Source organism: Capra hircus, chromosome 29 (genome assembly GCF_001704415.2).
Source record: "Capra hircus breed San Clemente chromosome 29, ASM170441v1, whole genome shotgun sequence".
Taxonomy (NCBI): Eukaryota; Metazoa; Chordata; class Mammalia; order Artiodactyla; family Bovidae; genus Capra; species Capra hircus.
This window is the reverse complement of record NC_030836.1, coordinates 113,359-174,306: the sequence shown is the minus strand read 5'-3', so window position 1 is coordinate 174,306 and position 60,948 is coordinate 113,359. Positions and strand designations below refer to the sequence as shown.

General features: G+C 46.9%; 1 protein-coding gene across 2 annotated transcripts; it reads left to right on the top strand.

Annotated features, from left to right (window-relative positions):
• On the top strand, positions 203–55,805 carry PANX1 (pannexin 1). Of its 2 annotated transcripts, XR_001917505.1 has the most exons (6): positions 203–785; positions 36,262–36,401; positions 48,930–49,153; positions 50,501–51,150; positions 51,675–52,006; positions 55,522–55,805. XR_001917505.1 is itself a non-coding variant. In XM_013975740.2 (5 exons), exons 1-5 carry the CDS (start codon positions 605–607, stop codon positions 51,752–51,754), a joined length of 1,275 nt encoding a protein of 424 aa, XP_013831194.2. In that variant the 5' UTR covers positions 203–604; the 3' UTR covers positions 51,755–55,793. The 2 variants fall into 2 exon arrangements, 1 of the variants encoding a protein (XP_013831194.2); XM_013975740.2 differs by having other exon boundaries at positions 51,675–55,793.

The following is a 60,948-nucleotide window of genomic DNA, read 5'->3' as shown; positions in this document are numbered from 1 at the left end:
GCCCGGACGCCCCTTTCCCAGGGTTGCGGGCGCTGCCGCGCTCACCGCGCCCCCCGGCTCCCGGAAACACCGCGCTCCCTCGGCGCTCGCTCTCCTCCGAGGTTCCGGGAGCGCGCGCGGGGCGGGCCGAGAGCGCGCGCGGGGCGGGCCGAGAGCGCGCGCGGGGCGGGCCGAGAGCGCGCGCGGGGCGGGCCGAGAGCGCGCGCGGGGCGGGCCGAGAGCGCGCGCGGGGCCTCGCGGCGCGGCTCGTGCTTTGTTTCGCCGCGGACTCTCGCCCTCGGGCGCGCGGCGGCGGCGCGGAGCCCGGGGACCTGCCGGGGTGGCTGCGCCCCGGCCTGCGGTGGAGGAGCGGGCGCGACCCGGGCTCCCGTGCCCGCGGAGCAGCCCCGGGACACTCCAGGCCAGGCGCCGGGAGAAAATGGCTGTGGCGCATCACGGTGCAAAGACCGGCGGAATGTGGGAGCCACCGGGGAGCCGGCAAAGGGAAAGCGAAACCCGCGGGCTGGGCTGGTGACGGGCGAAGGCGCCGCACCGCCCTCCCCACGCCGGCAGTCCGCAGGCCTGCCTCGCGAACCTGCCCGGCCCAGCCCGGCGCGCCGCAGCGATGGCCATTGCGCACCTTGCCACCGAGTATGTCTTCTCGGACTTCCTGCTGAAGGAGCCCTCGGAACCCAAGTTTAAGGGGCTGCGGCTGGAGCTAGCCGTGGACAAGATGGTCACGTGCATCGCTGTGGGCCTGCCTCTCCTGCTCATCTCGCTGGCTTTCGCGCAAGAAATCTCCATTGGTGAGGTCCGGGGCTGGCGGGATCGGGGCGGGCTGGGCCGGCGTTATCAGAGGTGCCCTGGTTTCTGGCTGGAAGTGATTTTACCGCGCGCCCCTGGCGGTGCTCGCCGTTGTCAAGGGCATATGCACGTTGGGAAGGAAGGTAGCCAGATTTGATGGTCTGAAGCATCCTTTGTCCACGTGCTCCCCGCCTCCCCGAACCGTGGACCTTGCTCGTGTCCCACTCCCCAGTTCGCCTGTTCCCTGCTGCCCTCTGATGGCTTACTGGCAATGTGCCCAGTCAGTGCCTGCTGCTGGCTGTGGCTTAGTGTTCAAGCCTCACTCCTAAGACGGGCGCCGTTGTCACTAGATTTGCCTGGAACAAATGTCTCCTCTCCCCTCCACGCCCGCATTTCTGCAGTCACCCAAAATTTGTATCAGGGAAGCTCCTTAGTGTCTAAATGGAGGATATGAGAAAAAGTACCCCAATCAAAGTGCTTTCTCCCTTGTCTTACATTAAATTAATGTGTACTGAGACAGCAGCTGCAGGGTTGTGAATGATGGGAAATAACTGCTCTTGGCCAGTATTAGAAGGATATCCAGATCCTCTACCTGGATGGTCTTTTTGGAATGTGAGATGAATGAATCGCCTTCATGTAAATTCTCATGTGTTATAGCAACAGTTCTGTGAGATTCTGAAAGTCTGGTGGGCTGGGCAGGATCACGTGGCTACGAAGCAGCTGGTCTTCCTTACCAGCTGTTCTGACTTTGGCGGGGGCGGGGTGGGGGTGGGGTGGGGGGGAGAGTGTTTGAGTCAACAGGAAGGCAGCCTGTGAGGCTTTACACAGCTCTGTGGAGCGGAGGTGGCCAGTGGGCTGAAGGATGGGGAAAGCTTGTGTGAGAAGCTGGGCTGGCCCTGAGCCTCTGCCCGTGTGTGGGATGTGGATAAGCAGAATTGACACTTCTGCCAAGATTTTGAAATGGCCGAGAAGGCCCAGTTCCTGGAAGGACAGACTCAGCTAGAGAGTATCCTCGCTGAGGCTGAAGGATTGGTCAGGGTTTCTGACATATGAGAGTGAATATGGGCCTGAGTCAGTGAGAACAGAAGACTTGGTTTAAAAAGTGAAAAGTTATGATTTGAGTAGAGGCTGGACTAGCTGAAAACAGCACTTAATAAGTAATAGGCTGAGGGCAGTGTGTAAGGTCTGGAGAAGGCAATGGCACCCCACGCCAGTACTCTTGCCTGGAAAATCCCAAGGACCGAGGGGCCTGGTGGGCTGCTGTCCATGGGGTCGCTAAGAGTGGGACACGACTGAGCGACTTCACTCTCACTTTTCACTTTCATGCATTGGAGAAGGAAATGGCGACCCACTCCAGTGTTCTTGCCTGGAGAATCCCAGGGATGGCGGAGCCTGGTGGGCTGCCGTCTACAGGGTCGCACAGAGGACATGACTGAAGCAACTTAGCAGCAGCAGTGTGTAAGGTCTGTGAAGGGGAGGAGGTTAGAGCTAGGAATGATGCCATAAAGATTCGGAATCAGTTGAGGTCTCCTGTGAGTGTGGGCCCCACGACTAGAAGGGAAAGGATGGGAGGTTTCCAGGAGCAAGGAGCCACGCTGTTGGGTGTATAGCTTTCCAGAGGCCCCAAAGGGCCGAACTGATCAGAGATAACGGAAAGGCTGAAGGCCTAGTGATTGGAGAGTCATATTGACAGAAGTAGTGAAGTTGAGGGAAGAGTTGGTTAGCAAAAGGTTACAGTGAGCTTGATTTTGTGATCTGCACCACAGAATTGTTCAACTTGGTAGGAAGTCACCAAATTCATTTCGAAAAGCAGTCTTCAGTTTTCCTTGTCATTGGGCAGGCATTGATAGTCGAAGCTTTCCCTCTGCCTTCCTGTGAGCTGAGGCTTCCGGGAGAAAGGAAAACCACAGTGTAGCGTGGATTCTGGAGATGATCTGTCCCTTCAGTGAATGTTTCCTGAGGACCCAGTGCTGGGTGCTGAGGACCCAGGAGTTGGGGAGATGTGGGCTCTGCCATGGGGGAGCAGCCATCTGATGCCAGGAGCTGGGTACCATCTGTGATCAAACCTTACCTCTAGCCCACGTATTCCAGAGACTCTTAAAGAGTGCTGTCTGCCCCTTCTAACTGATGGGCTGTCTGAAAGGCGTTTATTTTGGATAGGTTTACCCAGTGGGAGGCTGAGCTTTTGCTGTTTCTTTTTAACGGGCGGGGGGTGGGTTGAAGGAGTTTGAGGTGTGGTCCTCTCCCCGCACTGTAGGAGTTTACCATCCAGCTGGGCACAGGAACAGACTTGCTGGAGGTAAGGTGGTTCAGCAGTGTGTGATTCAATGACAGGGCAGTGTTAAGCTCTGAGCACCAGGTGGCAGGAGCTTGGGTGAAGCTGTCAGAAGACTCTTGTATACTGAGAGATTCAGGACATTCGAGAGGAGGAAGGCAGGACCAGGGATGACATTAGACAAAGCCAGAGGACAAACTTAAGAGAGGAGAGAAGAGGTACAGGAAAGAGTGTGTGGGTCTGGTCTGGTGGGGTCCTGCACGCTCTGGGAGGTGGGAGCAGAAGGGGCTCTGCCTAGCCATCTGTCCAGCGTTTGTGGGTCATCACAGAGGTGATGTGGTGTGGAAGGGCAGAGCGGGGCTGTGCCCACAGGCACGGTGGAGGGCACACTGGCGGCCTTTGCAGCAACCTGGAGCTGTCATTGCTCATTGGTCTTGCCTGCCCTGCGACGGCCGGAATTACAAGCAGAGCCATTCCGGAGGGAGTTGCTAGGAGAATCATTTAATTTCTGAGTTGTGGCTGGAGAGTTTTAAAGACTTTTGCAAGGTGAGCTGCTGATGTTGGATTGATGTAAGAATTAAAATAGGCCCCTGGTCTAGTTAAGCCTGATACTTTGCTCAGCTCTTCTAAAGCATTGCATGCCTGGCTCCCTGAGAGGGTAAGCTGGGTAGGGGGACAAAAAACCCCCGATTCCACACTAACTGGTGCACAGCAGAAGACGGTTTAAATTTGACTGTGACTCTGGGCTGGTAAGACTGCGCGATGGGAGCCAGAGAAGAGGCTGTCGGCACTGACCACGTTTTCGGCACTGACCGCGTTTTTTTCAGCTCTCACTTTTTCTCTCCCCTTGCCTTGCATCATGTCTTGTATACAACAAGTGCTCAATTAAGATGCGGTGAAAGAAATGCAGGAGCATGTGAGAGAGCTCTCCTGGGTCCGCCCTTGGAGAATGGCTGGGCTGAGGCGGGGAGGGGCATCCAGGGAGGGAGGCCAGGCCTCCGTGTCTAGGTCAGAAGCCCAAGTCAGGATCGAGGTTGTAGCGGCCAGGTCCCAACCTGGAATTCACGAGCTCGAGGTGAAGGGTCCCTAGTATGGGGAGACTTCCTTGTTGCTGGGTCCCCGTGTCATTTAATAATATAAGGGCTGCCTTGGTGAGGTCAGTTCTGGTTCCCTCCCTGAGGTCCCTCTCTGATAACAGTACTGCAGGATACGGTCAGAGTGGAGGCACCGGTTGCCTCACCTGACTTACAAGCATAGGATGTACTGCAAATACCTCAAATTCCCTTTTATAGCACTTTTGGGGGAAGGGAGAATCTGTTTGATGTCGAAGGCTCTGTGGAAGGCGGTTGAGTGTTGATCTGTATGGCTCAGGCAGTTGAGTGTCATTCTGTGTGGCTTGGAGAACACACGACTATCGCCATATGGCAGGTGCAGGGGGTCAGAGTTCTGTGCCACAAAAGGACCCTCATTTCTAACACACCTTTGCAGATGCCTCTAGAGGTACAGCATCTGTCACCCTGACTATCTCCCTATCTCTGTGTATTTCTGTATCTAGAAAGAGTTTAGGAAATAGCAGAGTGACAGCTCTGCGTAGAATACAAGCATAATTGGGCTACATGGCCTTCACGCTCTGAAGTGAAGCATGGATTCTAGGAGTATTTATCTCAAGCATTGAAGAAACTGATTCCCTAAGCATGCTACTTTTCAACAGACCAGACTCTGAATGGGATTTGTGCTCTTGGGGTCTTTTGCTGGGTCTCCAGTGCCCTTGGCCTAGGGCTGTACGTGACCTGAGGCCGAGGTGTCCTCCCTTGGAGTCTGCTTTGACTCTGGAGCCCCAGCCTGGTGCCTTGGGAGACGCTGGGAGGGTGGAGTCCCTGTGTCCTTCCAGGATGCTGGCTGCCTGGTCCCGGTCTGGCCGGACCAGATGAGCAGCAGGGGCAACCGCTAGACCCTGGGGAAGGCGTCTGGCCTGCCCAGGGAGCCTGCCTCCCCCCCCCGCCCCCGCTGCCTTCCCGGTGGGCTCCTGTGGTTCTGGATGTAGGGACGCGGTCTCTCGGGGTTAGCCTTCTCTGCTGCTGTCATTCCCGGGCGGGTGCTGGGCCAGCCCCAGGGTGGCCAGGGGACAGGGAGCTGCAGCCTCTTGCAGAGCTGTTAGTGCCCAGCTCCCCTTGTGTTTTCTCCAGCTGAGTCGGTAGCTCTGTCATCCGCTCTTCTGTGGCTGTGTGTAGGCACACCTTTGGGAATGTGTTCAGGCTGCCTTCAGTGTGCAGTGGGTGGCACAGCTGATTGTTCTTTTCTGGTGTGTCTCTAAGAGTGGGCGAATATAGGGTCTCAGGGCAAAGGTCCCAAAACAGCACATCCTCAACTCACAGTTTAAGCCAAAACACCAGGGGTGCATCCTGGTCCCCTTCGAGAAGGATGCCTGCTGTCCAGAGAGGCTACTGATACATACATGTTTTTCTGTGTTAATTTTTTTTTCTTTTTGGTATTTTTATTGTTCAGATAGTACCTACATACCTTCTCAGGCAAAAGGATTTATAAGCCTTCCTCGTGTGTTACAGGTGACCACCATGGACACTGTGTACAGCTGAAATACAAAGTTTAGACATTTTTTTAAACCAGACTGAGTCACGTCATGGTGGTCTGCACTTTCCAACTCAGTATGATATGGAGAGCCTTCTGTGTCAGTACTGAAATGTCATCTCACTGTTTTTTAATAGACAGGCAGACAGAGATCAGAGAAGGCAATGGCACCCCCCTCCAGTACTCTTGCCTGGAAAATCCCATGGATAGGGGAGCCTGGTGGGCTGCAGTCCATGGGGTCTTGAAGAGTCAGACACGACTGAACAACTTCACTTTCACTTTTCACTTTTATGCACTGGAGAAGGAAATGGCAACCCACTCCAGTGTTCTTGCCTGGAGAATCCCAGGGACGGCGGAGCCTGGCAGGCTGCTGTCTATGGGGTTGCACAGAGTTGGACACGACTGAAGCGACTTAGCAGAGATACTCCATAGGGTGAAATGTTCTTGCCATAGTTCACCCAATCATTTTCCTAGGGATGTGTGTGTAGGTTCTTCCTCATTTTCCATGATTACACATCAGGCTTGTTGGTACATAAATCTCTGTAACAGCTGCCCCCCGCCCATCATTGAAAGGAAAAAAAGTTCCCAGAAAGATGGAGCCATTCTCCAGGAGAGTTCTGAATTCCTGAGTTACTATTTCAAGTAAAAGTCAATGCGCCTGTGTACCCTCCAGCTCCAGCTCCCTCTAAATATGACTCAGAAGAGGGGAAGAGGAATTTTGATGTGTTCCCCATTTTAAGGAAGAAATCGCCTCTTTCAGGAGTAAGGTTGCAAGTTTCCATGGACTTTTCTGATGTGTTCTCAAAGCACAGTGTTTCTATCTAAGCACTTACCCCAAGTTCCAATTTGTTAATTATTTTCATAATTGTTTGTTTAATGCTGTCTCCCTACCAGACTGTAAGTTCACTGGGGTCCGGGACCATTTATCCTCTGTGGGGTTGACTGCACTATCCCTAGTGTCCAGCACAAAACTTGATACATAGTAGGCATTCAGTGGAGTTTGTAAAGGAATGGAATCATTAAAGATGCCAGTAGGATTCTAGCATTTTGGGATCCTGAGTGTTATTCTGTTGTCTGTAAGACAGGATTTTATGTATCTTGAAAGAGTTTGCCTTAAAAAAGAAAAAAATCACCATCAAAAATATTTGAAAACTCTGTATAATGTCATCGGAGAGAACTGGAGTAACAGTAGTAGACCAAAGAATGTGAACTGATGGATTATAAGCAAACATTTAGTCATGATGGGATCGATTTTAAAAATTAACAGAATTTACCCCAGTAGCATTTGTTCTGTCTCAGTGCCCATTGTTCCCTGACTTTAAAGAACTCAGTGACTTAGATCTATATTTAATTATTTTCAAATCCCTTTCTCTTTTCCAAAGAGAAATGAAAATGCGAAAAGAAGATGAAGTTGTGGGGGGGAAAACTCTATTATTTCGAAACAGATGAAACTCCTGTCCTTAGCAAAAGCTGAGCATATGTCTTGAAATCTTTGCAGAGTCTAGATTTAGATTGGCAACATCCTTTTAGAAACCATTCGAACACCCACCCTTCCTCTGCATGTTGCTTCCTTGGAGTGCTTTCTTCTCAAACCCCTACCTGGGGCAGTGAGTTTGGTCCAGAGCAGGGGTGCAGTTTGGGAGCACTGTGCCCCAGCTGAGTGAGCTGGGCTCAGCTATGTCCCTTGGGGGTGCCTGGAGGCAGCTGGGACGTCGGCTTCCGGGAGAGAAAGTGTGGGGCACAGGGTATGTGTTAGCACAGGGGGGATTCTTCCCACTTATTCATCCTCTCTAAAGCTTGCACTCCTTTTTCTCAAAGGCCGTTTACATATGTGTATATTTATCTGATTATAAAGATATGACTTCCTGTAGAAAACATGGGCAATGTAGAACAGAGCAGTAATTCCAGCACTGTTACAACACTGAGGTAACCCCTGTCAAATCTTTGTATGTTTCCCCGAACTCTTTATTTTATATACATAGCTGACAACTTGTATTCTGCTTTTGAAAAACCAGACTTCATTTCGGGTGATTTTACCTCATTCTTAAATCTGACAAACTTGCCTTCTGTTGGCTACCAAAGTAAACATTAAAAAGGTGTATGGAAATTGAACCCTCTTGCAATTTTTTGCTAATACAAACAGCAATGTGAGGAACACTCCTGAACATAAACTGAAGGGTTAATAGGGTAGCAGAGATGTGCCTGCAAACGGGTCTCTCTGCTCAGGCTGAGCGTCCTTGCATGCGAGGCGTTCTGCCAAAGAGTCTGGACACAGCCTTGTGTTTAATGGTCCCTTGCAAACAAGGGAGCATTCCCTTCTTGTGATAAGAAGGAGATGAGGGCTTTGGGCAGACTCTTCAGTAGACAGAGATTTCACTCCCCTTTGCTATACGATAACATGTATGCACCTGCACTGTACTGAAAAGGCTTATTCTTGCAGTCTGGAATTCTGCCTAAGGAGGGCTTTATGATAATAAACGGCAATTAGTCTGCCCAGTTGTTCCTCTGGCCGAGTGGTGTCCTGTCTGTCTCTTGTATGTCTTGTATGTTCTGTGTCATTTCACTCGTAGTAACCAACAGAAACCTCTGAACTAAAGGTCTCAGTATTTCAGCAAATTGTGTATAAATCTAATTACAAAGTATGGAAACATTTTCGGGATTCTAGACTTAAATGGCTGGTTGCTCTCTGTAAAGATCATTTGTTGTTGAATCTTCCAGCAGTTAGGAGGGTCCCCTTGCTCCTGGTTTCCAGAGTGTATGATTTTATGTATCTCATTTACCCAGGTATCTCCTTACATCTAGAAATAAACCGGGAAATTGACAAGCAACAGACAAAGTGACTGACTTGCCTGTACAGCTTGTTACATCTTTAGTAGATAAATTCCTCAAAATATACTTCTACAGAATTATAGGAAGGGGATCATTACTGGGAATTTGTCAAGTTACCTGACAAACTTCTACATTTGGGGGCTCATTAAATTTACTTTCACTTCTTTGTTTTTGCCTTTTGATTAATTATTTATTTGGCTGCATCAAATCTTAGTTGTGGCATATCTTGTAGTGGGGGACTTAGTTGCCCCGCGGCATGCGGGATCTTAGTTTCCCAACGAGGGATTGAACCTGGGTCCCTTGCATTGCAAGGCAGATTCTTAACCACTGGACCACCAGGGAAGTCCCTCATTTCATATTTTGATTGTTGCTATTACTATCTTTGTGATTGAGAGAAGCTGGGTGGCTAAGGATGGGATAAACAAATTGGAAATGCTTTGAGAAAATTACAGCTTCCAAATAGGCTCAGAACGTGGTGAATAGTCAGTATGAAGGATGAAGACATTCTCCGTGGACTCATGCTAATGAGATAGACTGGGAGCAGTGCATCTGCCCTGAGATGCTCTCGAGTAGATAACCCACCATTCTGCTGCTGTGCTGGTGGAGGGGACTACCCAGATAGTTTTAATTTGCCATGTGTCTGTATGTTTGTGTTAAAGTTCAGAGCAAGAGGAAATTAATACTCTGCCTTTTTTTTTTTTTTTTTTTTTTTAATAAAAGCATACCCCAATCTTGGTCTCTTTCCTAGAGGTAACTACTATTACTGTTTACTGTGAATCCTTTTACACTGCTCAATGTTCCTATGGAAAACTCTGATAATATTTAGCATTTTATCAGAGTTAAATTTGTAACAAAATATTATGTCATTTGCTCGTTTGTCTATAATGTGTCCCAGAGATATTTTGGTGTCTATGTGTAGGTCTGCCTCATTCTTTTTAGTTGCCTGTAATTTTCCATTGTATGACTATACCTTAGTTCACTTAACCTTTCTGTTAAGGGACATGTAGGTTCATTCCACTTTTTTCTACTGCAAATAGTGGTTCAGTGAGCATCCTTGGATGTGCTTCCTCATGCAAAACGTGTTTCTCTAGGGCAGTGGTTCTCAGACTTTTTGGTCTCAGGACACTTTTATATTTTATACTCTTACTAAATTTTATTGAGGATTTCCAAAGAGCTTTTGTTTGTAGGTTATATCCATCAGTATCGCATTAGCAATTAAAACTGAGAGATTTTTAAAATATTTGTTAATTTAAAATACAAGCCCATTACATGTTAACATATATTTTATGAAAAAATAAGTTTAAAAACAAAAGCTTAGCAAGAAGAGTGGCATTGGTTCCCAGTTTTGCAAGTCTCCTTAATGTCTGGCTCACTTGAAGACCACAGACCACTGCCTGCACCTCATTCATTGCACAGTGATACGCCAAGTCAGTAGCTTCTGGAAGCACTATTGAACATATGAGAGAATGAGATTAAGAAGGTAGGTAACAATTTAGTAATATTATGAGAAGCAGGTTCACATCATGAACTTGCTTCTAGAGTCTGAGGTTCTGGACCCCACTTTGAGAAACATTCTCTGGGGACAAAGAGTTGTTTGCGGCTAGCACCACATGAGATGTGCACGTTACATGTTCACAAGACCCTTCCAGTTGCCCTTCAGAGCTCTGTCTACACCCGTCAGAATGTAGGGAACAGCCCCTTCCCCACTTCCTTCCTGCTACCGAGTAAGCTTTCAGTTTCTCATTCTGTTGATGGAAATCGCATCTCACACATCAACTCTGCTGCTAAGTCGCTTCAGTCGTGTCCGACTCTATGCAACCCCATAGACGGCAGCCCACCAGGCTCCACCATCCCTGGGATTCTCCATGCAAGAACACTGGAGTGGCTTGCCATTTCCTTCAATGCATGAAAGTGAAAAGTGAAAGTGAAGTTGCTCAGTCGTGTCCGACTCTTAGCAACCCCATGACTGCAGCCCACCAGGCTCCTCCGTCGAAGGGATTTTCCAGGCAAGAGTACTGGAGTGGGATGCCATTGCCTTCTCTGACACATCAACTCTACTTCAATTAAAAAAAAAAAACAAAACACTGGGGATTTTCCTGGTGATCCAGTGGTTGGGAATCCTCCTGCCAGTGCAGGGGGATGCCAGCTCGATTCCTGGTTTGGTCAGAGCTCACACCCTGTGGGGCAGCCTGAGCGTTTCAGCTGAGAGTCTGGGTGCAGAGGGTCCGGGTGCTGAGGGTCTGGGTACTGAGGGTCTGGGGCTGAGAGCACTGAGAGCCTGGGCGCTGCAGCAGGAGGGGCCGCCACGACCGCGGGAGAAGAAGCCTGGCTGCTGATGTAGAGAAAGCCCGTGCAAAGCAAGACCCAGCACAGCCAAGAATAAATACGTTTTTTAAAATAAAAAAAAAATCTTAAAAAAGTACACACAAAGTCTGCTTTGTTAGAGTTAAAAATAAAAACAAACAAAAACAGACAAAATGGCACCTCACTGTTCCAGTCTCTGGTTCCCGGCGTGTCCTGGGATTTCATAACTCGCAGCTCGGGTCTGTCCTCTATTAGCAGTGTCCAGAGGCTGCTCTGTCTCCAGGCGATTCTCCATTGCCTTCTGGTCTGGAGTGCTTGGTCCTAGAGAGTATCAGGTCTCAGTTTGTTATTATTAGCTTATGAAATATTTCCTTCCACAGTCTCGCTTTATCTTTTTTTTTTTTCAAAGCTAAAAAGTTAAAAATAAGCTGTTTCCCTTCTGAGCCCTGTTTCCCGCTTAGTTCAGCTCAGTTCAGTCACTCAGTCGTGTCTGACTCTTTGCGACCCCATGAATTGCAGCATGCCAGGCCTCCTTGTCCATCACCAACTCCCGGAGTTCACTCAGACTCACGTCCATCGAGTCAGTGATGCCATCCAGCCATCTCATCCTGTGTCCTCCCCTTCTCCTCCTGCCCCCAATCCCTCCCAGCATCAGAGTCTTTTCCAGTGAGTCAGCTCTTCATAGGAGATGTCCAAAGTACTGGAGTTTCAGCTTCAGCATCATTCCCTCCAAAGAAATCCCAGGGCAGAATGGACTGGTTGGATCTCCTTGCTGTCCAAGGGACTCTCAAGAGTCTTCTCCAACACCACAGTTCAAAAGCATCAGTTCTTCGGCGCTCAGCCTTCTTCACAGTCCAGCTCTCACATCCATAGATGACCACTGGAAAAACCATAGCCTTGACTAGACGGACCTTTCTTGGCAAAGTAATGTCTCTGCTTTTGAATATGCTATCTAGGTTGGTCATAACTTTTCTTCCAAGGAGTAAGAGTCTTTTAATTTCATGGCTGCAGTCACCATCTCCAGTGATTTTGGAGCCCCCCAAAAATAAAGTCTGACACTGTTTCCACTGTTTCCTGCTTAACTAAGTAGCAAAATGAGCAAGTATAATTTTTCAGGAAATATAAAGATGTCTTTAAGAAATCTTCTTTTAATTTTGAATTAGGGGATAATTACTTTACAATATTCTGGTGGTTTCTGCCATACATCAGCATGAATCAGCCATAGGCATATATAGATGCCCTCTCTCCTCTTCCCTCCCCATCCCACCTCTCTTGGTTGTCACAAAGTAGGAGCTTTGGGTTCCCTGCATCATACAGCAAATTCCCACTGGCTATCTCTTTTATGTATGGTAATTATTTGTTTCAGTGCTGCTCTCTCAAATCATCCCACCCCCTCCTTTGTGTCCAAAAGTCTGTTATGCCCACTGCCCTGCAAGTGGGATCATCAGTACTTATATATGCGTTAATACATGATATTTGTCTTTCTCTTTCTGACTTACTTCACTGTGTATAATAGGCTCTAGGTTCATCCACCCCCAATCAGTTCAGTTCAACTCAGTCGCTCAGTCATGTTTGACTCTTTATGACCCCATGGACTGTAGCACACCGGCCCTCCCTGTCCGTTAGAACTGACTCAAATGCGTTCCTTTTTATAGCTGAGTAATATTCCATTATGCATACATTCCATAACTTCTTTGTCCTTTCATGTATCAATGGGCGTCTAGGTTGCTTCCATTTCCTAGCTGTTGTACATAGTGCTGCAGTGAACATTGGGATGCATGTATATGGTTTCCCCAGGCTGTTGCCCAGTAGTGGGATTGCTGGGTTATATGGTAGTTTTAATGGGCTTCCCAGGTGGCTCATTGTAAAGAATCAGTCTGCAATACAGGACACCTAGATTTGATCCCTAGGTTGGGAAGATCCCCTGGAGGAGGTCATGGCAACCCACTCCAGTATTCTTGCCTGCAGAATTCCATGGACAGAAGAGCCTGATGGGCTGGAGTCCATAGGGTCTCAAAGAGTCAGACACGAAAGCAACTGAAGCAACTGAGCGGCAGCAGCAGCAGCAGCATGGTAGTTTTATTCCTAGTTTATTTAAAAGAATCTCCGCGCTGTTCTCCATAGTGGCTGTATCAGTTTTGATTCCCACTAGCCGTGTAAGAGTGTTCCCTTTTATTCACATCCGCTCCAGCATTTATTATTTGTAGACTTTTTGATGATGGCCATTCTGACGGGTGTGAGATGTTACCTCATCATAGTTTTGATTTTCATTTCTCTATTAATGAGCAGTGTTGAGAATCTTCTCATCTGTTTATTAGCCATCTGTATGTCTTCTTTGGAGAAATGTCTGATTAGGTCTTCTGCCTACTTTTTGATTGGGATGTTTGTTTTTTGGTATTGAGTTGCATGAGCTGCTCGCATATTTTGAAAATTAATCCTTTGTCAGTTGTTTCATATGCTATTTTCTCCCATTCTGAGGGTTGTCTTTGCACCTTGCTTATAGTTCCCTGTAAGTAGATGGTGACTGCAGCTGTGAAATTAGAAGATACTTGCTTCTTGGAAGGAAAGCTATGAAAAACCTAAACAGTGTATTAAAAAGCAAAGACATCACTTTGTCAACAAAGGACCATATAGTCAAAGCTATGGTTTTTCTTGTTGTCATATACACATGTGAGAGTTGGACCATAAAAAAAGGCTGAGCACCTAAGAATTGATGCTTTTGAACTGTGGTGCTTTAGAACATTCTTGAGAGTTCCTTTGACTGCAAGGAGATCAAACTAGTCAATTCTAAAGGAAATCAACCCTGAATATTCATTGAAAGGACTGATGCTAAAGCTGAAATTCCGGTACTTTGGCCATCTGATGTGAAGAGCTGACTCATTGGAAAAGATCCTGATGCTGGAAAAGACTGAAGGCAAAAGGAGAAGAGGGTGGCAGAGGATGAGATGGTGAGATAGCATCACTGACTCAGTGGACATGAACTTGAGCAAACTCAGGGTGATAGTGAAGGACAGGGAAGCCTGGCATGCTGCAGTCCACGAAGTCACAAAGAGTTGGACACGACTTAGCAGCTGAACAACAACATAGTTTCCTTCATTGTGTAAAGATTTTTAAGTTTAATTAGGTCCCATTTGTTTATTTTTGTTTTTATTTCCATTACTCTAGGAGGTGGGTCATAGAGGATCTTGCTGTGATTTATGTCAAAGAGTGTTCTGCCTATATTCTTCTGGTCTTACATTTAGGTCTGTAATACATTTTGAGTTTATTTTTTGTGTATGGTATTAGGAAGTGTCCTAATTTCATTCTTTTACTTGTCGCTGACCAGTTTTCCTAGCATTACTTGCTGAAGAGACTGTCTTTTCTCTATTGTATATTTTTGCCTCCTTTGTCAAAAATAAAGTGCCCATAGGTGCATGGATTTATCTCTAGGCTTTCTGTCTTGCTCCATTGGTCTGTATTTCTGTTTTTGCACCAGTGCCATACTGTTCTGATGACTGTAGCTTTGTAGTATAGTCTGAAGTTAGGAAGGTTGCTTCCTCCAGCTCCATTCTTCTTTCTCAGGACTGCTTTGGCTATTCAGGGTCTTTTTTTTGTCTACATACAAAAATCTTTTTTTATTTTTAACATCTACTCTATCATTGATGATCAAATATGGATTCTCAAAGTTTTTATAACTGCAGTATGGAAGGGTAACTTTTCAGCGGCGGGGTATGCTTATTTGCTGTACCCTTTCTTGGCAAGTTTCACCTCTCCTCTCTGACCAGGTTTATTTTGCAAAACAGATAGCCAGGCTATCAAATGAGGTAATTTATGGAAAGAGCCTGGCCCATATACCTGTATTGGTTTGTGTTCAGTACATGTTGGTTGACTCTAAAACCAGTGACATAAGCTTCTACAATCTGAAGGTACTTTCTAGTGCTGTGAACAGCCAGCAAAGCAGAGACAGGCCTCACACTTCTCTCCAGCAATCATACAGATTTGGGCGCTATTCAGACAGGTGCTGGAGGCTCAGCTTACATGAGTCTGGGTGATGCTACCTGTGACTTTCCTGCCTTCCATTCCCAAGTTCCTAGGTGAGAAGAGAATCCAGGAGCTGATAGTCTTGATATTCTTCTTAATAAGGCTTTGTTCGTTTTGAGTGTCTGTAAACACTCTAAGCCTTTATGTTCTCCTTTTTTCTTTTTTTGCACATATTGAAGTGAATTCACTGCAGATGGTGACTGCAGCCATGAAGTTAAAAGACACTTACTCCTTGGAAGGAAAGTTATGACCAACCTAGATAGCATATTCAATAGCAGAGACATTACTTTGTCAACCAAGGTCCATCTAGTCAAGGCTATGGTTTTTCCTGTAGTCATGTATGGATGTGAGAGTTGGACTATAAAGAAAGCTGAGTGCCGAAGAATTGATGCTTTTGAACTGTGGTGTTGGAGAAGACTCTTGAGAGTCCCTTGGACTGCAAGGAGATCCAACCAGTCCATCCTAAAGGAGATCAATCCTAGGTGTTCATTGGAAGGACTGATGCTGAAGCTGAAACTCCAATACTTTGGTCACCTGATGCAAAGAGCGGACTCATTTGAAAAGACCCTGATGCTGGGAAAGATTGAGGGCAGGAGGAGAAGGGGATGACAGAGGATGAGATGGTTGGATGGCATCACCGACTCAGTGGACATGGGTTTGGGTAAACTCCAGGAGTTGGTGATGGACAAGGAGGCCTGGCGTGCTGCAGTTCATGGGGTCACAAAGAGTTAGACACGACTGACCAACTGAACTGAACTGAAGTGAATTCCAGAATAGAAAAATGATACATTTTGAACAGTTGAGGGGCTTCCCAGTTGGCACTAGTGGTAAAGAATTCTGCTGGTGCAGGAGACACAAGAGATCCTAGGTTGGGAAGATCTCCTGGAGTAGGAAGTGGCATCTCACTCCAGGATTCTTGTCTGGAAAATTCCATGGACAGAGGAGCCTGGGCTATAGTCCAGGGGGCTGCAAAGAGTTGAGCACGACTGAGCACAGAAGAACTGATGGAACCCCTTTCCAGCCCTTCTTGCTTACCGGAAAGGAGCAGCTGTGGGTGCATAAGTGACCAGAAGGCCTGCCACTCTGACTCAGTTTCATCCCTTATGATGTGAAGACGCTGGACTAAAATTAGCTGTTACACGCCCTCCGGTTCCCTTCTGGTTCCGGCACTAGAGTTCACACCTTGTCTTACCATCTTACTCTTTCTCACCTTCTCATCTTGGTGTCCGTTCACTCACATCCTCCTTCACATGCCTCACTTACTCGCTGAGCGCTGCTTTGCGTTCAGGACCTGTCAGTGAAGGAGGCAGACGTGTCCTAGTCACAAAGGAGGCAGACGTGTCCTAGTGCTTGCAGCCTGGCAGAAAAGATGCTTTCCTAATAATTGCAGGCTTCTGGCTGTGATACGTGCTTTGGAACAAGTGCTGTTGGAGAAGCGTTGCCCAGACAGGGACATTGGAGAATGACTTCTAAGGAAGAGACATGTGGCCAAGTTGTTGGTGAGCGCGTGTGAGGCTTTGAGGGGGGAAAGGACATGGATTCTTGGAGAATGGAGAGGCCCAGTGTTCCTGGGGCCTGCTGAGTGGGAGGAAAGGACTAGTGGTAGGTTAGAGAGGTGAGCAGGGCTCCTCTCGAGGAGGGCCTCTTGGGATTTGGATTTTGGAGTTTATCCAGAGTGATTGGAGGGCTTTTTGTTATGAGTGACATAGTCAGATATGCATTTGAAAATCTCACCTCAGATACTTTGCGGAGACTGGAATGGAGACGTGGAGAGACTAGTCAGGGGCTGTCACGGTTAAGTTCAGGATCACTGACTGTGCCCTTGGAGGACGGGGATTGTCGCATGTGTCTTGGACTCACTGTGGGGCTTCATGTAGGAGCACATGGGTCACCAACGTTTCTCAGGAGCTGTTACTGGGAGCTCTGCTGGCATGCCGGATGCCTTTGGTTGTGCTGGGATGCTGGAGCTAGTTGGGGAGGGCCCCGAGTTGGCCACATTCAGAGGCTGTGCTCTGGGCTCCATGGTGTCTTTGAAGCCTGGCCCCGAGTGGGCCCCAGGAGCCTCTCAGACAGAAAGCTCTGTCTGCCGGGGCCTGGGAGACGCTGAAGCTCCGGGAGGCTCTGGCCTAGGCCCTGCAGGTGAACAGCCAGCAGGGTTGGTGTCCGGAGGGAAATGCTGCTTCTCGCCTCTGCACCAAGGCAGCTGCTCCCAATCTCTTCCCTCCCCTGCTGTCCTGAGGACTGGTATTAATAGTTGCTGTGCGTATACACACATGCACATGTATTAGTATTTTTATTTTTAATTTAGTTTTTAAATTTGGCTGCGCCACCCGGCATGTGAGATCTTACTTCCCCAACCCAGGATTGAACTTGTGGCTCCTGCGTTGAAAGCGTGGAGTCTTTACTGGACCACAGGGAAGTCTTAAGTGAAAGTGAAGTCGCTCAGTTGTCTCCGACTCTTTGCAACCCCTTGGACTGTAGCCCACCAGGCTCCTCTGGGAAATTTTCCAGGCAAGAGTACTGGAGTGGGTTGCCATTTCCTTCTCCAGGGGATCTTCCCAACCCAGGGATTGATCCCTGGTCTCCCGTATTGCTGGCAGATTCCTTACCACCATCTGAGCCACCAGGGAAGCCTTAAGACTTTTACTTTTTCAGAACAGTGTTAGTTTTGCAGCGAAACTGAGGGGAATGTACAAAGATTTGCCGTATACTCCCTGCCCCTACACATGCACCACCTTCTCTGCTACCAACACTTCCTCATAACACATTCTGTGGGTTTGGAAAAATGTATAATATTGTATATCCATTATTATGGTATTACATGGAGTATTTTCACCACCCTCAAATTCCTCTGTACTCTGCCTATTCAGCCTCTACCATATAACCCTTGGCAACTACTGACTTTTTTTTTTTTTTACAGTCCATAGTCTGGTCTTTTCCTCAGTGTCATAGACTTGGAATCACACAGTCTTTGTAGCATGTTCAGACTGGCTTCTCTCACTCAGTGAAATGCAGTCAGGGTTTCTCCATGTCTTCTCATGGCTTGATAACCATTTCTTTTTAACACGGAATAATATTCCATCGTTTGGACATAGCACTGTTTATTTATGCTGTCACCTGCTGAAGGACATCTTAGTTGATTCTGAGTCTTGGCAGTTACGAACAAAGCTATAATGAACATCCACATGTGAGTTTTTGTGTGGACATGAGTTTTCAGGTCCTTGGGGTAAATACCAAGGAGCATGATTGCTATACAGTATGTTCAGCTTTGTGCAAAGTGGCCAAACTGGTTTCCAAAGTGATTGTACTCCTCTGCGTTCTGCCCGGCACCTAACGAGAGTCCCTGTGGCGCCAACCCTCACCAGCGTTCGGTGTTGGCTGTGCTCCAGACTGTGGCCATTCTAACGGCGTGCACTGGCATCTTGTTGTTTTAGTGTTTATTTCTCTGATGACATATGATACGGAACATCGTATCATACGCTTATTTTCTATCTGCATATCTTCTTGGGGGAGGTGTCTGTTAAGGTCTTTAGCCCATTTTTTGAGTTGTTTCTTATTGTTGAGTTTTAAGAATTCTTTGTGTGTATATAAATATTTTAACTGAAGTATTATTTGATTTGCAGTGTGGTGTTTCTGGGGTACAGTAAAGTGATTCAGCCATGTGTACATACATGTTTCAAATTCTTTTCCATTATAGGTTATTATAAGATGTTGAATATACAGGAGGACCTTGTTTACCTATTTTATATATAGTAGTTTATATGTAAAAGTGAAAGTCGCTCAGTCATGTCCAACTCTTTGTAACCCCATAGACTATATAGTCCCTGGAATTCTCCAGGCCAGAATACTGGAGTGGGTAGCCATTCCCTTCTTCCCTCATAGCTCAGTTGGTAAAGACTCCACCTGCAATGGAGGAGACCCCGGTTCGATTCTGGGTTGGGAAGATCTGCTGGAGAAGGGATAGGCTACTCACTCCAGTATTCTTGGGCTTCCCTTGTGGCTCAGCTGGTAAAGAATCCGCCTGCAATGTAGGAGACCTGCGTTCGATCCCTGGGTTGGGAAGATGCCCTGGAGAAGGGAATGGCTACCCATTCCAGTATTCTGGCCTGGAGAATTCCATGGACTGTATAGAGCATGGGATTGCAAAGAGTCAGACACGACTGAGCGACTTTCACTTTCACTCTCTCTCCAGGGGATCTTCCCAACCCTAATCTGCTCATCCCAAACTCCTAAATTTATCCTCCTGACCCCATCTTGACTTTTTCTTTGGTAACCATTAATTTGTTTTCTATGTCTGTGAGTCTGTTTCTGTTTTGTAATTAAGTCACTTGTGTCACCTTTTTATATTTCACATGTAAGTGTTACCATATGATATTTGTCTTTGTCTGACTTACTTCATTTTGTATGATAATCTCTAGGTCCATCCATGTTGCTGCAAATGACACTGTTTCATTCTTTTTACATGGCTGAGCAATAGTTCACTGCATGTATATATATACCACATCTTTTATATCTAAGGAATTCTTTACATATTTTTAATAACAGTCCTTTATTACATAAAGCCACTGTGTATTGACACCACCTGTGTGCTAGGTCCTTAAAGCGTGATGTTTTCCTCAGCAGAAATTCTTCAAAAAAGTTCTGTATTTTCACTTTGGGGAGACTTTGGAATATTGGTTAAGATATGAGTTTGAAGACAGACTTCGTGGGTTCCAGTCCTGGAACATCACAGAGACAGTCACTGTGAGATGCTGGGCAAGTTACGTGATTTCTCTGTGTCCTGGTTTCCTCCTCAATAAATGGGGTAATACTAGCGAACCTGTCTCACAGGGTGGTGAGAATTAAATGCGTTCACACCATGGGCCCTAGAACCATGTCTGGGACATAGTAACCATTCAGTCGCGGTTAGCTGCCCAGCGCCCTCCAGCACTGTATGACTGACAGATGAGGGCCTACCATCAGTCGGGGCCAGATTAACACGTTCAGGGGCGCACGGGGCAGGGCTGTAGCACAGCTTTGATTCTGCAGCCTGAGTTTTCGGACATTGCTGTGTGCTCTGCTGGAGCAGCACACTGAAAGCAGAGCGAGCTTGTACCCAGCATAGAAGCTGCTAGTTTGTTCTGAATTTCGACCCTGTTCCCCACTCTTGGGACCATCTTCCCACTCCTGAGACCATCTTCCTCACCTCTTGCTGGGGAGGGTGCCTGTTCTGTTGAGTCACAGCCAGCTCCATCCTCAATTTAGCTCTGCAGCTTCAGCGGGGCATCAAGACCATGGGTGTGTGAATTACAGCCCCAAGGATCTTATTAATAAAACACAGCACACCTCCCGCCACGCATCCTGCCAGACCTCCTGGTTGTTATCATAGCATCAAGTCTAGACTTCCCAGCATGTCACCCCATGGTGTCCTTTATCTGACCCCCAGCTGAACTCTGTTTCAGGCACAGTGGACTGCTCCCCTTTGTAACATGTGGTGAACTTCAGAGACCAAGCCTGGGACTTCCCTGGTGGTCTGGTAGCTAAGACTTTGCTCCCAGCATGGGCAGCCCGGGTTTGATCCCTGGTCGGGGAGCTAGATCCCACGTGCTTCGCCTGAGTTTGCATGCCACAACTAAAGATCCCGTGTGACGCAGCTAAGACCCCGTGCTGCCAAGTAGATAGATAAATAGATACTTTAAAATAAATAATCAAAGACTTTGAGCCTTTCTCATGCTTTTTCTGTCTGGGTTTTCTCCTTTCCTCCCTTCGAGTATGATTATCTGCCATGGCTCAGCCTTCGTGCAGTCTTTTTGTCTGTTGTTAATAATTAGTGGTTCATATTCTTGGCTTCCTCCACTGGACTGTAGTCTGTTCAAGGACGGGGTCCATGCTTTCTTTGTCTCTGACCCCTCTGTGGTCCCATACCTGATAAATGATTTTGGGGTTGAGCTCAATACCATCGAGGTCTGAGTACCTTATGGAGCGCAGCTGTGCTCTGTTGTGCCAGAGAGAAACAGAACTGCCCTTGGGGAGAACAAGGTCTTTGGCACAAGGCTGCTGGCACGAAGACTCTGTGGCATTAAATACCCAGCTCAGAGAAACTAAGATGTCTCTCTTCTTTTCATTTTTTGGCTGCACCGTGCGGCATGTGGGATCTCAGTTCCCCGACTAGGGATGGAGTCCGTGCCCGATTGGCAGCATGGTTTCTTAACCATGGGACTGCCAGGGAAGTCCCTGTCTTTTATGAGGTTCCTTGAGAAGAACATTTGCTGCTTCAGCATCTGCATCTGTCCATGAAATCCTCCGTGGTCTGTTCAGAATGTCGTTGTGTCTGCACAGAATGGGCCACCACTTGACCCATTGTCTAAATAATGACAGCAGTCTCTGTTCTTCTCGTTTTCCTGGAGTCGCTAATTGTTGATTTGTACCAAATTTAGACACTCAAGGCCTTCTTTGACAGAGTAGGCTTGCTTTGTTGCAGAAACTATAAAATCTCGTTTTTAAAAGGTGTCTTTGAGGGAGAGGTGATACAAAAGGACTTAACAAAGTTGAGTCTAGTTTCAAGCCATGACCCCATTAAATCTCAGATCCCAGCTGTCCAAGGCATGCTTTCACAATGCATGTGCCCTAAGATTTCGAGAAGATACGACAAGCAAGTATACCAGTAAGGGCCGTGAAATTCAAATAATTATAAAGGTGCTGAAGAAAAGAATAAAGGATATGACATATCGATGACCCATACATCTTTGTATTTCCAGTGCTTACCGTGGTGCCTAGTACATAGAAATAAAAACAGCTACCATTTATTGAGTTCTTACTGTCTGCTTGCACTGTGGCATACCTTTCGTTTAATCCTTACAGGAATTCTATGAGGTTTTGCGGATGACAAAAATTAGGTTCAGAGAGGTTAAGTAATTTGCTAGCAAGTAAAGGAGAAAACCTAATGACTGTTGGCTATAATGGGACCTTAAAGTCATATTCAGGAACTACTTTAGAACCTAATTTTTTCCCTTTAGACTAAAATCCCTTCTCCACACCTAAGTGGACTTCCGTGTTCACACAGTTTTGGCCTCTGTGTCAGTGAGGACCAGTTGTACAGTAATTTTCTTCTAACCCTTTTTATGCTTAAAAGGATCTATTAACTTGCCCCTTGGCCTTAAATGAGCTGTTCCTTAAATGTGTTTTCTTAAGGCCCCTTCCCTTGCTTTGGGGGCAGTATCGATTTATCTGGTTCATTTTGGCACGATGTCTGGTATCCCCACTGCCCTCTTACCAGGCAAAAACCGAGCCCATGTTTCCTGTGGAGGAGGTGGGACCCAGCTGGGGCCGATGCAGGGATCTGTGCCTGGCTCTCACACGTCCTTCCTGCTGTGATGTACCTGGTGATGCAGTTTCTCTGATCCGGCCCTTCCCTCCCTCCGTGGACCCAGCCTCCATCGCTAGTAGGGAACATCCCTCTCGGTCGGCCCCCTTCACCCTGCCAACAATCTTTCTGCCACAAATTGGACTCCGCATGAAGCAGCATCAGGTACTTTGTGTTAGGTTTTCACACACCAGCCATTGCTCTTCTTGGGCCTGTGGCTTTTTAAAAAGATACTTATTTTCGGTGGCACTGACTGGGTCTTTGTTGCTGCCTGTGGGCTTTCTAGGTGCAGCAAGTGGGGGCCCCTCTTCGCTGCAGTGTGGGCTTCTCGTTGTGGTGTCTCCTCTTGCTGCAGAACACGGGCTCAGTAGTTGTGGCACACAGCCTTAGTTGCTCTGCAGCTTGTGGAGTCTTCCCAGACCTTGGATCAAACCCGTGTCCCCTGCATTGCAGGCAGATTCCTGTCTACTGTGCCACCAGGAAGTCCGGTGCTGAGCTTGTTGATGACACTTCCCTTGTGAACGTGGGCCTAGAGCTCAGGACCAGGCTGCTGGGGGGACTGAGGTGGGCGCTTTTGCCGCTCTTCCTGTGTTACTGGCTGGCCTTGCGCCCCGCAGCTCTGCTCCTTCTTCACTCCACCTGCGTCTGCCGTCTCTTCGTGATCCCTGCTTCTCAGGTGTCATCTCGTTGGGGAAAGAGGAGGGCCGTTCCCTGGAACTGACACAAGTGTTCGCTCTCTACCAATGGAAGTTGTCTTACCTCTCTGAACTTTTTCCTCATCTGACAAATGAAACTAAATGATAACCAGATTCTTTTTTTCAATTGAGTGAGAATATCTAATTCCTATCTAATCATCCTATGTAGTAAAAGACATTTGTTCCTCTCGGTGCTTTTGTGATGGGAAGTAGCTTATGTGGGATCAGACATAGGGAATACCATCAAAGTATGTGAGTCGCATTGGTTCATATGCCATTTCTTCAGCACGTGAATGATTTGTGCCACCAAGGAAGAAGACGAGGATGCAGGAAGCTTCAGAGGAGTGTGGCACACACGATGCCTGTTCGCCCCTCGCTCCCCTTGGCTCCATTTGGTCACGTGTCCTGTTTTAGAATTGTTCTTGGGTGGTACTCTCTGGTCTTTTGATTTTGTACTTGGGTGCATAACTCAGCAGCCTTCCTTACACACCCCTTTATCACACTAGTAAATGTGTTTTTATCAGGATTGTTGCTGTTTGGTTACTGGTCTAGGTACAAAATCTGCAAAGAATTTGAGTGACGTGCCTCAATCCTGTATGTTTTATAAGCTCTGTTGTTTCAGTGATTTTGCAGAACACAATTTTTTTGATATACAAGTTGTTTTATAGCAGAGATGTTTGCATTGATTTCCCTTTTTACCTTCATCTACATTTTGTATTGATCATTTCATGGAAGCAAAACCTTTGGCCTGGACCAAGCTAGGACCTAGAGGTGATGGGAGGGACTTGAGGCAGATGTCTGTTCACACTCTCTCACCTGAACTATTGCATTAGATCCCTGTTTGGTTTCTACTTAAGTTCTTGACCCCGAACGGCCAATTTTGACATATAATCCAAAGTGAAAATCAGATGTTGTTGCTTTAAAAATTCTTAAGTTATTTTCTGTGAATTATCAGGATTGAGCAAATGAGTAACTATGTTGATGTATTGGGGGCTAAGGGTCTAAATGAAAGAAAGCAGATACAAACATGGAATAGAGGAAAGCAAGGAAGGGCCTAGTGATGTTGGATCAGAATTAAAAATCTCAGCATAAACTCTTTCTTTCTCTTACACATATTCTCACAAGTCAGATTCTTAGCTAGATCTGTTGTAAGGGCTTGGGAGCTATGATATCCCAGAAGCAATGAGCACACCAAGCATCCAAATCTTGGTTTAAAATTTTAAAACCTACTGAAAGGAATGGAGGGCTCCTTGGAGAAATGGCCAATTGCAGGGCTAGGGCAGCCAAAGCACAAGGTAAGCCCAGAACGGCTTGTGCCAGGGAGTACAGAAGTGCTCAAAACCCCAGGGAGCATGTTAGGTACAGGATCTAGTTTGGAACAGTTTAAGCCTCAAAAGAAATAAAAGGGTCTTTTGGACTCTGTGGGAGAAGGCGAGGGTGGGATGATTTGGGAGAATGGCACTGAAACATGTATAATATTATATGTGAAATGAATCGCCAGTCCAGGTTCGATGCATGATACAGGATGCTCGGGGCTGGTGCACTGGAATGACCCAGAGGGATGGTATGGGGAGGGAGGTGGAAGGGGGGTTCAGGATGGGGAACACGTGTACACCCGAGGTGAATTCATGTTGATGTATGGCAAAACCAATAAAATATTGTAAAATAATTAGCCTCCAATTAAATAAATTTATATTTAAAAAAAGAAATAAAAGTAATGGATTATAAAATATTGAAAAGGCTATATGAGTCTATGTTGATTATGTTGGTGCTTAAAAAATGAGAGAGGGGGAAAGGGGAAGCTCCTTTTTATAGTAAAATGCCACTAATAAATTAGAGGGAAGGATCAAGTTGGAAAACCTTCATGTTGCAGCCACAGTGGAAGTATTTGATTAACCACTGAATAGAAGTTAGTTGGGGAACAGAATACTTACACAGTCTAGGAGCGTCCCCCATAGATCACTTATTTCTCAGGGAAAAAGGCACTTTTACAGCAGAGCCCTGGGGGATGGCACCTTGACCAAGTGACTGTCATAGGTGATATCACCTGTCATGGGGAAGCTTTCACAGGTATCTCCAGGAGTGTCCTGTGGAGGGCCCACAACCCTTTCATGGGATCCCTGCCAACAAACAGATGAAGGCGTGTCGCACAGAACGGGGGCCTGAGCTCTTCACGCATGTTATGGTCTTCATCGACAGAGGAGGGCTATGGAACCAGGATAAAGTGACCAGGGCGATGTGACATCTAAATGCACACTGTATAGTGCAGGGTTGGATCCTGAGTGGAGGGAAAATTGCCATAAAGGAGAGTTGTATTCGGCTTTTCTGCTGTTGTGTTTCCATTTGGTCATTGCACTGGGTAATGTTCCAGGTGGCGCTAGTGGTGAAGAACCTGCTTGCGGGTGGAGGAGATGTAAGAGACGCTGGTTCCATCCCTGGGTGGGGAAGATCCCCTGGAGAAGGGCATGGCAGCCCACTCCAGTATTCTTTTCCTAGAGAAGCTCATGGACAGAGGAGCCTGGCAGGCAGTAGGGATGTAAAGAGTCCAACCTGACTGAAGCACCTGAGCACACACAGATGCACACAATGTAAGAGAACGTCTTGTCTTTGAAGATATGTACTCTTCAGAGGAAAGGGTCCTAATCTCAGCAACTTACTCTCAAGAGGTTTAGGGAAAAAGTGTGCGTGTTATACACATATATAAAGGGAGGGTGTGTAGCAGAATGTTGACAATGTGATATTTCAGTAATATTTTTTATGGTGATGTTGTATTTTATAAGACTTCCCTGGTGGCTCAGATGGTAGAGCGTCTGTCTACAGTGTGAGAGACCTGGGTTCGATCCCTAGGTTGTATATATGTGCAGATTTTACTTTTTTTCCCCCAGTTTTATTTAGCTGTATTTGACATATAACATCGTATAGGTTTTAGGTATGCAGCATAATGAATTGATATATGTATGTTTTGCAAAATGATCACGACAGTAAATTTTGTTAATATCATCATCTTACATAGTTATTTATTTCTCAGGATAAGAATTTTAAACATCTACTTACTTAGTTTTCAAATATACAATATGGTGTGGTTACCTATAATCACTGTATTGTACATTACTTCCCAGAACGTATATCTGGATGTTTTTGCCTTTTGACCACCTTGGCCCGTTTTCCTCATTCCCCTTGCCTGGCCTCCGTCAACTGCCAATCTGTTTTCTGTCTCAGGTGAGTTTTGTTTTATTAGATCAGACGTGTTTGTCTTTCTCTAATTTATTTCACCTAACATAATGCCCTCAGGGCCCCTCCGTGATGAAACAAAAGGCAGGATCTCCTTGTTTTTTTTTATAGCTGAATGTCATTGTAATATTTGTGTTACTTCTGTATATCTGAAATAATTCAAAATAAAATGTTTAATTTCTAAAAAAGATATGAAGTAGGTACTTCCCTGGTGGTCTACTAGTTAAGACTTTCCCCCTTACAGTGCAGGAGGGGAGGGTTTGATCTCTGGTCAGGGAACCAAAATCCCACATGCCTCACAGGCAAAAAACAAAAAGCAGCATTGTGAGTTCAATAAAGACTTTAAAAATGTCCACAACACAAAGAAGCTTAAAAAAAAAAAAAAAAAGAAATGAGGTAAACAAAGCGAAATATTAGTATTGCTTTAAACCTCTAGGTATCTCTTACATTATTTTCTGTATATTTGAGCTAGTTAATCTCAGATGATAAAAATTAAAAAATAATATTTAAATACACTAAGTACTTTTTTTTGTATCTTTACTAGAACATTTACTCGTCTACTCAAGGCTATGGTTTTTCCAGTAGTCATGGATGGATGTTAGAGTTGGGCTATAAAAAAAGCTGAGTGCCAAAGTATTGATGCTTTTGAACTGTGGTGTTGAGAAGACTCTTGAGAGTCCCTTGGACTGCAAGGAGATCCAACCAGTCCATCCTAAAGAAGATCAATCCTGGGTATTCATTGGAAGGACTGATGTTGAAGCTGAAACTCCAATACTTTGGCCACCTGATGTGAAGAGCTGACTCAACGGAAAAGACTCTGATGTTGGGAACGATTGAGGGCAGGAGGAGAAGGGGATGACAGAGGATGAGATGGTTGGATGGCATCACCGACTCAGTGGACATGGGTTTGGGTAAACTCCGAGGGTTGGTGATGGACACGGAGGCCTGGCGTGCTGCGGTTCATGGGGTCGCAAAGAGTCGGACATGACTGAGCGACTGAACTGAATGAGAACATTAGTTCTTGTATTTTTTCACTGGTACACACATCATTGAAATTTTACTCACTGGACAGTCGTCAGGTTTTGCATTGGATTGAAACAAGTTCTTCTTCTGTGTGGTCTAGACGTTCTGGGTGTGCTAAGGAACTTGGTTCTGCACCACAGGAAAGCAGCCCCTCAAACCGCTGCTTATTTGTCTGGTCTGTTGTGGGTATAATGCTGGCCTCACGGGTCCTTCAGGTTGTAGTCTCTGTCTGACTTCAGTCTCGCTTCTACTCCTGCACTTAGCAGACTGTATAATATTATATTGGTCACAACATTATTCTTGATTGAGTTAAAGGAGCCCTGCCATTTTCACTGGAGGCTCGCCAACTTAATTATATGGCTCCTTGGCTGTCCACTCTATAGTCACAATTCCTGGACCATGTGGTCCGGGCTGTTATTCCCTTCTGTTAGGAGCACATTGTACACTGATGGGCCTTTGTCTAATTTGGTAGACCCAGAAGCAGAAAACTATCAGTGCAGAAATGCCATGCAGTTTATTCCTTGGATGGGTAGTGAAATATCTAGACTCACTTAGAAAATAACATTTGATTATGTTAAGGGGCTTCCCAGGTGGCTCAGTGGTAAAGAATCCACCTTCAATGCAGGAGAAGTAGGTTCAAACCCTGGGTTGGGAAGATTCTTTGGAGAAGGGAATGGCTACCCACACCAGTATTCTTGCCTGGAGAATTCCATGAACAGAAGAGCCTGGCAGGCTACAGTCCACGGGGTCTTGAAAGAGTCAGACACATCTCAGTGATAAACAATAACAGCAACAGTCTTATCAAGGAGCAGATGTTAGCCCTGGTTGGGTTCTCTTTAAAAGCCAGGCTTACTTGTAGTTGTGGAAGGAAAAGAGAACTGGTGAATCAGTTTGGTTTAAAGGAAAATGAAACTGTCATTCCAATTCAGTATTTCTTTTCTTCCAGTTCGGATTACAAGAGTACTTACATTTTCACACTATTTTAAAATTCATGTGCTGTAGCGTCAGTTTCTGCAAAGCAAAGTGAAGGCAGAAATGGACCATGTGGGACTTGTAGAATTCATTTATTTGCTTGTGTTTGAAGCTAGAGGTGGGTTTGGGGTGAAGTTGGCTGGAGAGGTTAAAGGGGAGGAATTTGGTTCTTTTTTAGAGAGAGGAATAACCCTGAGATTCTTGGAATTTTACTTTCTTTTATCATGGTTGGATCTCTGAGTATTTGGCAAGAAAGGATCCTTTGGGGCAGGCTTCCTTTGGTCTCTTGTTGGTGTCAAGGGTACTGAAACCAATTCAGACCTGTTTCATTCTTAGGAGTGCTTGTTACTATTTCGCGTTTATTTTTCAGTGCTGACCACTGCCCATCTCTTTCTCTACCACACAACCAGGGTCCGTTTCTACATGGTTATTCTCATTGAACCTGAGAGTTTATAATAGAATTGTTTCCTTTTTTGGGCAACCTTAAAATATAGCAAGAACTTTCAAGTCCAGTCAGTGCCTCACAGGTTGTATTATGATGTACCTGGACTCCGTGTCTGTGTGTGTGTGTGTGTCTGTGTGTATGTGTGAGAGGGAGAGATTGATGTGTGTACGTATATAATTTACGTTAAAGTCAGTTAGAACTGGTTTTTTTGTTTTGCAAAATTAAAATACTTTGCAAACTTTTAAAGCACTTTATCAATAGTAATGAGTGTAGTTGATATCATTAAAGTCTGTCTTCCTTTCTGCTTCCTAGGACAGCAAACCCAGGACTTACTATTTTCTTCAAAGAAAGTCTCCTGTCTCCCTGCCTCTGTTTTGACCTTCTCTGACTCAAGTTTCTTCAATAACCCGTGCTTTTTGCCTTTTCTTTCTCATGTTTGGAAGATAAAGATGGAAACCCCGTTGATATGCCAGCTCTACAGCCCACTAGTTGTGAGATCTCAGGGCTCAACTTTCCTGATCCTTAAAATAGGGTCAAAGTCCTCAGCACGGGAAGCGTTCCCTTCCTTGCTTTTTGCTAAGAGTCTCTTCTGTTTGCAAGTTCCTCTAAAGTCCTCCCAGGCAGTTAGCTGGCTCTTTCCCTTGGTGCTTTGTTAGCCCTGTGGTTTTGGTAAGTTTCATCGACTTTTCAGGAAGCCCAGTTCTTGTGTCACCCTCAGTTGCATGTAGCCTTTAAATGGGGAAGCAGCGCAGAAGAATTCCCACACAGCACCTGGGGAGGGAGGGTGGACGTGTCTTTGTCAGAAGATGCTGTAGGCTTTCCCAGGACTTCCAGCCCTTCAGATGCTAGCAATGAGAAGAATGGAAAGAAAGCTCAAGAAAAAGAGGGACAGTGAAGTCCTACCTCTGAGGGGGGTGGACTAGGCACAGAGCGAGCTGCACTGGCCTGGCGCTTGCTGGTGATGGTCCTACAGAGAAGCTGCGTGGGCTGGCCCACCTTGCTCCCATCTTGGCTCTCCTCGGGCTGGGAAGCCCTCTGGTTGTGCAGCGGCTGTGTCTGCAGCTCAGAAACAGACCTTGGCTGGGCTGCCTCAGGGAGAAGGCGTGAGCTGTGCCCTGGGCTCCAGTCAGGGGTCTGGGACATTGGTGGGGGATAGTGTGATGCGGGTCTCTTGTTAGCAGATGCTGAACCTGCTGCCACGGGGCCCAGGAGTGCATGTTTCCTGCCTGTGAGCTTTCATCCTCTCTGGCCAGACTCAGATGCAAAGCCCACAGCTCTGTGTGCGCTCTCAACCAGACAGACATGGTGTTGTTGATCCTGGTGTAAACTGGACACGCATTTCTTGATTTCCGTACAGTTGTGAAAGACAGTGCACATCTCACGAAGCTACCCCCTAGAAATCAGAGTATCTTTATTCTGCCAACGTGTGGCAAAGAGAGGCAGGCCGAGCACAGGACCCAGGCTGGAGGGTCACTGCCGGTCAGGGACTGTTTTCCTCAGCTGTGAGAGTTTCTTGCCATTAATTGAGATACTATTTATCATAGTACTTGGGAACATCTTGGGCCTTCCCAGGTGGCTCAGGGGTAAAGTCTCCACCTGCCAGTGCAGGAGATGTGGGTTCAATCCCTAGGCCAGGCAGATCCCCTGGATAGGGAAGTGGCAACCCACTCCAGTATTCTTGCCTGGGAAATCCATGGACAGAGGAGCCTGGCGTGCTGCAAGTTCATGGGGTAGCAAAAGAGTCAGACGTGATTTAGCAACTGAACAGCGACAGGAGCACCCAGATAGGTGCTGTTTATTCATACAGGGTGCTATATGAGACTGAGAGACGGAGAGAGGAAAGAGAGCGTGTGTGTCTGTGTGGGTGTTCTGTGTGTGTGACTGTGTTCACCCTGCCAGCCAAGAGCGGAGATATTACTAGAGGGGATAATGCATGAGTGTTTATACAGCCTGGTTGAAGGTGATTATCTGCATATTTCTGATGGCTTTAAAGAGCTCCAGGAGCTCAGTGGGGACAAAGCTTTTGGAGAGGGTGAACTGGACGTGGAGGGGCACTGACTTTAACAAGAACTAGAGAAAGGGCCTCTGGGTGGAGGGAATGGTGTAATGAAAGGCAAAGATTTAGGAGCAAATGAGGCCTGTACATGCCACGGCATTAATGGGTTGGGTTGAAGCATCAGTTTGGATTTGTCCTCTGGGTGGTTGGGAACCAGTGAAAAACACTGAGCTGAAGGAGTGTCAGGATGACAACTGAGCTTGAGGGCAAATGATCTGGCAGCAGTTTGAAAAGGTGGAGTAGAGCGAGACCAGAAGCTGTCTTAACTGGAATAGTGCTAGGAAAATCCATAAAAGACTTGTTCACCTCCCAACAGTATAATTTTTTCCAGTTTTTTTGAGTTATAATTGATGGATAGTACTGTATAAGTTAAAGGTGTCCGGTGTAATGATTTGACTTACATACATCATGAAATGATGATCACAATAAGTTTAATGAACATCTATGGTCTCATAAAGATGCAAAATAAAAGAAATTTTTCCTAGTGATAAGAACTCTCGGGATTTGCTCTCTCCACCGCTTTCGTGTATGACATGCAGCAGTGTTAAGTGTGTGTGTGGGTTGCTGGTTATGGCCCTGACCCTCATATTTCGAAGTTTGTACATTTGACTGCCTCCATCCAGTTCCCTGTCCCCAAAACCTGACTCCTGGAACTGCATATCTGACCCCTTTTTCTATGAGTTTGTTTCTTTGTGTGTTTGTTTTTGAAGTATAATTGATCTGCAACACTGTTAGTTCCTGGTGCACAACATAGTGATTTGATATTTCTTCCCTTACAAAATGGTCATCTCCCAATGTTAGTTTGAAGAGTAAATAAGACAGAAGACATGGAGTTCCATTTGAAGATGACTCAGGATGGGCCAGGTCCGAGCATCCTAGCCCCATGGCAACAGTTGAGCACCCCGACACGGTGACTTTAGGCCAGGCGGACGGCCCTGGGTGAAGGAGTAGGACGCACAGCCCTGTTCGGACAGGTTCCCGTGCCCTCTGGCTTTGCCCCTCTCTTTCTCCTGGCTTTCATCCCCAGTTTGGCTCTTTTCCTTGTCTGGCTCTTGATTTCCTTTGTTTCCTGTTTCTGACCTGGGAATATCCAGTACCTGGGGCTGGATTTGCTCCTTTCCCTGGATTTGACCCTGACCATTCCTAGGAAGAAGCTCTGCCCTCTCTGGTCAGTTGGAGTGTCCACATGTTCAAACCTGCCCCCGCACCGTCTCCCTGGCTCTGCCGGAGGCCTGGCTCCCAGGACTGCCTCTAGCTTGGCCTCCTTGGAGGAGCTGGTCTCCGCCCTGCCCCATCACTCAGTCATGTCTGACTCTTTGTGACTCCATGGACCATAGCCTGCCAGGCTCCTCTGTCCATGGGGAGTCTCCAGGCAAGTATACTGGAGTGGGTTGCCATGCCCTCTTCCAGGGAATCTTCCCAACCCAGGGATTGAACCAGGGTCTCCTGCATTGCGGGTAGATTCTTTACCAGCTGAGCTACCAGGGAAGTCCCAAGAATGGTCTAGATAGAAGCATTTTAAGAGCCTGAGAGTTGAGTACAGATTCAAGTTCTGGCACCCCCATTGACTTCACATATTTCATTGGATGGGGGATTGCTGAACTACTTTGAGCTTCAGTTTCCTCCAGGATAAAATGAAGATAAGATCTCTCTATCCCCTTTCCCCATTTGGTTGTGAGGTTTAAATGAGGTGAGGATTTAAGGATGGCATGGTGTCCTGTGAGTATCAGTAGTCTTTTTCTTCTGATCTTCCATTCCAGGGGAAGAACATTTGAACATACTTGTACTTATGAGCAGGAAGGATTGAAGGCAAAAAGAGAAAGGGGCAGCAGAGGATGAGATGGTTAGATGGCATTACTGACTCAATGGACATGAATTTGAGCAAACTCTGGGAGATAGTGGAGGACAGAGGATCCTGGCGTGCTATAGTCCATGGGGTCACAAAGAGTTGGACAGGAGTTAGAGACTGAACAATACTTACAAGGCTTCCCTGGTGGCTCAGTGGTAAAGAATCCACCTGTCAATGCAGGAGACATGGGTTTAATCCTTGGGTTGGGAAGATCTGCTAGAGAAGGAAATGGCAACCCACTCTAGTATTCTTGCCTTGTAAATCCCATTGTCGACTGAAAAATATTAGTCATAGTCTGTAAATAGAGTTATTTTATTCCAGAAGACAGCATCCCAGTAGCTCTGAGAAAATTGCTCTGAGGAGGCAGGAGAGGAGGTCAGGCTATATACAGGTTTGCAACTAGGGGAGCAGGCAATCTATACATCAGAGATTATTGTCAAGTAGAGAGGAAAACCAGATATTAAGGGATTTAGTGTTCTTCTGTGTCTGAGAAGACGCAAGCTTCTGGGCTCACTGAATTCATTTCTTTCATATGCCCCTTAGCTGTCTGGGACCAATCCTATTCTTTTTTTTAAATTTCTCATCCCTCTCCCCTTGCGCTCCTCCGCCCCAGCACTAGTGGGTAGCGGCGTCTGCTGGAGCGCAGGCGTTGTGTTCCCTTTCGGGAGCCCTGGTTCACATTTGGAGGCTTGAAATCACAGATGGCTGTCACATTCTTGTTTGGCTGGAGACACTCCATTTCCCACCGTGGAGGGGGGAGCCCGGTGGGCTACAGTCCTTGGGGTTGCAGAAGAGGCTGACGTGACTGAGCAACTAAACAGCAGCAGCAACATGCCTATGACTGTAAGAACATAGCTGTGAGCTCAGCACGTCCCCAGCTCCATCTGTAGACTCGGTTTCCTTTCTTCCTCTTTTTTTGCCAAAGCTTGCAAAAGGTTTGGTGTGAAAAGTTTAGTTATTTATGCTCCAGCACTTTCCACCACTGCCCTGGGGGAGGCCCCTGAGGTCCCAGGATAACCCGCAGCATTTTCCTTTGGAAAGATTACTACATGTTGGCTTCACGCACCATGAGAACTGTACCTATAGGAACTTCTGGGCCAGACAGATTTCCATGAAATCCTAGGAGCATGGTCCATTTTCACAAGAATGTGTTTGAACAGATGCTGCCTAGCAAGCAAAGTGCCCGAAACCATTTATAACCCAGGGCCTGTCTGTCTCATTGTATCTGCAGATTTATGTAAGCCTTGGTGTCTGGGACCTCATTGGAAGCATTTGACAAAGGAATACTGATGCAGGAGCAAAGCGAGGTTAGCCTGGGGGCCTCTGCTGTTTGATGGCTCTCTTGTTGATAGAATGTAAGAACTCAGGTTTAACAGGGTCACAGTTGGAAGGGACCTTGGCATGTCTTTCCCACCCCCAGTTTATGTGTAAGCCATTCCTGGTTGGCAAGAACTTATGCTATTAGAGGACATTTTCAGATGGTGTGTGACTTTTCACAGTGATCTCCAAGGGCTCTTGCTGAGAAGTCCTTCTTTGACGTCTTTGAGCAAATGAAGGGGGTTGCAGCCCCTTTGCCCCAGGACTCTGCTCTGCAGCCAGCGTGGCCACCCTCACTGCCTTCTCCTGCTTCAGGTGTGAAGGCCAGCCCCTCAAAGGCTTCCCTGCTGGCTCCCGCAATGCAGGAGACCCAAGTTCAGTCCCTGCGTCAGCAAGATCCCCTGGATGAGGGCCTCCCCATGGGTCGGGCATGCAGCCCACTCCCAGTATCCTGGGACATCCCCTGGACAGAGGAGTCTTCCGGGCTGCAGTCCGTGGGGTCACAGAATCAGACACGACAGCGAGTAACTCTTCACTCCCCAGAGGATGGCGACCATTTGCGGGTGTTTGTGTCTATCATAAAGGGACCAGGGATGTCCAGCCAGTGTCTTCCTGCGGTCCTATGCTCTCTGCAAGGTGGGGAGGGAGAATGTGGGCACCCCTTTCCCGTCTTTAAAGCTGTAACGCAACCTGCTGGCCACTTTGTACAGGAAGAGGTAGCGCTCAGTGTGCAACTGTCGGGGACCAGGTCCTCTTCTCAGAACGCAGACTTTAATGTCGGTCCCATTCGGACATCCCAGGAGTTGTAATCAGTGGCGAGGTCCCCGGCTGTGGGTGGCAGCAGGTTTAGGTGCAGCATCGTCAGAGCCGTGTGGCGAGGAGGGGGAGCCTCTGCCCCCAGAGCTGGTGCCCATGGTGCTGCTGGGCCCGCGGAGCCTCAGCACCAGCCCTCTGCCTGCTGGCGAGGAGGGGAGATGGCGGCGTCAGCCCTGCACCCAAAGCTTCGTTGGCCTGTTTTCCACGGTGGCCCCTGTGAGTCAGGAGGAGTCTTCTGCTGCTGCTGCTGCTGCTGCTAAGTTGCTTCAGTCATGTTCGACTCTGTGCAACCCCATAGACGGCAGCCCACTAGGCTCCGCCGTCTCTGGGATTCTCCAGGCAAGAACACTGGAGTGGGTTGCCATTTCCCTCTCCAATGCATAAAAGTGAAAGTGAAGTTGCTCAGTCCTGTCGACTCTTAGGGACCCCATGGACTACAGCCCACCAGGCTCCTCCATCCAAGGGATTTTCAAGGCAAGAGTACTGGAGTAGGGTGCCATTGCCTTCTCCGAGGAGGAGTCTACCAGGCAGTAAGTGACGGCAGCATTTGAGGGGAGACGCGGGCCTCTGCTTGTGGAGGAAAGAACGAGGTCTGGAGCCCCTCACAGAAGAGCAGCAAGTTATGAGGGTCCGCACCCTGTGCCCCGCTCCCTGTCTGCAGGTTGGCACTTGGAAGCATCTGCCTTCTGAACGTATACCACTTGGACTGTAGTTCTGGCCTCAGCCTTCTTTTTGCTTAGAGGAGATGAAAAACTCGATTTTCCGTCCAGGGATGTATTACCAAATGTTGCAGCAACTTTCTCTTCCTAAGGCTGAACATTCACTGTTTCTTTGTTGTAAAAAGGACTCCTTTTCCTGTTCAATTTTCTGTACTGAGTCCTCCTTCCCCACTCCACACCCTCCACGGACTAAGTTGCTTCAATTGTGTCCGACTCTGTGCAGCCCCATGGCCTGTAGCCCGCCAGGCTCCTCTGTCCATGGGATGCTCCAGGCAGGAATACTGGAGTGGGTTTCGTGCCCTTCTTTAAGGGATCTTTCCACCCCAGGGATTGAACCCACATCTCTTACATCTCCTGCATTTGGCAGGCGGGTTCTTCACCACTAATACCACCTGGACCGTCCCCGCCCCCCACCCCCCAAACCTTACCCTAAACTAAACCAGCTCTGCCTGTTTCCTTAATGCATGTTTGGCTCTGGTTCCTTTCCTGCTCACTTTTCCTTCCTAAATTCTCTCGTGGTGGCCGGGTGGGCTCTCTCTAGTCGCATTGTGTGGGCCTCGCGCTGCGGTGGCTCCTCTTCTGTGGAGCACAGGCTCTAGGCTCCGTGCGCTTCAGTCGTGGCGGCGCCTGGGCTTAGCTGCTCGTGGAGCAGGGATCGAACCTGTGTCTCCTTCCTTGGCAGGAGGGTTCTCATCCACTGGACCACCGGGGGGAAGTCCTCACTTTTCCTTTTTATGATGGTATCTCTTCTTTCAAGAGTTCTTCCCCAACTGGGCCCAAGCTGCTGTTGTGTCCAGTGCTGGCCAGAAAGCTCACAATAGCCAGCTTTACCGCAGACTCAGATGTTTGGTTTCGGTGCTGGCCTCGCTCCTGTCGTGCTGCTTGATGACTTAGCAAACACTTGCAAGCCTGAGGCTGGCAGGGAGGGGGTGGTGCGGTGGGAAGGGTCCACACGCTTGCACGCACACTGACTTGAAACACTCTGTTCTTGCTTCTTAGGTACCCAGATAAGCTGCTTCTCCCCCAGTTCTTTCTCGTGGCGTCAAGCTTCCTTTGTGGACTCTTATTGCTGGGCGGCCGTCCAGCAGAAGGACTCCTTGCAGGGTGACTCCGGAAATCTTCCATTGTGTCTGCATAAGGTAACGGGGGATATTTCAGATCTCACCTCTTCTTTGCCTGCATAGGAACTGAGGTCCAGAGCAGCTGCACCAGTCCACAGCCGCCTGTGGCCAACCAGGGCTGTAACTCAGATCATAAAGCCATAGCATGTTAAAATCAGAAGGAACCTCCAAGATGACTAGATCCAGCGCCTTCCTTTAGCAGATGGGAAACTGATTTTAGCTCTGTAGTGATTGGCACCTCATGTGTCTCAGTCACCTTTCTATCCTTGATGCCCAGGGATGTCTGAACTATAGGAGGCTCTCAGGCCATTTTTTATGCCTCAAGGAGCTTTGTTAGAGAACAGCAGACCTGGGACTCAGAGCTTCCACCAGCTCCTATCCCACCACACATAGGACCTCTTGGAAAAAGTAAGGACCAGCCTAGAGGTCAGTAGCTTCCAGCCTGTGTGTTACTCCACCGTCAAGAAGACCAGGAATGAATTCATTTGGGGCTGTTGGTTGCAGCACAGCTTTGGGCATACATGCCTTTGCTTTCCGATGGGTCCATATGCTGCAGGAAAGGGAGATTGCTGCCCGGGAGATTGCAGTGTCCTGCGGAGAAGAGGAGCAGGCCAGGAGCCTGCCGGGGGAGCGCAGGGGCAAGGCACACACAGGCTTCGCATTGTGGGGCTTGGGCCAGAGCCCCCAGGTTTGTACAGGAGAATGTTCTCTGCATAATGAAACGGCTCCACTGGGTCTTCTCTGTGCTTGTGAAAGTGGGACTTTGTTTCAACTTGTCATTATTTTCAACCACTGGTCTTTTTGTCCATCATGAAAACAAGTAGAATGTGTATCTTGGGACTTCTCATCCACCAAGGAAATCATGGTATGTTAGCTGCTAAAAAGCCAGAGGCCAACATTTGAGGCTCTCCTGCCTTGAGCACATAGGATCCTTCTTTTTTTAAAAAAAGAACAGTGTAAATCATTTGCTGTGACTCAGACTTGTTCCCTTATGTCTGTGTATCACGTGCCATTTGGCACAATGATGCTCTCCACTGACTCCCTTCTTCTTTGGGGTTGGGCTTTTCTCTCTGACTTTCTGCCTTGGCGTTGATTGGGTCCTCATCAACTTTGCATGCCTTAGTAGCCAGAGCAGCAGATAATAAGGATCTTCTGTGTGGATGGGCACAGTTATAGAAACTGAATGCCTTTGTTTGCACATCTAAATGCATGCTCTTGCAGTTTGGTGGTGGTTTAGTTGCCATGTCATGTCTGACTCTCATGACCCCATGAACGGTAGTCCACCAGCCTCTTCTGTCCATGGGATTTCCCAGGCAAGAATACTGGAGTGGTTGCCATTTCTTTCTCCAGGATTATCTTCCTGACCCAGGGATCGAACCCACATCTCCTGCATTGGCAGATAGATTCTTTACCACTGAGCCGTCAGGGAAGCGTTCTTGTGGTAGTTTAAGTCCATTTGTTTTAATGGTCTTCTGAGAATGGAAAGTTGTGATTAGTGGCTGGGCTGGGCGCTGATGGATCCACAGAAGAAGAATGTATATTCTGGAATTGTCCAGTGTAGGAGGTGGCAGGGATGTTAGAGACTGTGAAACTTCTAGAGCAGGAAGACGTTCAAAGACTCTGATCCAGATGCATTTTACATGTGAGGATAAGGGCATCTTGGGAGATCACGCCTAGGAGTCAGCAGAACTAGTTGCTGGCTGTAAGGTGAAAGTCAGGTCAAGACTCTTGATGAAAGTGAAAGAGGAGAGTGAAAAAGTTGGCTTAAAGCGCAACATTCAGAAAACGAAGATCATGGCATCCGGTCCCATCACCTCATGGGAAATAGATGGGGAAACAGTGGAAACAGTATCAGACTTTATTTTTTGGGACTCCAAAATCACTGGAGATGGTGACTACAGCCATGAAACTAAAAGACGCTTACTCCTTGGAAGAAAAGCTATGACCAACCTAGATAGCATATTCAAAAGCAGAGACATTACTTTGCCGACTAAGGTCCGTCTAGTCAAGGCTATGGTTTTTCCAGTAGTCATGTATGGGTGTGAGAGTTGGACTGTGAAGAAGGCTGAGCGCCGAAGAATTGATGCTTTTGAACTGTGGTGTTGGAGAAGACTCTTGAGAGTCCCTTGGACAGCAAGGAGATCCAACCAGTCCATTCTGAAGGAGATCATCCTTGGGATTTCTTTGGAGGGAATGATGCTGAAGCTAAAACTCCAGTACCTTGGCCACCTCATGCAAAGAGTTGACTCTTTGGAAAAGACTCTGATGCTGGGAGGGATTGGGGGCAGGAGGAGAAGGGGAGGACAGAGGATGAGATGGCTGGATGGCATCGCTGACTCGATGGACGTGAGTCTGAGTGAACTCCGGGAGTTGGTGATGGACAGGGAGGCCTTTCTGCAGGCCTGGCGTGCTGCGATTCACGGGTTCACAAAGAGTTGGACACGACTGAGCGACTGAACTGAACTGAACTGAGACTCCTTTTGCCTCTACAGGGTTGGGAAAGTCTTGTAGAATGGTGTGGGTAGCCAAGTCGTAAGTTTTTGATGTTAGTGAAAGATGGAGCTCTTTTTCTGGTGATGGTAGTCTGGCTCGTTTTGGTAGAAGTTTGGCTGAAACTCTGAGCCGAGGTCTTTCCATATTCATAGGACTGGAGACAAAAAATTGAACAGGCCAAGTTGGAAGGACCTTGGTCAATGCCCTAGGCTTGAAAGGCCATTGGTGAGGAGTGAGGGGTAATGCAGAGTTCACCTAGCCCTCATAGGATCTAGAACCTTGGTTCGAAGCATTTTAGCACCAATTAAGTGAAGGGAATTTGGGATTGTCAGTGTCTCTAGTCTACTGCCAGCCAGAAGCAAAATTAAGGCAGTCCTCACTGAAGGAAGTCACTTCATCCAGAGCCTCAGACCCTTGCTCCGGTTTTTCGCATGTGGTGTTCAGCACTCAATCAGAAATAACTGGAGTACAGGAGAAGTCCCAGAACTGGAGAGAGACCCTCAGACTATGAGAGCGCCCTCAGCCCCTTGCCATTGTGCCTGCCCAGTGTCCCCTGCAGCACCAACCCCCTCTTTTTGGTGAATGGAGGAGCCCCTTCTCCTGATTGAAGCCAGACCCCCGTGTGACCCACCTGTGTTCTGGATCCCCCTCCCAGGTTATACGGACACCTCTCCCCATCTTTCTTGTCTGCATCCTCAGCCCTTCCCTTCCCAAGGGCTCTCTTCCCAGTGACGTTTCAGCGAGTCCACCTCTGCAATGCGTGCTCTTGTTGAGGTCCCCTCCGCCCTGCTTGTTGCTGAGTTACTTCTCTCGGGGGCACATGCTGCTTGCCTTCTCTGGCGTCCAGCCCTGCGGGCTGCGCCCTCCTGCGGGTGCTGTCTTGTCTCTTGGGGCAGCGTTGCCCTTCACCTGTCCCTGGGAAGCTGGGGTTCTCTCCCAGGGCACCTCCTCGGCACCCCTCCTGGAACCATCCCAGGCCTCGGTTCCTCTTACTTCCCCTGGGCCGTTGACTCCCATGTCTTCACCCCCAGCCTGGCCTTCTCTCTTGAGCTCCAGATCCGCACGACCCGCTGAACCCCAAGCTTGGACCCTTGGAGGTCTGGCTCACGCCTCCAGCACAGCTTCAGAGCTGACCTTCCATCCCCTGCCTGTCTGCACTGTGACCTCTAGCTCGGTTCATGACACCAGCCACCCTGTTAGATCAGCCACAGATCTGAGGGCCACTGCGACTCTGTCTCCCTCCCCGCATCCTGTCCGTCATTGAGCCCTATCAGGTCTGTTTCCTTAAGCAGCTCTGAGCCCTTTGCCCCTCAGTCTGGCCCCTGGGACTGCCTGTCATCTTGGTCGCGTTCCACACGATCACAGGAGCTCTTTTCAGCCTGACTGTCATTTTCCTGGCTTCCCTGATAGCTCAGTTGGTAAAGAATCCGATGCAGGAGACCCTAGTTCAATTCCTAGGTCGGGAAGATCCGCTGGAGAAGGGATAGGCTACCCACTCCAGTATTCTTGGGCTTCCCTTGTGGCTCAGCTGGTGAAGAATCTGCCTGCAACACGGGAGACCTGGGTTTGATCCCTGGGTTGGGAAGATGCCCTGGAGAAGGGAAAGGCTACCCACTCATTTCCCTAAACAAACACCTCCAGTGTCCTTATGAAATGTCTCTATTTCTTAAAAAAAAACAAAACCACAAAACTATTTTGGCTACCAAGTTCACTCCTTTCCAGCCCTGTGAACCATCCTCCTAACCTTGCCTCCGCATGCAGCCTCACCCCCGGCACCCAGGGCCCTGACTTCCTAAAGGTCTCCTGTTCCTGGTTGTTTCACTCACATTCTACTTTGAAGAGCCTTCCTAGCCCCGAATCCGGGGAACTCCTAATTTTGTTTTCTAGTCTCAGCTTAAATGTCATTTCCACCTAGAAGCTTCCCCTGAACCCTAGACTGAGGGTTGTTGCCAGTTCAAACTGCTTCCACGGCCAGGTAGGTGAATGTGAAGCTTCCAGGAATAGGACTGTGGGCTGGCTGAGTAGATAGTAGACCACATGCCCTGCCTCAGACATTCAGATCCTAGAAATGGGGCAGCAGCCGAGCAGACTATCTGTACCCGACCCTGGTCTGCATTGCTTGGTTGTGTATTCCCAGAGCAGCCTGCCCTTTGCATACGGTCATTACTTGCCTCGTTTGCTAAGTTGCTTTGAAGTGAAGTGAAGTTGCTTAGTCATGTCCAACTGTTTGCAACCCCATGGACTGTAGCCCACTAAGCTCCTTGGTCCATGGGATTTTCCAGGCATGAATACTGGAGTGGGTTGCCATTTCCTTCTCCAGGGGATCTTCCCGACCCAGGGATCAAACCTAGGTCTCCTGCATTGTAGTCAGACGCTTCACCGTCTGAGCTACCAGGAAGGCCTAGTCATGTCCAGCTCTTTGTGACCCCATGGACTGTATCCCATCAGGCTCCTCTGTCCATGGGATTGTCCAGGCAAGAATATTGGAGTGAGTTGTCATACCCACCCAGGGATTGAACCCTAATGTCTCCTGCATGGGCAGGTGGGTTCTTTACCACTAGCACCACCTGGCACTTGCCTTAATTCTTCTCAATTAATTCTTTATTTCCAAGACTCTTAAGTTCCATGAAGGCAGAGAGCATGACGTGTCTTGTTCATCCCTGTGCCCGAGGACTCTGCACCATTCATAGTGGGTGCTTGGAACACACATGTAGATGGGAGGTGAGGAATGAGGTGGCTGCAAGTCCTGATCAGAGCCAGACTTGGTTCTCCAGGAGCCTTCTGACTTGTGCTCATGATGAGAGGGTTAGAAGCACAGACAGGGTTTATGTGAACACTTCTCAACTCAGTTCTGATGTCAGAGCTAAAACGAGAAGACCCAGGGACTTCCCTCGTGGTCCAGTGTTTGAGAATCTGCCTTGCAGTGCAGAGGACACAGGTTTAATCCCTGGTTGGGGAATTAAAATTCCACATGCCATGGGGCAACTAAGCCCATGCACCACCGTAAAAGATCCCACATGATGCAACTAAGACCTGCCACAGCAAAAAAAAAAAGGACCCAGAACCCCCTGAAGAAGTGGAGCACTGATGTGTGTGTGGGCATGATTTGGCGGGGCTGTGATTCATGCTGACACTCCTCCGCACCTGCTTTTTTCATGTCTCCAGCCCTTTTCCTCCTCCTTTTCTCTCCCACCCCCTTATTTCTGGTGACTCTAGTACCTGAGTTATCTCTGGTGGAAATGTGGGTGCACTCAAAGGACCAGCAGCTGGCACCCCAGGACTGTTTGATAACTGGTCTTTTTTTGAGTGTTCTGTTCTCTTTGTTCAGGTTCATTAAGTAGGCAACTGTTAGGCACAATTTCTTTCTGAAACAGAAAAGCCAGTTTTTGACTGAAAAACAAACAGACAAAAACAAGAAGAAACTTAAAGTTAACAGAGTTGTCAGATCTTGCTATGTTTCCTTTAAGTGGATTCAAAGAAGCTTAGTTGGAGGGATTCTCTGAGGCTACCAGACCAGAGGTTTTCAAACCTTAGCATTATCCATGTGAAAATACAGGACCCAGGGCCCCAGCCAGACTATTGAGTTGACACCTGTGGGTTTGAAACCTGTAGGATTAAGGCCCAGAATGTGATTTTTATCCACTTTTCAGGAGAGTCTGCTTTTGCTAGGCCAGATTAGGTTCCATTGTAGACACCGGTCATCTAAACCAGTGTTTCCCAAACTGTGTGCACGCAGATTACCTGGATATCTTGTTGAAATTTAGATTCAGACTTTTGTATTTCTTTGCACGTCTCATTTTGTAGTGGTGGTGGTTTTTCTTGTTGAAAACTGGACATTGTTGAGAATATCTTGTAGCCCAGCCAGATAGGTTACTAAACAAAAAAGCAAATAGCAAAGCAATCTTGGATGAGGGAGGGATCAGAATCTATAATCCAGAGTTGCCACAATATAGACTCAGATTCAGTAGTCCTGATGGGGGCCTGCATTCTGCATTTCTAACAAGCTCCCAGGTGATTCTGAGCGTGCTTGTCTGTGGATCACTTGTTGCAAAGCAAAGATCCCGGGCAGGGGCTGGCAGACTGACATACGTGCCCCAGCCAGATCCAGCTCATCACCCATTTCTGCAGATAGTTTCATTGGAACACAGCCATGCCCTTGCCTGTGTACTTTACCTGTGTCTGCTTTTATACCTAGTTGTGACAGAGGCCATATGGTTCACAAACATTTCCATGGCCCTTTGCAGGAAAAAAGTTTCCCACCTTAGATCCAGAGCTCCTAAGCCCTCCCAGATGATCCAGTGAAACAGAACTCACCACCTCACAGAACACTCCATGCCGTGTTCGTGCTGATCTTTGGGAAAGTTTTTCCTTGCTTCCTTGTGACTTGGTTCTAATTCTATTAACAGGAGTCTTTTCTTCTTTCACACATAAATGCTCTGTTTGCCATCTTCTCTTTTCCAAGTCTCTCTTCCTGTTAGGTCCCTCCCAGAATGTCACTCAGCACGAAGCCTGCTGCCTTGGGTGTCTTCCTTTGAGTGCAGACTGGAATGACATACCGCCTTTCTCCTCTCTCTGTAAACCGCTGATGCATTAGTCTTCTGGGGAGCCCTTCACTCACTGGGCTTCATGTAATTGAAGTTATCTTTAAGTACGTTACTGTCCAAGCATCAAGCATCCAGGAACAGACATAATTTGTGAACCTTATGTGTCTCCTCCCCTATGGAATTTGTTTTTGATTAACGTGACCCCTGCTGACTGATCCTGAAGTGTTAGGGTGTCACTTCCTCCATGCTTCGCTTGTCTTTTCCTGCACGTTCTGCTTGGATCCTAACCATGCTCTTGGCTTCTTTGACCATCTCTATGCTGCAGAATCTGAAATTGGAAAGAAATGGTCAGATTTTCTTTTATTTTAGTTATCTGCTACACGTCTCCTCCAGGCTACTCTTGACTGTGGTGTCTCGTGTTCAGACTTCCTCATCTCAGCTCTGTCTCCCACGTCACTCCTCTCTGCTCTGAGTCTGTTCCTCCTTGTTTCTTTATTTCAACCAATGTTGCTGCCACTCATGCCCTCACCTAAGCTGGAAACCCGGGATTATTAACCCTAGTTCTTCCCCTTTTCCATCCATCGCTTACAGCTGGGCACCGGAAGATATGTCTTCCCCTCTGTGTATTGAGTTGGCCAAAAAGTTCATTCAGATTTTGCCATAAAATGTTACTGAAAAACCTGAACTAACTCTCTGGCCGACCCAGTAGCTCTCAGATCCGTCTTCTCTGCTGCTGCTGGCTTGTTAGTGCTTATCACTGCCCCTCTCTGCTGCAGTAACTGCCTGCCTCCAGTGTCGTCTTTTCTTCACAGCTGTAATAATCTTTCTAAAGTAAATTTCCAACATGCCCTCCACCAGTGGCTTCCCCATACTGTGGGAATTTCATAATTCAGTCCATGCTTTCCCTTTGTGTGGATTTCCTGGGACTGCTCTGACAAGCGACCACACACACAGTAATTTGAAACAACCGAGATTTCCTCTCTCCTAGATTTGGAAATCGGGGTGTCAGCAGAGCTGATGCCTACTCTGGGGCTCAGAGCGAGGGTCTGTTGGTGTCTGGCTGCTGGTTTCCAGTCATGGCCGGCGGTCTTGCTGGTCCTTGCCTTGTAGGTGCATCACTCTGGTTTCTGCCTCCATCCTCACATAGCTTCTCCTCTGTGTGTCTCTGTGTCTTCTTATGGCCTGCTTAGAGGAATACCAGTCACTGGATTAGAGCCCACCTTAAGTTAGTTAGCTTGCTCCTTGGAAGAAAAGCTATGACAAACCTAGACAACATATTAAAAAGCAGAAACATTACTTTGCTTACAAAGGTCCGTCTACTTAAAGCCATGGTTTTTCCAGTAGTCGTGTGTGGATTTGAGAGTTGGACCATTAAAAAGGCTGGGTGCCAAAAAATTGATACTTTAGAACAGTGGCATTAGAGAAGACTCTTGAGAGTCCTTTGGACTGTAAAATCAAACCAGTCAATCCTAAAGGAAATCAGTCCTGAATATTCATTGGAAGGACTGATGCTGAAGCTGAAGCTCCAGTACTCTGGCTACCTGATCTGAAGAGTCAACTCATTGGAAAAGACCCTGATGCTGGGAAAGATTGAAGGCAGGAGGAAAAGGGGACAAGAGAATGAGATGGTTGGATGGCATCGCAGACTCAATGGGCATGAGTTTGAGCAAGCTCTGGGAGATGGTGAAGGACAGGAAAGCCTGGCATAATGCAGCCCATGGGGTCACAAAGAGTCAGGCATGACTGAGCGACAGAACAACAGCAATAACAACTTAAGTTAATGTGACAGGCTTCCCAAGTGGCTCAGTGGTAAAGAATCCACTTGTCAGTGGGAGAAATGCAGGGGATGTGGGTTTGATTCCTGGGATGGAAAGATCTCATGAAGGAGGAAATGGCAACCCACTCCAGTATTCTTGCCTGGTAAATTCCATGGACAGAGGAGCCTGGTGGGCTGCAGTCCATTTGGTCACAAAGAGTCAGACACAACTGAGCACGCTGTGCTAAGTTAGTATGACCTCATCTTCACTAGTTACATCTGCAAAAACTCTGAATCATGCAGTCACGACTTTGAAAGATGCTGAGACCTCAGAACTAACTGGGAGTAGATAGAACTTAGGAACAAAGCTGTTCCTCTCCAGCAGATGCACTTGAAAGCCTGGTAGTTTTTCCATTCTCCTTATTTGGACAAAAGGATTTTAAAGAATATAATTTCATGGCCTTTTAAAAAAAATTCCTATTTTAGTGGAATTAATTTTAAAACCATCTTGCTGCAGTTTCATTGAAAATCACTTTTTTCTTTCTGATGGAAAAGAAAAAGAAAGGTTTAACTATGAAGAAAAACTAAGAAATGGGACATTCCTCTACATTCTACTACAGGTGATCAAAGTACAAGGATATTTAGAAGAAAACAAACGTTTGATATGTAATACCTTTAAACATTCATTTTTCTAATTGCAGTGAGTGGTGTTGAACTATTCATTGGTGCTAATTATTGCATGGTTTTGGCATGTTAGAAAAATTGTCATAGGCTGTAAATAGTTACTTTTCAATTCAAAAGAATGCTTGGAGGTAAAATGCTATTATTCAAATAGCTTTGAAACAAAAGTGACTTAAATACATATTCCATAGCCCCAAGTTAGAAACAGTGTTCCCTCCATGGTTCTCAAAGGAAATCCCTGTTTCTTCTGGTTATGGAAGGAACACAAACTCATTTTTACACGAATGGGCACCCTTCAGGGCGACTAGGATTAAAGGAACACTGCATCTCACTGTAGCCAACAATAAATCATGTGGCCAAAATGCAGCTACTCACAGCCTCTTGTGTGTATCATTGTGTAGCAGCTCTTTGTAAATTGGGTTAGTAATTTTGAGGACGCCATCCCATGCCAGAACCCCCAAGGGAAGCAGCTGCTTTGGTGGGACTTTGTGGAGTTTCTGAGCCATTTCTGCTATTTGTCTTGCCCCTGGGGCAGGGCTTCCTAATGTGGGCTCCATGATAGCGTCAGGAAGATTATGAAGTGGGATAAGAAAACATAGGGCAGCTTTATTTTCTGTCTACTTCCAACTAAAACTTTATAAACCATGTCAGTAAGTAGTCAAGAATCCATAGTGGTATTGGTACCACCTGTCACTGTCACCCATAGAAGTCTCAGCTGCCTTGAATACTTTTTACTCTTCATCACTTCCAAGTTACTGTGTTGTTGGGCCATCTGTTAGATCCCATCAAATGTGCTAATACGAACCATATACAAATCTGTCTTTTAATGTTGTGATAGCTGTATATCAGTGTCATCCATTTCCTTTGTGAATTTGTGTTATTTTAAGCATTTAAAAATGCTATTCATGAAAAACAAGGCAAACTAAGCAACTGTCACAGAACCAAGGTTTCTAGGGAGACATGACAGCAAAATGCAATGGATCTTGAAACAAAAAGAAGGCAATGGTGGGAACACTGGGGAAGTCCAAATCAGAGCCTGAAGTGTAATTAATGGTAATATAGCAACAACGGTTTCTTCCTCTTAACAAGGGTACCATGGAGATGTCCAGTGTCAGCAGTGGGGCATACTGAATGAAGGTCATTCGAGAACAGTCTGGACCATCTTTGCAACTTTTCTGTACATCTATTAATAATCTATAGTGGCTTCCCAGGCTTCCCCAGTGGTGCTAGTGGTAAAGAACCCACTTGCTGATGTAGGAGGTGTAAGAGATGCATGTTCGATCCCTGGGTGGGAAGGTCCCCTGGAGGAGGGCATGCCAACCCACTCCAGTATTCTTGTCTAGAAAATTCCATGGACAGAGGTGCCCAGCAGGCTGCAGTCCATAGGACCAGAAAGAGCTGGATGCGACTGAGCACACACACACACACACACACACACACACACTTCTGTAGTGAGTCACACTCTCACTTGGTCTGCTGCCGCCTTCCAGAGATCACACACACACACACACACACACACGCACACGCACACACTTCTGTAGTGAGTCACACTCTCACTTGGTCTGCTGCCGCCTTCCAGAGATCTCACACACACACACACACACACACACACGCAAACGCACACACTTCTGTAGTGAGTCACACTCTCACTTGGTCACTCACACGCACATGCACACACACACACTTCTGTAGTGAGTCACACTCTCACTTGGTCTCCTGCCGCCTTCCAGAGATGTTGGGGTGGGGCTTTTGTGTCAACTCAAGGCCTTCATAGCCTCTTTCTGTTACAGCTCTGAGGAGTTATGTAGAGAGACCAGTCCAAAGGGAGGGAGAAGTTTTCCAAGAAGTAAAATAATTTGCAGTGTATTATGGTGGAAGAGGCATTGTTCTGGGATCAGAAAGGTCCAGCTTTGTATTCTGTGTCTGTCACCAGCTTTGTGCTTCATGGCCAGAAATTGCTCTGGACATCCTCTTCCTCTTTGAAAAATGAGGCCATCAGTAATGGCTTTGCCAAGGTCATTGTGAGGATTGACGTTAACGTGGCCACTTAGTAGCCCTTCTGTCGGTTCTGGTTGGTGTGTTTTAGTGTCTGTGACATGCCAGGCACCATGCAAAGCATTTTTCATAAGGTGTCTAGTTTAATCTTCATAACACATGCATTGCATGGCCATTTCATAGATAGGGAAACTGAGGTCAGAGGCTCGGCAACCTTGCTGTTAAGGCCACTACCTGAGCTTGACTTCACGTCTGTGCTGGCTGCAGCTTCCTCTGTCTTTGAGGCTAAGCCTTTCTTCCCTCCCCCAGGGGTCTTGGTTACAGGATGCTCTTCACTGTCTCTGACTTCTGAATCCTCTCTTGTTGGTTTTGCGTACCATCCAGATTGGGATGCTACCCCATGACTGTTGTTCATTATGGTTGGCTTCTCCCGACTTGAGATTACCTGGCTGTAAAATGAGAATGTTGTGTGGTCCTCACGGTCTGTCCCTCTACAGAAGATACGTTCTGTACTTTGTGGATTTTACCTGCTTATTTCTGCTGTTTCATGGGGTGTTTACTGGGTCACTGAAACCAATATTTTTCTAATTTGTTTTGAGCAAAGTTGTGCATTTCTGTGTCATTCTCCCAGATTCCAGAGAGGGAGAAAAAGAGTTCCAAAAGCCGTGGTGACCTCCTAAAACCATAGCGATTAAAAAAAGAAAGAAAGAACCTGGAGGCCACTGTGACATTAACATCTTCCTTAATTGTGATTTTGCTGAGGGATTATTTTAAAGGACCAGGGAATAATTTTATTTTTTGTTTCTTTCTTTGATTAGAGTGGAGACATCATGTGTCATGATGTACTTGCCAATTATTTCAAATTGAGTCTAGCAAAGTTGGAGAGTGTCAAGTATCACCTGGACAGGTGAATTTAGCCATGAGATGTAGCTACTGGGTAAGGAGCCTGATTTTCACAAGCGATGTGGAGATGCCTTTAGTGTGAAAATGAGAAAACCACTAACAGTGCTTGGCATGGTTACTTCAGTGGGGGCTGGGGGGTCTGGTAATTGCATGATCTGCTCCCCTGTTTTTCAGTTTTTCCCCTACATCCTGCTGCTGGTGGCCATCCTGCTGTACCTGCCCTCCTTGTTCTGGCGTTTCGCAGCTGCTCCTCATGTTTGCTCAGATTTGAAGTTTATCATGGAAGAACTCGACAAAGTTTACAACCGCGCAATTAAAGCTGCAAAGAGCATGCATGACCTTGACTTGAGAGACGGTGCCTGCCCAGCGCCAGAAGTTAATGAGAACATGGGGCAAAGGTAACTCAGCCCCCAGCCCATCGGGATTTGGGAGTATGAGTTTGCTGCCCTTCTGTCCATCTGGGCTTCGGGTTCTCACTACCAGTACGTGGAGGACTGCTATCTGCCTCGTGACACCCGGGGGGAGCCAGGAAGGCCTGCCCTCCCCAGATGTCACCCTGCCTGTCTGCCCCAGCTGCGGTCCTCACCTCAAGTCCTTCCCTTGTGGAGTGAAGCGTCATTCGCTCATGTTCTCAGTTGCAGGGCGAGTTGCTTTGACCTTCCCCTTCATGGAGAAACACAGCATTATGAGGCTCCTGGGCACCGAGATTGGACGTGAGGGAACTAAGGAACAAGTAGACAGCACCTGGCTCTTTTGGACATCCTTCCTTTGGTTTTTGTGATTGACAGTAGCAATAATAGCATTAGTAGGTCTCATTTTGGGCTTCTCAGGTGGCCAGTTAGTGGTAAAATATCTGCCTGTCAATACAGGAGATCCAAGAGACGTGGGTTCAATCCCTGGGTTGGAAAGATCCCCTGGAGTAGGAAATGGCACCCCACTCCAGTATTCTTGCCTGGAGAATTCCACGGGCAGAGGAGTCTGGCAGATCACGGTCCATGGGACTGCAAAGAGCTGGACACAACTGAGCACACAGCTCTCAGCTTTAAAAGCTCTTAATATAACTGAGACACTGTTGAGTTTTCCAAAGTGCGTTATCTCATTTAATATTCAAAACATCATTACAGATAACTGCATTTATTTATCCCCCTCACTGCCGTTGTCCACCACCCCACCCCACCCCCCACCCCCCAGTTGAAAACTCTGTCCTGTAGCTTTAAGTGGGAGACCTGGAACCAGGACCAGGTTTAGCCCACAGGCTAAACCCATACCCTCTCAGCTGTTTGCCTCCCACTGCTGGCCTATAGGAGGCAGATGTGTTCTAGTTAGGCTGGAAAAATGGTCTTTATTCTACACACTTGAATGGAAAATTACAGTTTAAAAAAACAGCAGTAGAATATGAACAATCAAGTTCACGTAACAAACATTTACCATTCACGAGGATGACTGAAGCAATTTAGCAGCAGCAGCAGCAACCAGGAGTTGTTCTGACAATTTACAAGTAGCACATTTAACGAATTAGACCTTCCTTAAAATATCAAGTGAGGGGAGAAGGGTTTTATTACTTTTACTTTTTCCTTATTTTAAAAAAAACAACCTAATTTTATTCCCTGGGTACTCTAGTGAAGTTATAGGTAGAGAAGTATGGAAGGGAAGGTGATGGAAATTTTCCATGTGGTAACATTGAATGTGTTTCTATTTGATGGTCTTGGTGAGGGTTTAAATTATTTTTATTTGTTTCTTTTTAGTTCACAGGAAAGCCACTTCAGGTACCCAATTGTGGAACGGTACTTAAGGACAAAGAAAGCCTCCAGACATTTAATCGTCAAGTACATGAGCTGCCGGGTGTTGTCACTCAGCACGATACTGTTAGCCAGCATCTACCTGGGCTATTACCTGAGCCTCTCCTCCCTCTCGGATGAGTTCGTCTGCAGCATCAAATCTGGCATCCTGAAAAATGACAGCAGCGTCCCTGATAAGTTCCAGTGCAAGCTCATTGCTGTTGGTATCTTCCGGCTGCTCAGTTTCATCAACCTCGTAGTGTATGTTATGCTGGTTCCGGTCGTGGTCTACTCCCTGTTTGTTCCTTTCCAGCAGAAGATGGATGTTCTCAAAGTGTATGAAATCCTGCCCACGTTCGACGTTCTGCATTTGAAGTTGAAAGGGTACAATGACTTGAGCCTCTATGTTCTTTTCTTGGAGGAGAATATCAGTGAACTCAAGTCGTACAAATGTCTTAAGGTCCTGGAGAATATTAAAAGCAGTTGTCAGGATGTCGACCCCATGGTGCTCCTGACCAGCCTCGGCATGATCAAGATGGACATGGTTGATGGTAAAAGTCCCGAGCCTGTGGAGATGACGGCAGAGGAGCTGGGGGACCAGACAACAGAGCTGCAAGGTAGGCCTGGCTCTCGGGGAGCTGGGGAGCCCACGGAGCCCTCTGTGCGCCTCCGATGACTGACTGACAGTGTCTGCCCTGCCCACTGGTGTTAGCCCGTTTCTTCGGTGTGATTAGCGGAAACCCCTCAGTGCTGGGAGAGAGGTGGGCATTGGTGCTGCATCAGGTTTCCAGGGGAAACACCTGTTGCTCTACCTTCTCATTCTCTTCTGTCTCATACTTCACTTCTTGCTCGAGCATTCCTCTCTGACGTCACTCTTGCTCATTTTTGTTTTGTTTTACTGGCTTGTCTCCCTGTCCCTCTGATCGTCTTGTTGGTTGTTCTCTGTCTCTTACAAAAGGAACTGGGAATTTATTGAGTTACCTGTTGCCCTGACCCACCTTCAGCTGTTCTGCAGTGAAGCTAAGATTAAGTGGATAAGGCAGAAACAACAGCTAGATTGATAGCAGAGGAGAAGTTAGTTAGTGCCAATGGAACCTGCCGTGGGATTTCAGTCATAAATGCTTGTTTTCTGTTCTGACAGATTTAAATGTACAGAGTGAAACAAAAATAAGTAATAGAGAGAAGAATGCCCGTCAGAGACTTCTGGACACTTCTTGCTGATGATTTTTGTCCTGTGAAATTCAGATCGGTGACTCTGACCTGGGATTCGTTTTGGCTGCAGCACCTCTGGCAGGCACCTCTGGCAGTAAATGGTTCTCAGCAGAGGTACTGAGCATGTCTTACTGAGGCCCTGGTGGAAACAATGGTCAACAAACATCGTGGAGGGTGGTTCATGAACTTCCTATGAGACAATGCGGAAACAAGTAAGCCTTGGCAAATGTCAACGCGAGCATCCTCATCAGATGGAAAGTGGTAAGGTTAATCCCAGGAAGAGGAGTAGCGCTTTAGTGCCACAAACAAATGCCTTTCTGTGCACATGGTGCAAAGAGCCTCCGAACTACAGAGAGCAAGGACTGGGGGAGCTTTTTGTTTTATGGGATGATAATAACAGGGTATAATTTAATATGAATCTTGTCTATGTCCCAATGACTATTGGAGGAGAAAACATTCACTGACTGACTCTGGACCCGTGGGGGCCTCTTCCTGGAGGTGCCCTATGCTGGGAGAATCGCTGGTGCCTCTGTTCTCATAGTCAGGCTCTGGGCCCTGCCACCTGTCACCCTTGGCCGACTGAGACCCTCTAACCACCATGTGATGCCCTGCACTGCAAAGGGCAGTGGACCCAAGTGCTGCTCTGGCTGAGAACTTTGTTAATAAGGTAGAGTTGAAAGGATGTTTAATTGTTGACTTCCATGCAGCAAGGAATGCTTCTAAATGAACCCAGTGGGGGAAAATGAACATACAGAACAAGTTAAAGTGACTACTTTAGAAGAGGTTGTCTTCAGGGCATTCCTCTTACCAAAAGCATTTGAGACAGGATGTTACTGAGGCAAATTCACAGAACACAGAAGGCTTAAAGTGAGGGACATTTTTTGCCTATTAGGATCAGAATGTATGAATGACATTTGCCATGTGCACATTGACATGTGCTCAGAGCCAGAACAATTTCACAGTTTATATTTAAAAACATCTTTGAAAAATTCATCTAATTTTAGAATTGTATGATATCAGAATTGAGGCCATTTGGGAAGAACATTCTAGCATTAATGCGGAATTATAGAATAAATGTTACAAATAGGTATATTGTATATCAACCAAGCGTTATTTCGTAAACATTCAAGGCTGACTGGGAATATCAAAAACCTTTTCCCAATTCCAGTCATGTAAATAGATCCCAACTATGTTTACATTTTATGCAAAATTCTTAAGGACATCTGTGGACCTTCCTGTTTTTATTCTTGGAAAGTTAAACCTAGTACATTGCTACTGAATAATCCTCAGGAACCTCAAGGTTTATGTGTGGGTCTTAGGGACAGTTGTTTACGTGATCTAATTACATAAGCTGCTCTCTGCCTTTCAGAATATTCGCAGAAGTGGATTTTATTTGTGCCTCTGCGATGGTTTCTGAGATGGAAAGCTAATAATAAATATCCAGGATGCAATCAGTGTTTTAAATTATTCTTACTGCATAATATTTATTACCCTTGAATGTGTGACTTAGAAATGTCAGTAATCTAACTCATCTATTTTGCTACTTTTTATATCACTGTATCAGATGTTTTATTGTAGTGCCCTCCACCTGTTTCTTTGTGTAATTTGAAAATTTTCTGAAATATAGTTTTCTATGACTTGATTTTTTTTCCCCCCAAAGCCTCAGATTCTCTATAGACTGCCCCTAATTTATAGTTTGAAGTGGATACGTTATTATAGGATATCAGGAACTCTCTCAGCCCTGTCACATGTAATTCTTTAATTAGAGCCCTTAACGTCTGTGGATCCCCCCCATCCCTACTCTCTGAGTTCCAGTAGCATCTGTGATGTCCCAGAGGTCAGCTAGTGACTGGCTGCGTGGATGTGAATAAGGCTGGTGCCCACCTTCGAGGAATTCAGAGACTAGTAAAAGGCAGTGAAGACAGAGTCAGGTACCAAGAGGAAGAGTAATAACCCCAATGAAGGTCCTTCCAGAGAACTCCTAGCAAACGCTGTGTTCTTGGGGAACACAATACTGTTTCTCTCTTTCCCATCATTTGTAGCTGATAGTTTTGAGAGTATAGTTATTGCTTGTCCCGGAAGTTCTTTAGCCATGTATCTCCCAAGCTGAAGCTTGAGCAAAACAGTAACATAGACAGTGATTTTGAACAGAAAGAGCTCCAATCGCACTTTGTACCTTACCTTGCAGGACATGAGGAACACAAGCCTGGAGGTACATGATACTGTCCGTGAACAATCACGGCAGTAAGAGGCTAATGGGGACATCTGGCCATACATTTTGACTTGAGGAAAAGTGTTACTAGGAAAGTTAACTTCTCCATCTACTGCTGGCTTAGGTGAGGACTACCTTTGAGTAGATTCCCAAGGATGAGGAATCGATCATTGCTTTACAAAAGGGGGCACACAGATCCTAAATGACTGCTGCCAATAGCAGCTAACTTTGTTTCTGGCCAGTGTCTTCCTAATAAACCACTTTACGTCCTCTAACCCAGGCTTGTAGCACCCGTGTTGTGTCTGTGGTCTGACCGACTGTTCTCACAGCAGTGGCCGGCTCCTCCTTTAATTTCACCAAATGACAGGCAGACATGCTCTTAAGACAGAGGCTCTTAAACTTTTAGGAAGTTACAAACCCTCTTGTAAATATATTTTCTAAAGCTAGGGACCCTCTTCTCACACACACACACAACACTAAATACCCTTCAGGGGTCTTCGTGGTCCATACACCCCAGGTTAAGAAGCTGGGCTTTAATGGCTGGGGACCAAGCCACGTGGCAGGGAGGGTCCCGTAGCCCTTGTGGAAAGTCACCGCTCCCAACAGTAAGTCTCAGCTGCTCGTTTACGATTAGTGTATGCACACTTAGAATGAGCTTTCCCCTTGAGGAACTGACATCGTTTCCTCAAGTCAGACTGAAAGAGTCCATTAAGGGAGCAGGGGGCGGGCAGTAGCCCGGCCTGATCAGGGGTCCACGCAAACTGCGTCCTCTCAGCCTCCAGACTGGCATCATCCCCTGCAGCCAGCCTTGCTGGGCCGGGGGAGGGTGGGCACACCCCTGACCCGCACAATGCTTTGTCCTACTTCATAAGTGTCCTGGGAGAAATGGAGAAATGTGCCACATTGTATGGCAGGTCCTGTTGGGTGTTCATGTTTGTTTTGTGGAGGCTTCCTGTTCTGAGCACCCTCTCCTTTGCAGGGATGAGCTATGCTGGGACAGCGGCAGGCCACTGCAGGCACTGACCCTGTGAGAATTGTTCAACTCTTAGAACTGGATTGTTGCACAGCTTTTAAAATGCATGCATGTAACAGTTTGGCAAAGATGACATTGTGTTGTTTATGGAATGTAATACACGCTCATCTGTGATTGGTTTGTCCTGCCTGCTTTAGATGAAATGTATTGTGTTAGGGGGTTCTCTTATTTGCTGTAAGAATACTTGTCTCTTAAAGCACGTGTTTTGATCAGTCATTGTTCCTGAAAGTTGTAAGTTTCTCATGCCTTGAATACTTTCTCTGTGCCTCATCAGAAGAGGAAAAAGGAATTTTACAATATCCCAAGGGTTTTCTACAAAAACTGAAGCCATCAGCTCCTCTTTAACAAGTTGGCTTTTTAAAAAACACAATAATGACAATTTAATGATATTCCATAAAGTGGTGCTCTAGGCATAATTTACATTCTTTTTAATGACTACATTTCTTTAAACCTTTTAAAGAAAAATATGTGGTTTTTTTTTTTTTCCTTTCTGTGTCATTTGGTAAGAATGATTTGGTTTCTATTCCACAGAGATTGAAGGATGGGAACAAATTACAGTCTTAGAAAATGACTGTTGAAAACCAAAAGCCTTGAAAACTCTGTATTTGGGTGATTATCACCATTCTGTTTCATATTTCTACATAAGTCACCTGTCCACACCCTGCCTTCTGACCATGCTGATATTTAAGGAGAGTTGAAAGGCTGAACACCAAGGCTGCTATGTCTATAGGTAAAAGTGAAATGGTGTTTTTGTTCTGCACTGTTGTGTCTACCTTAAATAAAACTTTGTTTCTAATGAAAAATGTGCCTTAGTGTTTTTTGTCTTCTCTTCAGGGAAGATGTGGCAGAAGATGAATCCCAAAATGTCTTGAGGCCTGTTCCTCTGCTGAATACCTGAGATTCAGTAGGCTTCATGGCACACATGAAAATCCAGCTAGCTGGCAGTAGCTAAAGGAAAACAGTCCTTGACTAAGGGTCCACAGAGTCTGGAATTTCTGAAGCAGAGATCACATGCTGTCTGATTGGGAGCTGTGTGCCCACCCAGGCGTGGCGAGGGAGGGACGGGGGCTTCGTGCTGCTAAACATGGGTCTGCCTGCCTCCGTCTCCCAAGAAGGGGGCTCTCTTGTACAGCGGTCAGTTAGCACCGTTGACTGTTGTGGGCAATAAGTCGGCTGCCTGCAGTCTTAATCCAGTGCCTGCCCCGTGGCGAGGTCTGTAAGGTGTCTAAGTGCCAGCTGTGACTGCCACCAGCTCCTCCCGCAGCCCTACTGTTCCCTAGGGGGGCACCCCAGGGAGCTTGGAGGTTGTGTTAGTCTGTTGTTCCATAACATTTTACTACGACCATTGCAGCTTAAAGCAACACATACTATTATCTGGCTATTGTAATAATAACATATTATATGATTAAACCCAGTTTTCTGGGTTAGGGGTCTGAACATGGCTGAGCTGAGTCCCCTGCCCAGGGTCTGACAAAGCTGCAATCAAGGTGTGGATTGCACCTGGGCTCTAATCCTGAGGCTGTACTGCAGAAGGCACTGTTTCCAAGCCCCCCTGCCCCGAGTTGTTGACTGATTTCATTTCCTTGGGATTGTACGACTGCCTTTACATTGGCTGGAGGCTGCTCACAGGTCCTGGCGTGTGGGTTTCTCTAGCGTGTGGGTTTCTCTAGCGTGACTGCTTACATCGTCAAGCCCATAGTGTTACCAGCCCATGCTCGCTCTGCTCGCCACAGGATAGTTCAGTGAATCTGAGAGATGAGGGGCTGAGGCAAGGAATATGACTTTATTTGGAAAACCAGCTAACCGAGAAGATGGCAGACTAGCTTCTCAAAGTAATCATCTAGTCGGGGTCTGGATGCCAGTTTCTTTTATGGGTCAGAGATGAGGGGGAGGTGAGGAAACAAGGCCATTAATCTTGCAAACATCTCCTAGAATGGCAAGTATCAGTCAGGGGAATGTGTTAGTTTCTTCCTTCCTGTCATCTGCAGGTGGGCAGGGTTCTGAACAAAGGCAGTTTAACAGGCAGAGGGGCAGGGTCCTGTGAAGCAGGCCATTATGTATGATAATAATAAAAGCAATGGAAAGCAAGTCAAAGAAACAGTTTCTCCCTGCACCAATAGGACTCTCTCAACTGGAAAGGGCTCAGTTCCTCTTTAAAGGGTTTTGAAATCAAGCCACTCAGGATATTCTCCCTCCTGATGGACTCAAAATGAACTGCTTTTATCTGCAAAATCCCCTTGCTTTCGCTTTGTCTAGAAGTGAGGCATGGTACTGCCTCACTCGGGGAGATTACACAGGCATGAACATCCAGGGACTCATCCAGGGGCTGCCTTAGGTTCTGCCCACGGGCAGTTATCCTGAATAGTCTCTGCTTCTGACCCTGTGGTGTAGCCTCCTCCAGGGGAAGTTATCCTGAATCGCAGCCTCTCTGACTCCGACCCCGTGGCATTGCTTCCTCCACACCCAAGTCCCCTCTCCAGCCCCAGCGCTGTTCTTCAGGCTCTTGTCTGCCTCTGAGAAGTGCTCTCATGGACTTGCCATGTCTATTGCACCTTCCGCACTCCTGTCAGTGAATTTCGTGGAACGTAGACCTCTTATGCCAACCCTCCCTACACACCCTCATCACCACTTTTAAATCCCTCTGTCCCTCCTTGGATTTCAGTGTAAGGAGCAAACTTTAGGGGCCACCTCCTGCCCGCTGCCTCAGGCTCATTCCGCCATCCCTCCTCTTTTCGATGTGGCCGCATGTATCGTTCCTTCAAGGCCTCTCTGCTTTGTCAGGTGCTCCTCTGTCCATTCCCTCTTAATGCTTATTCAAAGTCAGCTCCAGGTTGGTGGGAATGCAGACTGGTACGGCCACTATGGAAAACAGTATGGCAGGTCTGAAATATATATATATATATATTAAGCATATCATTCCCATATGATCCAGCCATTCTACTTCTGGATATGTAATATTCCAGGCTGCCATAACAACCCGGAAACTAGTCCCATTACCACAAAACCTGAGACTGCCAGCCCTGTGGCAGAGCGGTCCTCCTGGGCCCCCTCACCCTGCTGCCCTCCGCCCCCATGCCCCTTCCCAGTAAAATCTCTTGACTGTGTCAGCATGTGTGTCTGAGTGTTGGACAAGAGCCCACTCTCGGGCCCTGGAAGGGGGCTACCTTCACATAAAAGGGAGAGCTTACATGTCTGAAGCAGGGCCCTGGAATGACACCCAATCTTGTGCGCCAGGTGACCAGCAGGACATGGCAGCAGGCTTTGCTACTGAAGGAAGAGGGAAGTTACCAGTTACAGAGGGATCTGATGTCAGGTTACCTGAGAAACACTCCTAACTGCCCCTTTGATCAATTTATAGTAGAGATAATCCTGCTCTGAAGATTAGAACAAGCACTGGTTAAGCTCTCTGATTAACAGCAAAAGTCAGTCAGGTAAGTAGGCTGTGGGTGAGGCAGGGACTGGTCAAGTTGGATATATTCAGACAGCAAGAGAATAGCCATCTTGAGTGGCCTGACCATACATAGGGGTCTAACCTACATCATTTAAACACTGTTATTAGACGCTGTTAGATTGTAGCACCTTCTACTTATGAGTAGTTCCAGCCAGGAAAGAGGCTGAGTCTATGCTTCTTCCCTACACCACCACCACCGCTCCTGCCCCAGGTGAGAGCAGGGCATGAGGGAAGAAGCCAGATGCAGCTGACTTGGGCTAACCGTTTTGTGTTTCACCTGATAAAACCAAGTTGCAGTAATTAATCTTACCTCTTTCCCTTTCAAATAACATCAGTGTTCTGGTTCCCTTCTTGAAAGTGAGATGAGGGACTTCCCTGTTGATCCAGTGGTTAAGAATCCACTTTGCAATGCAGGGGACTAAGGTTTGATCCCTGGTTGGAGTAGGGCAACTTAATCCCACAGGCTCTGGAGCCTGTGGTACTGAAGGAGGAAACAGACAGAACAGGCTCCATCTTGAAAGCTGGACTCCTTCTTGGGCCAGACTGTGGACTTTGAGCGATGTGCCCAGTATCTATGGAAACGACATACCAACTGGATAACCAGACCTCCTGGATGGAAGAGCCCCAGGGCTCGTATCTAGACTCTCCTTCACCTAAAAGAATACCCTAATTATCTGTGTAACTGAATAGAATAATACATTCTATTATGCTCATTGGGGTATGACCACAGGTCTATTGATAATTGTGCACTGTTAACTACCTAGGCTTGGAGAAGGCAATGGCACCCCACTCCAGTACTCTTGCCTGAAAAATCCCATGGGCAGAGGAGCCTGGTAGGCTGCAGTCCATGGGTTCGTGAAGAGTCTGGACACGACTGAGCGATTTCACTTTCACTTTTCACTTTTATGCATTGGAGAAGGAAATGGCAACCCAGCCCAGTGTTCTTGCCAGGAGAATTCCAGGGATGGGGGAGCCTGGTGGGCTGCTGTCTCTGGGGACTCACAGAGTCGGACACGACTGATGCGACTTAGCAGCAGCAGCAGCAGCAGCAACTACCTAGGTTTAAGGCATATAAATCATGGGTTAACTTCGATTGTGTCTTTCTTTTCCTCTGTTCAGACTAGTTTCAGGAAATTTGGGGAGGTGGGTTTGGGCACATACACTTAAGGGATATAAAGTTTTCAAAAAAACTGGTCAGGGTCCTTGGCTGAGAGGAGACTCTGCCTTGAGTCTGCCGGTGTAATAAACTGCCCTCCACTACCTGCATTGTCCTTCTGAGTGAGCGTGTTTCCTGCAATGCGTGAGTACAACAGAACCACAGTTGGAGAGTCCATGTGCTGCAACAAAAAATCCTGAGCGCTGCGACTAAGACCCAATGAAGCCAAACAAGTATATTTTTAAAATGAGATGAAAAAAGAAAACGAGCAAATAAGTGCTCCTTTGTGGTTCTTTAGAGACTGTAGGCTCCTCAGGGAAAGCAGAAGCAAGTCAAATCCTGTAAATGAAGGAAAATTAAGATCCATTTACCAAGAGGCCTGTTTCAATGCTTCAGTGTGTCTTTTCTCAGGAGGAAAAGAAAAACCAGAGAAACCACAATGCTATAAAAAATCACTTCCAAACCCCCAGAAACAAAATTCACACTACCTCAGGCAGTGAAGAGTTGAATAGAGCCTAAGCCTTTAGGAGAGACAGGAAAGGAAATGTTCTGATGGTGATTTCAGAGGTAAAGAGACTCAGGGATTTTAACATTCATGCATTGGTTCATTTTGAATAACAAAACTGTTGCAAAGGAAGTATTGTTAAGCAGAAAGGCCCTTGAGGCTCTTTCCTGTCTTTCAAACTACTTTATAAATTATCACCCCTTTTGATAAGGGAGGGTACATTTTTTTAAGGAAAGAGAAAAGAAATTGCCCCAAACTATGGCTGCTGCAAATGCGACCGAAAAATGAGTAAGCATTAGACAGAACAAGGGTGTTCTAGAGGGCTGCCCAACAGAATATGATGAGAGCCACATATATTTACAACTTTCTAGTAGCTGCATAAAAATAGTAAAATGAAACAGGAGAAATCAATGTTAAAAATTATTTTAACTAACCCAATGTATTCAAATTCTCATTATTTATGTAATCAATAAGAGAAATTCTGAGATATTGCATATTTTTTTGACTAAGTCTTTGAAATCCAGCCCATTTCATTTCAGACTGGCATCATTCAAGGTACTCAGAAATCACATCAGTGATTACAACATTGGTCAGAGCAGGTCAAAACAACATGTCTCCCCATATCTGTTGCAGGAAGGGGGACCATTTGCAGGGCCTGAGGAGTGGGCTGTTGCCTAAAATTCAGAAATGAATTGTCCATGAAGACACACATGCTGACAAAGCAGGAGACTTTCTTGGAAAGGGGCACCTGGGGAACCAGGAGGACTGCTCTGCCATGTGGCTCACAGTCTCGAGTTTTATGGTGATGGGATTAGTTTCAGGGTTGTCTTAGGCCAACCATTCTGA

Bases quoted from the DNA above. Each gene is read 5' to 3' on its own strand.
- PANX1 (XM_013975740.2), top strand. From the start codon at position 605: ATGGCCATTGCGCACCTTGCCACCGAGTATGTCTTCTCGGACTTCCTG. The intron at 49,154-50,500 runs GTAACTCAGCCC...GTTTCTTTTTAG, and splicing joins AATGAGAACATGGGGCAAAG to TTCACAGGAAAGCCACTTCA. The intron at 51,151-51,674 runs GTAGGCCTGGCT...CTGTTCTGACAG, and splicing joins CCAGACAACAGAGCTGCAAG to ATTTAAATGTACAGAGTGAA.